Below are 72,089 nucleotides of genomic sequence, written 5' to 3'. Positions count from 1 at the left end.
GATCACCTCCGTTTGCTTCTTCACCACTGAGAACTGCTGGCCGAAAGCGGGCTTTGTCGGCGTCCCTCATCTCGATCAGATTCTGCCAAAGGTGCCGTTCCTAGACCATCAAGGTGGACATAGCCTGCTCGAGTGCTCGCGCTTTGACCTTAATTTTCCCGTAGGGTGAGGTCGGTCGGCGAGTGCAGCTCCTACAGCACATCAGGATCAAGACTACCCATGTGCAGTTCTTTTAGTGCCTTGGCCTGTTGTACCTGCAGGATGGCCATGGCATGCAGGGTGGGTGCGGCCTGTCCAGCGGCACTGTAGGCTTTGGTCATCTACGACGTAGTCCTACAGGCTCTAGAGAGGAGCGCCGGTCGATCCCGCCAGGTTGTGGTGTTTTGCGGGCACAGGTGCACCGCAACTACCTTTTCCACCTCCGTGTACCCGTGGACCACCCCATCGTCAAGGGTAGAGAGAGCGGACAAACCCGGAAGTCTTTATCGGGCAGCGAAAGGTGCCTCAGTTCCAATTTAAATTTGAGGTATGAAAGTATTTCGCAGTAGAATAAAACGTCCATGTATCGTCATGTAATGTGTACCACAGACATTATTTAACTCATAAGTTTAAAAACCCCATAAGAATATCCAGAAGCAACCCATGGCGAATTTGATTTCCGGGTTCGCCTACAAATTGACGTCATGGCTGAACAGCTCTATTGTGAAAAGCTCTCACCTACAGTACAATGCATTTTTTCCCTATGTGGAAGATAAAAGAATAGTATGCCCCAAAATTTATTTCTACCATGGAACACAAATCAAATAATTTCAAAAAGAATTGTAAAGGTTACGGAAGCTTTCAAGTGTCAAAAAGGACGCAATTCACCTCACAACAATTCACCTTACAAAGTAAAAGTTTCTACTCAAAGTTTTCTGAAGCCGAACAATGGCGTTGTGTGAACAATGGCGTTGTGTGAGGAAAAGTCTTACATTTATGTTTCACAGATTATTTAACTTGTCAGAGAGCTGTTGACAACTGCCACTGGATCATTGAGACAGAGAGTTGTACTAGAATTAGATCAACCAGAATTTCTCATTTTGTGAACCAGATCAACCAATTCACTGAACGGACCCAAAAGAACAATTCGATCACGAATCAGTTGAGCGGGAGTGGGGCAATGCTCTCTGTCCTTTTCTGCCTATCGTGGTGCCATTTTGTGGTCTGTTTTGCATAATGCTGCGGCTCATTTTAGCTTATTGCGGCTGATTCAGCCCGTTTTGCGGGCGACCCACCGGCCCGCTCGGTTCTCCCGATGGGCAGTCCGCACCTGACTGGCCCCAAAGTGAGTCGGCCCACTGGGAAAATGCCTGGTATGCCAGATTACCAGTCCAGCCCTGCTTTTATGGTACCTTTCATCCTTTTTTAAACTTGAAAACTCCAGTCAAGTTTTGTAATTGTAAATGCGTGGAAGAATGAACAAACTGTATATTAAATTTTTTTTATGCGTTTTAACGAAAAGTTTGAGTAAAAGATTATCAAATGTCCATTTTCTGTGAACTATCCATTAAATAATTGCAGCAATCGAAATAGTTGAAAGAAAAATTATCAATTGATTTGAAGTTTTTTGTTTTTCATTGAAAACAGTCTTTTTTGTATAACAAGAGTCAGCACAAGTAACAATAGAGACATAAATGTACAGTGGGGTCATCCAGGAACAGGTGTAAGAAACACTGATTTAAATTGTATATGATGTAAACATGTAGAAATGAAGAAGTAGAAAAAACAACATCAATTTGTCATCTTTATTTTGTTTATTCATTTAGAATGATTGTAACCACTAAAAGAGACATGATGTGAAATATAAAAATAATCCAGGGAGAGATGACTTAAATGCCTTCTTGTTCCAATGTGGATATTTGTCCTTCATTGTAACCGATTTCAAATGGTGCTAGAAACATCAGAAGACTCTGAACACTAAAAGAAATCGGTCAACCTTGGGTAGAGGACACAGATCTTGAAGGCTTGAAATTCTAAGATGTGTTTACAGCATACAGCATGAATGTTGTCACAGTTTACTTGTTACTAATGAGAGAGGTGCATTTCCCACCCCAAGAACACTGATTTCAAATGGTGCTAGATTCATTACAATAGTACTCTAAGACACCATCTGAAACCAGCTTCCAAGAGGAGTCATAGTCAGCATTCTTCACAGGTCTTTGATGATCAGGAAGCAAATAAGAGTCACTGCTTAGATGGCTGGCCTTCAAACAAAAAGAGAGAAAACACAATAGTAAGTCACATGATTTTTTTTCAACCTGCTGCTGCAAAACAAATAGGAAGTGCATAAATGAATGTTTAAAGAAGAATGGTCGTGTGACAATAAAGTGATTTGAACTCATTTATCAGAGCTGTCAGCTGTCAAAATGCAGAATATTTAAATTCATGAAGCCAACACACTGGCTGGTTCATAACTCATTACCAAGGAGGTCTGTAATACCTGGAGAAAGCCATTTGCCATTAGCATTCCTGATCTGAATGACTAACTGTCCATGCCAACCAGCCAAACCTTGACTCCTTGCCAATTACATTCTCATCATCTAATCTATTTTGAACTTTTCTTAAAGAACAGTTACTAAAAACAAAACAAAACAAAAAATCAGTAACCCTTCCTTGCAGGATACCCAACAATGCTAGACTCCTCTTACCAATGTTAATCAAGATTATTAGTCTGCAAACAAGAATCTTCTAGAGACAAAGTGGAAGAGTACAGGCAGGCTACTTAAATCTCCTTGTTTAACATTTTCCATATGGCCTCTCTCTTAAACATAAAGTGGGTAAGATGAAATGTTACGTAATATCTTTTGAAGAAATATCGATCTGAGAATAATAGATAATGTGGTTTCATAAGCGCATACAGCAACAGGCAAATACAGTGGCAAAATGCCAGTGAATAATTATGCTTCAGACAATGCTGATTTTCTATCTAAGCAAGCATGGATGAAAAGCAGTGAGCAGTCTGTGTGTGGGGGGATTTAGTGGAAAATTGTAAGCATTAAGAAAGTATGTATAGTTTTACAAGTAAAACTATACATATCAACAACCCCTGCTTCTACCTACGGTGCATATCAACAATCCTGCCTCCATCTCAATAGCTATGGTCATAGCCCATTATGGTTTACAAACTGAAATGTATTTCTCATGCTAATCTAATGCAAACCCTATGCAAACAAACATATTGCCAACTAACAAATTCCTTTCAATGCTCTGGAGAAGTGGTTATTAACTGGTGGGTCATGATCCACAAATTAGTTTCAGATCTATTCTGAAAGGGTCGTGGACAGCTGGTAAAAAATATTGACAAATGCACAAAAATTATATGCAACTAACCATACAATCATTTATAGTTAAAATAGTCAAATAAATAGGCTTATCAAATTTTAAAAGGGAGAAAAAAATGCATGCCATATCTTATGTAGACAATGTCAAAAGTAGGCCTGTTGATTGAACACGTTAATTCAGTGTTATTAATTATATAAAAAGATAACATGTTAATTTTTTTTTTAAAGCAAGTAATCATTTTACCGGACCGCAATAAGGAATTTTACAATCAGAGCAATTCAAGCTTGAAGTAACACTTTTATGTTTTTATGAGTCTCAGTTGCAGAGGTGGACAGTAACGAAATACATTTACTTGAGTACTGTACTCAAGTACACTTTTAGATTATCTGTACTTTACTTGAGTATAATTTTTTTTTGGAAACTTGTGACTTTAACTTCACAACATTTGAAAGACAAATATTGTACTTTTCACTCCACTGCAGTACATTTCTATCAAGGTCCTTGAGTAGAAAGTCATTACTCTGTAGCAGCTTTGAAAATCAGCGAATGAATTTTTTTTCTTCACTAAAATGTTTTTTTTTTGCAGGTGACAGACTCTCTGTCTAATCACTCTTCTAGGGTCACTTGTCATGAAGTTCAATGATTTCCCACATATTTTTAACACTGATCAGCTGGCAAAATGTAAGATGGTGGTTCATAGGTGCAGTGCGCGCACCCATGGCCATACTTAGAAAGTATGTTCCAGTTTTCTGAAAATGTTAAAGATTCGTTTAGTTTTAAATGTTTGCTTTGTTTGCCTAAAATTAACCATATCACAGCCTTCAAAAACTCGCCATCCAACCTTTGGAAGCATATTGAGGTATGTAAACTGTGCTTTAGAGCTAAAGTTTCAGTATGAAGTATGGTCGGTCAAATCATTTATGGATTTGCCCACCAAGTTGCCATAGCCCTGTAGATACACTGCTAACGCATAGGTAATGTTCGTCCATGATATTAGTTAGCATGCAAAAGTGTGAATTCAATTTAAATGAGCTTAAGAGTTCATTAAAGATTTAAAAATGTTATCATCTTTCAACTTTTAAAGTATTTTTTTGTGTTACATTGCATATTTACTATAGTTATGTGTAGAGGTGCATGACTACATAATAAAAAGATCACGATCTCGGTTCAAACACCCACACGATCTCTTTCCTAAATGAAAACGATTCGCCTGTCTATTTAACCTTTAACAAAAATCCTACCGCAGCCTCATAAACAGTCTTTTCTAGTCCTTTACTTTCAGCCAAAGTGCGTGGTCATGTCTGTATTTACAGCAATTTCACGGTCCACTTGATTCAAATGTGGATGAATGTATACACATAGATGTGTGCACACTGCCATAGCTGTGTGAGACCACCATGCTGCTTTTGTGAGGGTGGGTAGGAGATGATTATGTCTTTTTTGTCAATTCAGTTGTTTTATTTCTATAGGTTTTGTAACATTCTAAAAGATCTTTATTCCACATATAATACAAACTACTCAATGGATACAGTAGGTTGCTTCAGAGGCATAAGGTATTGTAAGTATTACATACAACAATGCAACAATAATAAAACAATGCGTCGACATAAAAAAGGAAATTTACTTTTGAGTTTACTTAAGTACATTTAAAACCAAGTACATCTGTACTTAAGTAAAAATCTGTCTTTACAACTTTCACTTGTAATGGAGTAATATGGAGTTGTGTACTTTGTCCACCTCTGTACAGGCAGCAAACCACATTTACTGACAACAGACAAGGTTTTGGCTTCAACAATGTGTTTTGTGCTGTGAATAAGAGCATGAAACCATTGCAATTGGAAAGACATTTAGAAACCAAACCCACTATATACACAAATTTAAACTAAGCTTAAGGCTGTGCCATTATTTTTGCATATTGGTGAGCCTGGTACCTGGTAGCAGGTACTAATTTTGGTACTGTATTGGGTCGCCAATTGATGTCCAATGTAATACCTGGATCCTGAAACAAAATCAGTTGTGAACCACTGCACAGAACGCCCTGCATACCAAGAGCAGTTTCATTTGCCACTTAATGACTGAGAAATGGCGCTGCGAGGTCTGGAATGTTAGGCAACACCTATGGAGGCAAAGCAAAGATGTTTTAAGAACAAAACCAGGTCAACATATTTTACCAAACTCTATAAATATGGCTCTGCACAACCTCGCTTCTCAAAATGACATTAGTTTGGCTTTTAATATCAACAAAACAACAGGTCGAATTGAGTTAACAAAAAAAGTCCCATTAACAAAAACTATTTAGAAACCTCACCAATGCTTAGCTCTTCACTATATGTGTGACATGAAGAGGCAGATGTTCCTGTAGACGGTTACCTCACTTTGTTTTGCCGCCTCCATCGCTGCAATGTCTCCAAAATGAAGTGAATGCAGGAAATGGAGAAATCTGGCAGGGAGATTCCTGACGCCAGCACTCGGCGAGGGTGTGGCGACAGGTACTGCCCTGTAAGACTGAAGCTTTGCCAAGGCTTTTTGTTCTTTATAAGTCCTAAGAGCCAAACCCATTGCGAGTAAACAACCCCATCACCCCACATTTATAACTCAGCTTTATTACAACTTCCTGCTAAATCGTTTTAAGTGTCCACTCCTATAAAACGATTAAAAAGATTTAGCAAAGCTGTTCACAAATGCCATACTTTTTCTACCTTCTTATGTTTGCTTAAAGACTACACAATGTGTTTGCTTTGAGATGTATGGCAGAGGGAAGAAACATGCCCCAGGAGCTCGGTAACCCTTATCTGACTGATAGGACAGAGCTCGTGGGAGTTTCCCTGCTGAGCGAAGAGGAGCATGGAGACAGTTGCTGTTTAGAGGTATCTGGTTGCCCTTCTCACTTTCTCCCGCCTGCTCATTTGCTGCTTCCCTGCCTTTAACCTGTTGTGTAATATCAAGGACTTAAGGGGCCAGCTTTGTTTTTCTTTCTCATATAACAAAATCACAAAAGAAAGTATTTCTATCTATCTATCTATCTATCTATCTATCTATCTATCTATCTATCTATCTATCTATCTATCTATCTATCTATCTATCTATCTATCTATCTATCTATCTATCTATCTATCTAAATGTAATAATAATTAAAAAAAAAACATTTTTGAAGTTGATGACTTGGACCAAATAATAAAGAAAAGCAGCCAATAAGTGCCCAACATTGATGGGAACTCCTTAAATACAAATTCTAGGAAAAGGGTGACTATTTTGAAGATGCTAAAATATAACACAGTTTTGATTTATTTTGGATTTTGTTTAGTCACAAAATTCCCACAGTTCCTTTTATGTTATTCCATAGTTTTGATGACTTTTCTATTATTCTAAAATCTGAAACTTTAAAACATACTATTCTTTTTACTCTGTTTCTCTGCATCTGGATTACCATATCTTCAACAAATAACAGTAATAAATGTCAAAGATGAGATCTCTTAGCCTACAGGAACCCTGGTATCACAGGGAGAAACAATACCATGCTGAACATCAGGGAAAAATAGCACAAGTTCCAATCTGCGTCACAGCCCAATCCTTGGCTCAGACGCCTATGGGTTAAGAGCCTCATCTATAAAAAATGCCCCTCCCCATGCGATAAGGAGCAGTGAGGTGGACTAAGGATGCTATCCTCTCCAACCTTATGGTGCCACAGAATCACCAACGTCTGCCAGAGCTCTGGTCTGTGGCGTCTAATGCAGCATTAACAACTGCAGTGCAGGCCTGTTCCTCACAAAAGCACACACACACACACACACACACACACACACACACACACACACACACACACACACACACACACACACACACACACACACACACACACACACACACACACACACACACACACACACACGTCTGATATAAACTGTGGACTGCACTGCTTGACATGCAACAGGTTTCTGATGGAAAAACACATTTTAGAAACACTTACAGGATTCAAAGTTTACAGGACAGAACTGTATCCTACATAATGGGACGAATGGTAAGCAGGTAGACAAATGTGCAAAAGTTAGATGCTGTTTTGATACTCTCTCTATCTAAACAGGAAACACAGTGGTCAACTAGCAGAGCAAGGAGGCAACTGATAGACAATCAGACACAAACAATGGTGGGATTGGAGAATAAAAAAGCACCACATTAATACGACAGCTCAATTCAAATTATTCAGATACACCCTCAAGAGGATGACCTTTACAAAATCAAAACTGGTAACCAGATACTATTAATCCATATTACGCACATTTTAATGAATTTTGGGAACAATATGAGGGTGATTAAATTATTACATAATTTTAATATTTGTATGAACCACAATTTTACAGCAAAAGCAACACATTTTCTGAAATTACATCAAACAATATGCTTTTGCTAAGTGTGATTCTACGAAGTAAGAGCCCTCTAAAACACAAACAATCTAACATTATAGATTGCTCATAAATGATAACGTTACCTTTCAGCCAATCAGATGAATCCCTCCAACTGTTTGCCAAGGCTAATCCAATAGGATTTTTTTGAACTGCGAGAAAAGTCAGAGGGAGCAACCAGCGCCGGATAGGAGGAGAGCTCTGTCACTCATTTCTCTGATGCAGCTGCTGTAGGAAGTCTAGCGCATGTGAACTGGACGCCTGCCAGTGCACAGTCACCAAGAGAGCAAGGTAAACAATTTCTCTCTCTCTCTCGCTCTCTCTCTCATTCTAGTTCTTTCCCTAATTCCCACCCATGACATGATCACCCTTTTTTTATTAAAAATAACCATCCTCAGGATACAATCTACACTCCTGAATTTAAGGCAAGACAGAGAGAGACACAGAGAGGTGAAAACAATCATGCATTAGTGAGAAAGTGCAGCAAATATGACTGCGTCACTAATTGTGTTTCCTGAAACTCTGCAGAAACAAATTTTGTTGATTGAACAGCGATGTCAAAATAACACAACTGATATAAGACCTCCGTTTACCACTTTGATATGCCCTCCTCGCTGCCAAGAGATCATCAATTTAGCTGCACCATCCCTTGTTCTGGTAGTACCCCTTCGAAAAACAACATCTCTTGAGTAATACCTCCTCCACCTGCTCTTCTCGTGTTTCTAAACAAGCTTTCATAAAATATGGGACATAAAATTATTGACTATAGAATAAATTCTAAAGAAGTAATGATGTCTTAAAAATGTCAGACTGTCTGACGTTGAACAGCCTGTTATATATCACTTACCTGTTACCAGAAGCCAGCTTAGATATGATGTTTTGCATATAGATATACAATATAAACTGTAAACATACATATAGTGATATACGTATAGTGTATAGACACTTTCGATGTCCGACATGTTGGTTCGAATAATGGGTGCCGATCCAATAAAAATAATTGTATTTATCTTGGACGCTAATTTTAAACGGTCACAAACTCCTCTTGTATGTCACAGGAACCTTTGAGGACGGCATTTATATAGTTAACGCTTTAATAATGTTAAGGTTTTATGCCCATACACAGCTTGCGATGCCATCACGCCCAGCATTACACTCAACACACACGTCGACATACAGAGAAAGCCCTGGACTCCGAGAAACTGTATCACATCCTCAACATCCATGTTGGAGCTGCGATTCTGCCAAACAGACTAAAGCACCAGATTAGAGCGATTGGAAGTGCGAGAGAAGAGAGATGAAGAAGAAAAAGAGGAGCATGAAAGGTGGACGAGTAAACGAAGGGCTTGGACACACTCACAGGTAGGAGAAAAACACACATGTCCGAATCCTCTCCTAATAGCTGCTGTTTCCTCTCGACGTGAAAAAGTGACGTAGCGACTAATCCAAAATCTCTCTCTCTCTCTTTCACCCTCCCTCCCTTCCTCTCTTAACCAGCCCTCCACCCTCTCCTGATTGCTCTATTTTCATCTTGTTGCAACAGCAGAATAGCTCTTTCAGACTGCTGTTCTTGTACATGGACACATGTCTGCATAAACAGATCTCGAATACACATTGTGATCATCCAAACAGATAGTTCTGAAGCCGCAAATACTCCCACAATCCCCTTCACTCTCTCTCTCTCTATCTCTCTCTCTTGCTCATTGTGACGCAGCACTTAATTCTTGGGTCTTTTTTGCTTTGTTATGGCTACACAAACGCGGCTTCTCGAACATCCAACCTGGCAACATGCTTGCTGCTATATAATGAGTGGCAAAGACAGAGAGCGAGAAAGGATTAGAAATAGAGAGAACTCTTTGATTGCAGTTAAAGGGACCTCTCTCTTTTCCTCTTTCTCGTGTCCTCCTCTCACCCCATCAGCCTCTACTAACCCCCCTCCAATCCCCTCCTTTATGTCTTCAGCATCTCATCTGCTTCCTAGAGATGCTGTGGTGTCTCGGTGAACAGAGATGATGGTGCCTGTTTGATCACCTGACAGCCTGCAGTTTTTTAAAGGCACATCGCAGTGCTGTTCCGTGCTTCGGTTATGTAACAACTGGGCTGCTTTGTTTTTGGTGTTTTCAAACTTTGCCTATATGCTTGACCTGTTCAAAATATCTAGGCTGTCAGGTGAGAGCTATATGTGATAATATGGGTAGGAATGGAAGGAATCTTTCATTTATAAACATCAGAACTGACATTTCTAATTTGGTAACATCACTTCATCAGTTGGACAGATAAGATGAATGGAAATTAAAACTAGTGACTAACATATTTAGGAAAAGATATGATATGATAAGATTAAAAAGCCCCAAAACATTACAGAATCTTGGAAAAACTCACAGACTTCCTCTTCCTGTTTTGAGACTACAGAACGGTAACCATGGAGACAGACAGCAGAACCACATGTATTATGTCATCAAATTCAAAACTGAAGTGATGTATGAGTGGAAAACGAGGGTAAACCTTTTGTAATCACATTTTAAAATAAACACAATACTACTACTAATAATAACTTATTATTATTATACAATTGATACAATACTTATAAATAATAGTCTAATAATAGCATTTATAATTAAATAAATGCGCTCCATCAAGCAGTGTTTGCATGCAAGCACGTGTTCTCATCTTGTGTTTTTTGCCCCCAGTAAGTGAGTAAGTGTGGTTTGTTCTCTGTTTGAGCTGTGCATTGCCTATACAGCGAGTTTCACTTACTGCCCCCTGGAGACAGATGGCACTCCAAGCTTGAGTTACACATTTATAAGGAATATTTCTTATTATGGTTCAGGGACATGATTAATTGTGTAGATTTTTTAATGTGTTTAAAAAAATTATTAATCTCACTGAATAAACGCATTATATCGTCAGCCCTAATTATTATTAATATCATAAGAATAATTATCATAATCATTTTAATGTATCTTCTTATGAATAAAAAATGGAAAAACATTTCTGCTCAGTTTTTTTGTAACCAAAAACATTGTTTAACTTTGATTAAAGGGACGTGATGGGACTTCAAAGAAATTAATGAATTACTAAAGCAAACATACAAAGACAGCACCGCCTTTCTGGGCTAATAATATCTGATCGAAGTGCAAATATCTTTCATAATGATAACAGATCACATGCCTGCAGGCATGGCTAAAATCTCTCCATGCTCCGAGTAGCCTGACATACTTTCATATAGACCACAATTCCCAACATGCTCCTCCCTCTGGCATCTCAATATAACTGTGGAAGTGAGGCGGGTCGGCTGGCAGGGTGCACGGCAACCCGCAGACTGATGACACACCACTAGCCGATAATAGTCCTCCTCTCTGCTCCAGTTTATATGAAAAACTCTAAGAGGTCTAACAGTATGAGATAGAGCACTGTGCAGTTTATGATGCTATTCTTATATATCTTTAATTAACATTTGTCTTATATGCAGTAATCAAATGTCTGCCTCACGCCTAAGGAGCAACTTCTAAGTCTTCTTAATGGCCTTTTGAATAACCTCTCATTGCATTACAACTTGGCAGAGAAACAATATCAACTGTGTATTGATTAAGGCCTAAGTATGCAGGAAGATACACTCGAAACAGAATCTACAATTGACTAGAACCAACTAGAGTTTTGAGAACAAATACTCTTCCATCCATCTCCATATACAATCTCTGTCTTGGCTGCTTTTCTGAACACAGATTCAACTTAGTCATGGTCTAAAATACATTTCTAACAAGACTGATAGTTCACAGTGCATTTATGCCAACACTACAGTAATTTTATTTGTGTCTAGGACTAGGTATATCAGGACCAGGCTTGCGGAGAAACTGAATACTTTTAACGGCGTTACATAAACAAGGATACAAAAAATGTGTAACGGCAATCTGTTAGAGTTACATAAAAAAACAATGTAATCAGATTACAGTTACATTTTGTAAAAATTGGGATTACTTGCAGGATTTTTTTTTCTATAACAAAAGAAACAAAAAAGCCTATTCCCATTCGCCGATAGCCTCCAGTTTAGTTCTGGTGGATTGTGAGGACCACTTTAATGATGATCTGTGGGTGAAGCACTTTCAACTAACCAAAACCATGCCAAATCTTCACTGTCACTTCTCATTTCCATCATAACTTCAGTTGAAACCCTAAAGTAGTTATCTGAAATGCTTTCGTAATGTAATGACAACAGCAATAGGAAAGGGACAGAATGTCTTTTTCTCATTAATAAAATAAACTCCAAAATTGTTTGCATAAAAGCCAAATAAGTTCTTAGGAAAAAATGTACAATGGATAATTTGGGCCTGAATTTTATACTTATTAGCTATACATTTATTGTTGAGGAGTTCAAAAGTCTGAGTGAGGGAGACATTTCTGGCAAATGTAATATTTCGGAACTCATAGAAAGTAGGAATAAGTCATTAAAGACGCACTAAAAAGGCTTAAATCTGATTTAAAACATATAATGTTAATGTTCTCGAAAACTGTAAACACTGTTTCTCTGTGGCACTATAAAACTCCTGTGTTTGTTTTAAGCGATCCACTAAGACCCGTTTAGACAACATAACTCAACTAATGGTGTGAGTTGGGGGCGGGACTATCTCAACTGTTTTGAAAACATTGTTTATTTTTGCAGTTATGTTCGGTGGCACTAGTGTCACAGATATGACATACTTCAGCTTTAAACATAATTATAGAATCAACATTAAACATTAGCTTTTGAGTTTGGACTGTGGATTATGAGCAAGCAGAGGAAAGACACTGGAGAATTGCTTTAATAATAATGATGATGATGACGAAGATTGTCTGTGATCTACCTTTTGCAGTCGGATGTTAATGAAAAGTGCCAATAAGTCTACACACTAACTGCAATACATGGGAGAATTAAACTTTGCAGTGTTTTTGAATCTGAGGTATATCCCGTCAGATTTTGTTTAATGAAAACCAAGACATTGCTCATACTAGTTCACTTCTGTGACTTGAAAATGAACCAATCCACCTCGAAGACCCGATGAAATCGCTTGCGAAAGCATTTAATTGGACAGAACTTTGGATATGCCCTTTAGTGCAAAATGAGTGAGCAGTATATCTGTTTTCCCAGAAAATAAATTGTAATTGTAAGTGTAAATTGTAAACGTGTTTATCTGCTAAAAGTTCATTTTGTCCACTTTTAGAAGTACACCAGCATATAGATAATCTCAAAGCTAACAGACATGGACTGAAATCCACAAAGCTCATATTTTATGCTTTTTATCAGTTAACTTATACATTTGACCTCTATTTGTATGCTTAGTGAAGGATTATTTTTACAATTTCAGACAGTATTCATGTTTCCATCCAAGTAACGAATTTCATTTATGTGACAAAATCAGAATATTGCAAAAACAATTTGAGAATAAAGCATACTAGCCCACGTGTTACTTCTGGGGAAATTAGTGCAAAATTGAAGCCAAGCCACTGTGGCGCTTTTAATAAATGTAATAAATTCCTACTTGGGGTTTAGAGCATGCAGTCAAAACGCTCAGATGAACTTCATGTTTTCTAGCCTTCAGTGGCAGATGCCTGATGTCTGGTAGCGAAAGCGTGTCTGATAGTTTTGGGAGGTAATAGTAGCCAATCATTTTGATGACAGCCTTTGGCATTTCAGAATAACCACTGCAATATTTGAGATGCTATGTGATAATATTGTGTGAATTAAGTATTCACACGGCTTGTTGAGGCAAAGTCAGACAACTTTTTGATTCACATCTATATTCATTATAATTCTATTGGAATAAGTTCCATAAATGTGTTTCTATCGCAGTTTATGCAAAACATTTATCCAACGAGGGTATATTTTTATTCGCATTTTGGCGATCTTACTCGCATCTTGGGGTTTCCATCCAGCATTTATGCAATATCCCAAAATTTGCATAAAATATGTGGATGGAAACCCAGTTTGTGTTGCACACAACCTTATAAAAAAGAAGCTTCATATTTTTGGTACTATACAAAACAAGACAATGAAACAATAAGAAGCATTCTAGTTCTATCAAGAAACAAGATATTTCCCCAAAGTTTACTGTCTGCTATAACAACCAATTTCATCTCCTTGCTATTTAAACACAGGATATACAGTAGAGCAGCAAGCAGCAGATGAGTTAATTTTAGCAGCGGCATCTTTATATAGTATTCCACTTCCTCTCTGCTTAATCTCAGTATAACAGTAGGGGAGCCAGGCTGACTGACTGTAGATGGACCGACAGGCCTCAAATACTTCTCAAAGTCCAGGCCCTAAATTACGCATTTTCGAGATAGCTGCCACAGTGTCCGTTCATAAAGAAACGTTGGCAAAACAGGGGCAACAAGAGGAGGATCTTGGCTGACAATTTGTCATGAAAAATAGCTGTTTCATGTTATCAATATCATCTTAATTAAAGCAAGACTTGGAATGCTGCAAATCCAATCAGAATATAGTCAGAATGATCCATCTTATAACAGCGATATCAAATTATGTAATATCAAATGATGAGCGTGAGGTGGAAAGAATGTTAAAAGACAAAGTTCCAATCCGCTATCTAAACTGGGTGGAGGGGAATAGTGATATGACTAGCTGTGTTTCCACATATTTGGCTTGGATGCTTGTAAAAGGATTAAAGATTCCCACTGTAAATTCCACAAAGATGCAACACCGAAGTAAGGGATACATCTAATGTACCATTAGGAAATGGATACTACAGTGATTGACCCATTATTTGTCGCAAACCTTTGCGAAAATTGATTTTTGGCAATTATGTTTACTAATTTGTGAACACATACCTTTACACAGTTACAACCTCTCCCCTGGTTCCACTGAAAAACAAAAGAATGCATAACTTTGTTTACAAGTAAATACAAGAAAAATGCTTTGTAGCACAAATACTTTAATATATGTATGGACAATTTTTTATAGCACATTATTATTCAGATTCAGAACCACTTGGATATCAAAAGGTACTTAATTTAGTAAAAACTGCATAATATGTCACAATGTATTGGAAAGCTATTGCACTTTTCTAATCTCCTTCTCTCTTTTTATCTTACAGAAATGCTGTATTTCTTAAAGAGACAGAACCTGTCAAGTCATTTTTATTTGTATAGTGCTTTTCTCAACACATATCATTTCAAAGCAGCTTTACAGAAGTAAAGTAATGTCTTGAGTATTTTTATTCAAAATTATTGTAAATTGCGCCTTTAGAATAGAAAATAATGATATTTATATTTAGACCCCCAGTTAGCAATCTTAACAAGTTGCAACACATGTTAAACAAATCAGTGTAAATACCTGTAAATAGTGCAAATTAAGTAAATAATTAAACAATTAAATTAAGTAATTAAAGTAACAATAAATATGTAACCATACAATTATATATGCAATATAGTATCATATTTATTGGTTAAATACATGGATTTGTTCATTTTTAAAAAGAGTAATGAAACCAAAATTATAAAAACTAATAAAATATAATTAGTAAAAATAATATTTTTGTAATGTTCCTAGTTAGAAGATAACATGTATAATTAACAGCATTAGCTGTTAGCATAAGCAAAATGGACATTATATATATATATATACCCATATGAATCTATATCAAAATCGAATCTAAATCGGAATCCAGTTAAGTGCTCCAATCGTGATTTGGGATTGAATCGGGAAATCTGTATCAATACCCATCCCTAATAGATAGATCCACCAATCAGAGAATCGTGGCTAACCAAGCCTGCAAAACTTGTCTCGGAGCCACCACCCACTCCCATGACGCACTGTGAAAGATGTAGTCAAGTCTCTTCACCCTTAAACTACATATCTATTTGTAAATATCTTATTATTTTGCAATAAATTTAAAATATATTGTTTCTATGTTTATAATCAACCACCTAATATCAAAAGTTTTTTATTCAATTGAGTCATTAGCAATACTTCATGGGATTGCAGTCCGTGCCCTCATGAAAGACGGTAAGTACACAGTATTGTACCTTTGTCTTATTTTCAATTTTTTTTAACCTCAAAACAAAGTTTGTGAGGTTGTGATTTACCATGGAGCTGGTCTGTTTGGTTCATGGCTTACAATTCATTTATAAAGGATTTTATTCAAAGTCTATGGACAAAACTAATGGGAAAAATACTTCCGGAATCCATAAGGCTGAATAGGTGGGTTACACTCTAATGTTACACTCTATTGTGAGATTAAACATTCCTGAGACATGTTCGAGTTTGTCTGAGGAACCAACATTAAATATTAATCCAACCTCTAACATCATGTAACATTCTGGGATGGAAATGTTTACCAAGATCACTGTTGTAGCGCTAGGTGCATCCACTAGCTTTCAATGTCGTCAACAGCGTTCCATATGAGCACTTTCCTAAACCTAATGTATGATACAGTATTTTGATGCCTTAGTACAAACAAGACCTGTCCTGATGGTGTGCTTTTTACAACACTAATTTGCCATACTATCTTGAATGATACAATGAATGAATGTACTTGTCATTTTAGCTGATGCTTGATGTACAGGGGCAGTCACCCTGGAGCAGAGCTCATGGATTATCCCTTATGGTTTTTGAACCTACAAACCTTTCACTTACCAGACCAGATTTTTAACAGCAACACCAATTCTTCTAAACAGTAAACATATGAACTATAAAGTACATTCTGCATTTTCTCTGAAGGTTATATATATATATAAACAAATAAAAACAAACATTTTCTAAAACAAAACAGAATTGGTTGAGAGGTAATCTGTGCAGCGCAAAACAGCGCCACCTAGCGTTAGAGACGTAGAATAAACGCCTGCTTTGTTTACATCAGAAATAAAAGGTGCGCACTTTATTAAAAACACAGTTAGGTGTGAAATTTGAGGCTGTCAGTGGTGGAAAACGTCTTATGTTTACCACATAGAGCAACAAAACATCCATAAATGAAAATAAGGGCAATAGAATCAAGGTTACATAAAGCCTGTCATTTACAGTAATAATTAATAGGCATTATCAGCTAAGATTGAGAAAACTGTCATGCAAATCTTAGACAATTTGTGTGCTCAGGATTTGGTTTATTGACTAATACCTGTCGAAAAACTTTATGTGGTTTAAATAATGGAAAAAGAATCGAGCTAACCTGTTGTTAGGTGTTTTTCTGACTGGAAAAATCTAATGGTCATATCAACCCAGTCTAGGTGAAAACATGTTACATATGGGCCAGGGCAAATCACACAGGGTAATAAATAAGACATCCTATCTTTCTCACGCCAAGTAGGCTAGGTCATCCACACACATACACGCGCGCACCTATGTCGCAGCAAAAAAATCCCTCCTCCCTGCAAACCCCACCTTTGATTTGTTTTCCTCGCATACCAAGACCGCGGGTTTACTTTTACATTTATAATATATTTATATTTATACTTCTAATTAATTTCCATATTACAAGAAAATCAAGCCACCAATGTATTAACACATCTTATACATACATTATATAATATATTAGACAACGCCTAATAATACAGCTAATGCAGTTTAGGATAAATTCAGAATAATTGTAGGCTACTTGTAATGCGTCCTTGTAATAATAAAATTATTATTATTATAATAAAATTAATTATCTTGTTTTATAGCGTAAACACAGTGTGACAAAAGTTCATCATTCTGTCACATAACAATTATTATTATTATTATTTATTATTATTATTATTATTCCTGTTGGTGGATTATAACGCAATGCCCAATGTGAAGGACATCTCGACTTTACCAGGCAGGAAAATCTCCCACTAACCTTTAGAAGCGTGCAGTTAAGTTATTTCATCCGAAACGATGCCATGCGGTGAATAAGGTGCAAGATCGAGCTCCATTTTTCAATTGTAAATCGTTTCACACCCTTTTGTTGCCGAACGCATAGAATTTTCTGCAGCGCCACAGCGCGGCCACGCCCACATCACACACCTCCGTTTTCTGATTGGCTTTCCCTCTAGCACGCAGTGTGTCGTCAGCAGGATCACATGCTTTTGACGCATGTTTACAAACACTCGAGCGAATCACATGTTGCAGAACCTTTGTGGCATGTTTGAGCGAGCGTGCGGCTGCTTGTTTGTAACACGCACGGTTAACTTTACTGAGCATTTCACTTTGCTCTGTATTTTGGTGCGAGACTTGCAGTTATAATTGTTTAGCGATAAATTTGACCTGTCGTCGAATGCGACCACACAGAATGCCTCATCAAAGAAAAAGGCGTTTCCTCTTTAGTTCACAAAAGGGTTATTAGTGACTGCGGCGGTAAACTGAAGGTTATGTTGAGGATGATTATCATTATAAACATGAAAACAAATGCCAAAACAAAATATATAGATATTTTTACAGAACACGAGGCATACATTATAGAATATCACCATAAAATATGATCTAGACAGACCAACGGATAGATAGATAGATAGATAGATAGATAGATAGATAGATAGATAGATTGATTGATTACAGAATGTCAGAAATACATGAGAATATCAAAATGAAAAAAAAAAAAAAGAAATCTAAATTAGGCTTTATTTTCATAATATAATAACATTTTCTTAGAATTTTGGGTTGAAATGTGATAGATAGATAGATAGGTGATAGATAATATTTCATATATTATATTGGTTTCATTACTTTATTTCTAAATTATATACAATAGGTCTACTTTAATACAAAATGAATGATAGAAAGTAAATGAGAACTCCTTATACATGCCTGAACTTACGAAAACTCTTTCTAGCAGCAGGGGGCGACAATTATCCAAGAAAAACAGACATCATGAATCAGATATTAATTGTACACTGCCTGTCCAAAATAAAGTCACTGTTTGGGTTTAAATAAACAGATACTTATGAGCCTATGATTGGATCAGTATTGCAGTGAGTAATATGTTTCAGCTGGCAACAATTCTTTTAACCCTAACTGATGCAGTGTGTAGCTTCTCATTTCTTAAAAACCATGTCAGAAGACATATCCTGTGGTCGTGGAAAAGATGTTACTGTGTTTCAGAAGGGGCCGATTATTGGCCTGCATCAAGCAAAGAAAACAACAAAGGAGATGTTGAAATCACTGCAATTAGTTTAAGGACAGTGGTGAACCTTGAATGAACGTGATCGGAGATCACTAAAACGCTTGGTGAATTCACACCATAAAAAAACTGCAGTAGAACTCACGGCTATGTTTAATAGTGAAAGTAAGAGCATTTCCACATGCACAATGTGACGAGAACTTACAGGATTGGGACTAAACTTCTGTGTGGCCACAAGAAGCCACTTGTTAGTGAAGCTAATTGGAAAAAACTACTTCAATTTGCTTGCATAAAGATTGGATTGTGGAGCAATGGAAAACGGTCATGTGGTCTGATGAGTCCACATTTTCCCTATTCCAAAGCAATGGGTGGGTCAGGCTAAGAAGGGAGGTGCATGAAGTGATGCACCTGTCATGCATAGTGCCCACTGGACAAGCCTCTGGAGGCAGTGTTATGATCTGGGGTTGCTTCAGTTGGTCAGGTCTAGGCTCAGCAACATAATGCAGCAATAAAATCAAGTCAGCTGACTACCTGAATGCACTAAATGACCAGGTTACCCCATCAATGGATTTTGTATTCTGTATTGTATTCTGGATTTTACTATCAGCGAGCTGAATACTACTGCTGTTCCATTCACCTCTTAAGAATCGTATGCTGTTGGATATACGGTGCATTTCCAGTGGCTTTCTCTCCTTCAGCAATCTGCAAATTTAAAAAAAGCGCTGAGCGCTTCGACAGCACTAAAAGAGTGTATATTCCTGCTAAAGAGTATAGTTTCTCTATTAGAGCACTCACATTGACGTTGAACCTTTTTTTAAAGATGCGTCTTTATAAAGATGCTTTTTTGTCTTTGTGTGATTCCTGAATGCGGTCGTTATGTCTCTCCTTCCGACAGTCACTGGCGCTGCCTCACGTGTCTGGGCAGCAATCAATTTGCAGAGCAGCGGGCTGGACAACACCCAATACCTTTGCCAGATTTTACAATCTCAGGGTTGAGTCAGTCTCGTCCCGTGTTTTGTCAGGTAGAACTCGGTAATGCGGCACAACCGACCGTGTGTTCCACTTGCACACAGCGCCCTTCACCAAGTTGATCCAGTGCGCCTTTAATCCCAGGTAAGCCACTAGGCGTCGCTCCCTGGATGTTCTCCTCCCTAGCCTTCTGGCCGGCGAATTCAGCGGAGCAATTCGCGGCCAGACCCACTATGAGTCACAGGTGCTCTGTATGGGCTTAGTTCCCTTTTCAGGCAAACTCCCCTGTCGGTGGACCTGCGATTCCCTTGGGCAGCCCAGCTGCCCCGGTCGCCGTGCTTGTAGAGTCCCCCCTCATTAGGCTGGACCTACCACTGCGCCATTTCCCATGTACATCTTCACAACCCTCTTGGTGTATTTGCCACATGTTACCTCCCCCTAGACTGGGCAGGATGAGGCCTCCGCAGGGTCTTTTCCCCCTGAAAGAATAGGACCGGGAAAGACCGCCTTCCCCGACGCGTTTCATAGCGTTAAGATAGCCCCAGTCGCTTCACGTCCTATGTGAGAGACATAGTGAGAGAAAAGGCGCGGCTGCTGGGCTTGCTCCCATGCTAGTCATTTAGCGCCTGTTCTCCCCCTCAGGGGAAGGGGAACCTAAGGTCTGTATGCAATATCTCTTTGGGCGCGTTGGGGAGGGCTACGTGCAGTCGACACAGTTGCCTCTTGCACCGGTCTCGACAGTTCACTTAACACGGTCAGTGCGTGGCGTTTTTAGATGGGATCCCTTCTGTCACTTCATTCGACACAACATCGAGTGAGTGACAGAAGGGGAACGTCATGGTTACTGTTGTAACCTCCATTCCCCGAGGGAAGGATGGAGACATTGTGTCCCTCCTGCCACAGCACTAGACCTACCACTGTAAACGGCCGTACCTAATTTTCGGCTCCTCAGTGCAAAATCCTGACTGGCACTCGCTGCCCCGCTTCCCTTTATACCCGTATGTCCGGGGCGGGGCATGCAAATTCTGTCTGCCAACTTGACATTGGCCTTTTCTCAGGTTCAGAGGTACGTTTGGCATCCCAGGAAGACCCCTTGTGTCACTTCATTCGATACAACATCTCGTTCCTTCCCTCGGGGAAAGGAGGTTACAATAGTAACTATGACGTTCTCTGCTACATGTCCTATAACTATTTTACATGATGTGTGGCTTTTTATTGTGACACTTTAATTTAAATGTCTGCAGTATGAATGTGTCTGTTGTGTAAATGTAACTAGATTTGATGTTTTCTGTAGAAATTGTTGGAGTGGTGGTTGGATGTGCAAAACTGCCTCCACAGTACTACGGTGATTCTATGTGGCTGCTATGGCTTTGCTAGGTGTCGCATCCCCAATACTCTATGATATTCTGGTCCTTAAATATGGCTCTGGTACCTCCTTCAATTTAAATCTAAGGGATTATTTCACCCATTTTATCATCTAATAGATAAAAAAAGGTCTGATCTTCCTGGTCCATAGAACAGATAGTGTGGGACATGTTACACACCTATGTTTAATATCAAGGGTTAGGTTTTTCTTCTAATCCATAACACTTAAAATGAAAAAGAATAATGATATAATATTATTATATTATAGGGAGTAAGTGATGACAGAATTTTTATTTTTGGTTTAACTATCCCTTTAAATCTCATGATTGTAGACTTAGAAATCAATAATGGCTTATGAAATTGTGGCTTCCAGTGATGGCAACTTGACACTATGGTGGTCTGTAATGTGAGAGCATGTGTGTGTTTTTGTATGTGTGTGCAATTGGATGTGTTAGTGTCCCTAATAAACTTGGAGGTATCATATTATACACATGGTGAAATTAAAAGCCCCAGGTACAACAACCAGGTGTCAGAGATTAGATGTTTGTTGAGAGATCATTTTGGCCTGGAAGTCTTGGTGTGTGTGTAGTTAAACTGGTTATGGACACACCCTTAGGTCAGACTTAGGAGCAGCACATGGCTATGCCAAACTCTCATGCAAGCATGGATGGAAATTTGCGCATGCCTTGTATGGAGTGGTGGTGGCATAGTGGCTAAAGCACAGGGCTGTTAATCAGAAGGTTGCAGGTTCTAACCCCACGGCCACCACCATTGTGTCCTTGAGCAAGGCACTTAACTCCAGGTTGCTCCAGGGGGATTGTGCCTGTAATAATTGCACTGTAAGTTGCTTTGGATAAAAGCGTCTGCCAAATGCATAAATGTAAATGTGCAAGCAAGGAAATCTTTGAGACAACTTGACTTTGTTTATGTGTGTTGTGTGTACAAATGACTGAAAATATTTAGGTCATGTATATGCTCACCTAGAAGAAATAAATATTGCTCATTTAATTCCATCTAATCTTATTGCAGTCTATGAGAAACAACTGAGATATTGAAGAAATCTCATTCATGATGTTTCTTTCCTATGAGCAGATTTGATCACTACTTCACTGTTGTAATGTTTCACCCAATGTCCCCTCCTACAACCATATATTTTTTACAGCGAAATTTGGAACTTGGCCCACCATTCTTCTGGGACTCTCTCTCTGTAAGGACACTCATTGACTGATGTCAGTCACGTATAGCCGTGGATTATGTGTCTTTTATAGTATTTGCATATACCCTCTTGCGTTTGATTACTCCATCAGCACCATTACTGTGTTTGCAGTGTGACAAATATAGGGCTCTATTTTCGTGAGTGTGCAAAACACAATGCTATGCTCTACGACCGTGCGCATCATCTTTACTAATTTTCATGAGAGTACTAATTTTAAGCGCAATTTCGTGCCAGTGCAAAGTGCAAGTGGGTGGGAGTGTTTCATCTATCTGTGGGTGTATGCTTGCAAACTGTGTGTGTATTGTATGTAAAATGAAGTGGCACAAAGCGCAATTTGCTATTTTCCTGATAAATAGGTAATTGCACTAAGACGTTTAATAAGCCCGTCTGTTTTAAGCAAGTCCCTGTCCAAACTTTGAAAATACAGTGGAACATCAAATTATGTCCATGATCACAGTTGTAGCCATTTTATGAAAAACATATTTATGAGATTTGTGTTTAACTATCTTTAGGTCATCTATTTTTAGGTTTATTTTTCAATTATTATTATTATTTGTATATTTACAGCTGTATTTATGACCTAATTCATATTGGTATTTTTCCACCTGTTGTCGAGTGATTTTTAAGTTTCTGCAAAAGGGGCTGGTGGCAGAAGTTGGAGTGAGTAAAATGTTTGTATTTTGTATGAATTTTTATTCTTCATTATTTTCATTTCATTGAGTTGTAATTTGAAGTTACATTGTAAATTGAATTTAATTTAAAAAAATAATAATTTGAATAAATTCATTAAATTTTTCAAAATAAGCTGGTTGAAGTGGAGTATGTTGCTATAGAATCACTATTAATACTTGATGTGATTTAATACTTGCAATGATTTGTGTGTCTTGCACTTGACCCAGACCATAAGCTCTTTGCACATGCAATTTAGCTAAACCCACTTGCGCCTAGACTTAGAGCTTGCACGAAAATATAAAAACGTAATGGCGAGTTACGGGCTGTTCGCACGTACGTTGAGGCCATGTAAACACGCACTGGATGGACATCTTTGATCGTTGTGCCACAACCAGGGTTGGGGAGTAACAAAATACATGTAACGGGATTACGTATTTAAAATACAAAATATAAGTAACTGTATTCCACTACAGTTACAATTTAAATCATTGATATTTAGAATACAGTTACATTCAAAAGTATTTTGATTATGAAGAGATTATTTTGCATTTTATTGTCATTTGTTTCATTAAATATTTAGTCCTTTCAGATGGAAAAATGTATACATTATGTGATCCAAAGTGCATTTGAACAGCAGTGAAACACTTTCTTGTGATGTTACATTCATACGAGCAGACAGAGAAGAAAGTTTGAAGTATGTTTGGATCAAAAGAAATAGAAATAAACCTTGTATAAATTGTCAGCTTTATGTTGCATTTATTTAGACACTGTTTTAAATGTAAAAGAACTTTAATATTTATAAACACATCTCGAGACACCTGTGTTCTGTTTCACCATTCGTTTCACTGCATCAAGCTTTTTCAGCGCTAATCGACATTCTGATGAAGTTCAGGTTGAAAAGAGTACTTAATGTGACTTTTACACATGATTCCAGATAATTTTTCACCTGGCAAAGTTTGAGCGCTTCATATATGGTGAGCCAATGTATTTTTCCCCCTTTTGCTCTGGTGTGCAGACAATAATTACACAGGTTAAATGCTGAATCATTTAAAAATCAAAGCATCCTGAAGAAGTCCTATAATCCGTGGCATTCGCTGCCTTATGGAATGTAAACCTGCCCATGCAGAATTATGCATTTTCCATTAATTAATAATAGGCTACTACAGTATGTGGCAGGCAGTGACTGAGAATATTTTTGTTTGACTTTAATGTGATTTTATCATTTGAAGATCTATGTATTGTGCAATTTAGGCTCATAGCTCACTGTGCACTTTATTCCCTGCTTTCTGAGATTGTGTTTGATGCATCCATGGCAGTAAATGTTCTATATTCCCGAGTCTCGACAAATAACACAATAATCAATCGTGAACTCTCGCGGTTAATCAAATATTACAAAAGGTTACCGTGCACATTTTTAGGGTATTAAGGCATCTTTCTCTTTTAAACTCTAATTAAACATTAACTGCATGCAGGACTTAAACTTTTTAAAGTCCTCTATACTGTTTCATGAATTCCATCGCTTATATGAATTTAAACCATCAGCTTTGTACACAGCCATTATAAACTGCACCTTATCTTTGTGTTTGGAAGCGTTTTGTAAATCAGACGCTGATCTCTGTAGTCTTTCAAATAAACACGCTACACCTGTGAGATACAGATTCCCAGAGCGCACACTAAAGTGCCTGTATTCGCACTGCTGTCGTCCAGCGTGCATTTGGCCGAATAAATAGCATTTCACATAAGGCTGATATTTACGTGGATTTATAATAGGTATCTCAAAATGAATAAATAATTGATTTCGAGCTCAGGGCCCTTTGGGTTTAGAGGCCCCAGGGCAACGGCCCAATCGGTCCAGTGGTTCATTCGTCCCTGACTATAGTGCACAAGTCGTATGAAAAATTATGTTGCTTCACTGTATTGCATAGTTGTAGAACATGCAGGGACGTGTCCCTATATCTTTCAATAAAAGTTCGTCCCCCACACTTTTTCACTGGGTACATGTGTTTAGCTGTGTATTTATACAGCAAATGTGCATATGTGTAAATGCAGACATTAAAGATCACTGGTCTGTCTCTTAAGAGATAGCTGCTCAACCATGTAGGCCTACATTATGTTAACAAATGGAACCTTATTGTAAACTGTTACCAAAAAAAGTTACCATGCTAAAAATTGTAGCATGTTTAAATTAAAATAATTAAAATAAACGAAGACTAACCAATTTCTTGCAAGTTCTTTAAGACAAAGTATTAAGTAAATATATGTACAGTATGGTTATAATTTAATGTTTGTTTAAATGTATCATGATTAATCATGATTAATCACAGAAAACTGCCTCATAGCCCTAAAAATATATATCTATATAACAAATTCTGCCTCATCCAGTCTGGCCATCAAACTAACATGAGTGCATACAAGTACAGTATGCCATAAATACGATTACATAAAAGACAAGCCAAAACAGAAAACCTGGTTACTTTTTTCTGGTTTTACATTGAGCATTCTGTCCCCCTCACTTCTGAAATGATTGCTATGCCCCTACTGTATTGACATCACTGAACGCTTTTGTAAAATGGAAAAGGGCAGTGTGAACATTCTTTAAAATACCTGCTTTTGCGTTCCTCTGAAAGAAAGTCAAATGGGTTTGGAATGACATGGGGTGAATAAATATGGACAAATGAAGACTGTTTTAATTTCTTATAACCTCTGCTTGTTATGAGGAATTTAATTCCAATGTAATTGAAATCCAATGTAGAAACCTAGTATTTTATGCAAAATGGGTGTTGATGTGATTGACCTTGTAGATCAGTGGTCCTTAACCTTTTTGACCCCAAGACTCCCCATTTTTCAAGACAATATTCTGCTGTAATGATGACAAACATCTTGTTTTCAAATTTTATTAACAGAAACGTCTTGGTTACTGTCGTAACCTCCATTCCCTGATGGAGGGAATGAGATGTTGTGTTGATGTAGTGACACTAGGGGTTGCTCTTGGGAGCCCCAAACACCTCTGATCTTTGAGAAAATGCCAATGGGAATTGGCAAGTGGAATTTGCATGCCACTCCTCCAGACATACGGGTATAAAAGGAGCTGGCTCGCAAACACTCATTCAGGTTTTGTGCTGAGGAGCCGAGACAGGGTCCCGGACATTTCAGCGGGTAGTACAGCATTGTGGCAAGAGAAACACAACGTCTCATTCTCTCCATCAGGGAACAGAGTTTACGACAGTAACCAAGGCGATCCCTATCTGTCACTCACTCGGCGTTGTGTCGATGTAGTGACACTAGCGGTCCCTATACAAAATGTCACAACTAGCTGAACAGTGTTACGTGAACTGCCGAGCAGTGATGCAGTCAAGTAAGGCTCTTTATTTCTCTGCCTTCAACATTCTGCGTGCACTCTTCTCAGTGCTTTTCTCAATTCAATTAAACTTCTCTGAGCCTTCAGCTTCACAATAAAATAAAACACTCAATAAGACATGGCAGTCACTGGTCACTTGTGTCTTTCTCTCTCTCCCGTCTGGCGGTGACGTGGTCGTTTATATGCCGCTCTCCACATGCTCTCTGGAATTAGAGACAGGTGTTAGACATAATTTAGCCCAGGTGCAAGTGCCTTTACCACTTTCTCTCACTCCGGATGGGCACTTGACCACGCCACCGCTGCCACACAGACAAAAATATCTCATTCTGCGTTTCGGTGATAGTTAAGACTTGGTGTGCTTCTGTGATAAATAAAAATTGCCTTGCATAGGCTGAAAAATACTTGATTTCTATCAGAAGTCCCATCTGGGCTTGTTTTGTACATCAAATATTGCTAAGTGCTCCTTTCTCCATCATTGTATCACAGACAGGGAAGTGCTGTCAGAGATTCTGTTATTTACTGAGATAAAAACCTCTGCAGCTCTATCATAGGAGAGAGCGTAACAGTCAGCAAGCGTGTGCCGACCGTACCGCCCATAGAATATCAATGGACCACCGCGTTATGCTGTTTTATGCTAAGCTTATAGGCACTGTTGTGTGTCTGTTTGTCTCATGTTCATCAGTGTAATGTCTCCCTTCACACCAGAGTTTATGCTGCATTAACGGTAAATGTTTGTGGCATGGGGGGCGTGGTCATGTGTCGGTCTGCGGGAGAGCGAGAGCGGTAAGGGTTGTCACCTGGTTTGTCGTGCTTGACGGACACACTCTCTCTCTCGCTCTCGACATTTGGCGTCCCTTAAATGTCTCTCTCCGTATCACTATAACAGGACACAGGTGTTAGAGGTAATTACAAACCAGGTGACAAGCCTTACCGCTCTCTCTCTCCCGCAGACCGACACATGACCACGCCCCCATGCCACAATGTTTTATCGCAATTAAGAAAAATCAATGCTTTTTAAAGTAATCGCATGCGTTAACATGTTCATTTTGACAACCCAAATATAGACATTAACCCTATAGACATTGACATTTTTTAGTGCATTGCAAACACTGTAAATATCAGGCTTACAATGAAACACATTTCGTTTCTCATTTCTCATAAAGCACAAGTCACTGGATTGTCATCACCAGGCAATACGGTGAAAGAAAAACGAAGCCATTGGGACTTATGCAAAGACGTTTAGTTAATTATGAATTATTACAATTATTATATTCTAAGACCCAATCCAAAACTGAGAGTTGAAATGAGAGGTGGTCTCAATCAGTACAGGAAGCCATAAGTTATCAGAGTAATGTGAACCATAGACTCCCGGTGCAATATTTATGTTCATTTCAAGTGTTCTAGCCTAAACATATGACGTAGAGCTGATCTTTACTCCCTCACTCTGACAAGCCATTAGAGTTCTCTATCTTTCGCTCCATCAGTACTGACAAAACACTCTCGTGGGATTCTCCTAGCTCCCCTCCTTTGGCTAGTGTGGCCTGAACCCTGACACTTAACATTCTTTTTCTTCTCTCACTTTGTTCCTCGTGAGAGTATCTAACAATTTGGAGTGTGGCGAGGGAAAAGTCGACAAACCTCGCAGCTGCGACAACACTCAGAGACCTGCCCACAGATGGCTGACAAGGCGAGAAAACACCCTACTACCTTGGGTGTGAGTTTGGATGTGTTTGTGTTTAATCTCTGACTATCTTACACACTTACATGCATATAATAAACCAGAATTATAGATAAGCCCAAGATTTCTCTTTTGACTCTCTTTGACTTGGGTTTGGTCACACTAATAAAAATGTACCATGATATTACCATGTCTTTTTTTACATGTGCTATGGTAATACCATGTTTTTTGTACAATAGTTCTAGCATATTTTTGGACATATTCCATAGTAATGCTATTGTTTATGGTATGTATTGTTTATGCACAATAGTAATACCCTGTTTTTAAACTAGTACCATAGTAAGACCTTTTTGAACATACTATGGTAAAACTATTTTTTTTAACATGTACCATGGTAACTCCCGGCTGGAGCAGCTGCCCCCGTGACCCGACTTTTACTGCAACCATGACAGTAACCATGTTGATTTTGTGGTTATTGTGATTAGTATGGCTAATAAGTATTATTATTATGGTTACGGTTGTAAAATAATGATAGCTATTTAAGGACAAACCTGTTGAAGTGTTTACCAAATAGATTGTTCTTTTGATTTGTCAGTAATATTTGTTTTCTGAACAAAGCAAATACCGAACCATACCGAAACCGTGACCCTAAAACCTTACCACAAACCAAACCGTGAGAAATTTGAACCATTACACAGCTACATTGGATCTGGTCTTAACTCCAACTCTAGCTTTAAGTGTGCCCATTTCGATAAGATTAATGTTGGTTTAATTTAAAGCTTTAGTTCCTGTACATTATATTTTGTAATATGATATGTAATTCATCCCATAGATAATTATTTTATCTCAGGTTCAATAGAAAGAGCAATCTGTAATACCATATAAATGCTGACATGCTTTCTCTTAAAATGATTAGAGTACAACACAATTCCACTTTGTATTGTTTTATTTCAGGTACAGTCATTCTAGCACCAAATTTTGACCCACAAATTTTAAGTTAAACTTTTTCATTTTCTGGAGTTGAAGTCAATATAAAATAATTGGGGTGAAAAACTGAAACACGATAATACATGTTTAAAAGTAAAATGTTTCTGTTGTCTCAGTGGTTCCTCAATGTATTGAGCAAATCTACTAAGATATTACATTAATCAACAGAACGGAGAGTAAAAACTAAAGGTAAACCTAACTGGTCCAGTGTCCCATGGCTGAATCCAGTCACAATTTCTATTACGAGTAATGTTTTTCTTTGTCTTATTACTACAGTGTAGTAGCAAATGTAGATACAAAAACTCTCATCCACCCCAAAAAAACAAAAACAAAAAAACTTTAATAATCATTGCAGGTCATTCAAACGATTAAGTCAGTCACTCAATCAATCAATCCATAAACACTATATCTAAATATCCATAACAAAAATATTACAAAAGAGCATAATACTGGTTTACAAAAATGGCGAAGCTATAACTCGATCCAGAAATGTCTCCGATTCCAAATATCATTCAAATAACTTTTAGCTCTCACCCTGAGCGCAAATGGGCTTTGCTGTATATTTAAAGAGATAGTCCACTCAAAAATGAAAAGTTTAGACGTTAGAGGAGATGTTCGGCAAAATGTTGGCCACAGGCACCATGCACTTTCAATGCATCTTTTTTTCCATACAATGACAGCATTGATGAGTTATGCTAACATTTTGCCTTACATCTCCCTTCCTGTTCCATGTAAGAAAGAAAGTCTGGAGGTTTTGGAAGTAAAATTTCATTTTTGGGTGAAATATCCCTTTAACAATCTGTTGGATTTTACTTTGTGGGTTGTTTGCAGCAATGAAATGGAGTTAATGTCATTCATTACTTTGTCACACAATAGTATTAACAAAATTTTACAAGACTATTAACTAGTCATATCATATTGTACACAAAGTCAAACATATAGAACATAGTCATTTCAGTACACATGATTCGTTAGACATACAGCCTAGAAACTCAAACAACCCAACACAAACAAGAACACAATTCCCATCCATTGCGATTCTTTATGGTGTGGTTTGATTTCATCTCAGCTGAAAGCTGTGGACCATTGGCAGCAATAACTCATCATGACTAAAATGGTTCTTTTGCATAATTACATGATGTTCATATTATAAATGTCATTGCTATCATAATCGTAATAATTACTGTCATAACTGGCATCATTACCAATCATCGATCCCATTTAAACATTCTGCTTTTACAGTATAACATACAATGATCTTTCATATATGTAGAAACTAAGCGTGTTCATTTATTGGACATTTGCTGGAAAGGTAGGATGATTACTTGACCAATTATGTTAACTCCATTAATTATCCTGAATCAAGTGTTTGCTTGTTCTGTATGAACATTTTTGATTGTATTTACATGAAAATTAGGGATTTTGAGTCTTCACTTGGTCTCCATTTGTGCCTGCTGATGGCCATGGGCTATACAGTATGCAGTATATTGAGGGTTTAAGTAACAGGGACTGAGTGTGTCACTCAGACCTCTCCATGGTAGAAATGGTTGTTCAAAGCTCAGTGTCTGCCGTCTTGGTAGTAGAGTGACCATTGGTGGCAGCTGGAGGAGTTTGGGTCTTCACTGTCTCTTGGGACTCTCCATTAAGACTAGGCTTCTCCTGGAGCTCAGGTTGGTTCAGAGGTGCCACGGACACAAGAGTGTTTCCCTGGTTCTCCTCATCAGCTATGAATGACTCAGCCTGTGGGAACATATGAAACACACACATGTGTAAATGACGGGTGTTGTGTGGCAGTTCAATTTCTTAATTGGAAACTAATAGGATGTAGGTTCAAATCCCACATGTGGTAAACAATGTACTATCTCCATTGTGCTTTTGAGTAAGGCACTTAATCCCAGGACTATTTCCAAAGCAAAGTTGTATTGCTCAAAGGTGGTTCTTTCATAACTCAGTGAGGTAAAAGCAACTTTGTCTTGGACATTTCTCCTAAAATGAAAATAAAAGCATTAATCATCATTATCATTAGCTTTTCATTTTTCAAATTGGAGAGAAAAAATTTGAAATAGGACAGGGGGAATCAATCGAATATTCACAATATAATTGGGTTGATTTAGCTGACGATATAAATATTGCGATAATGTGCTTTTTATTTGGCCATTAAGTTTCATAATGAGCAATTAGTAGACTAATTTCATGATACTTCAGTGCTGCACAATTAATCAAAATAACATAAAACTGGCAATATGGTCTTATGTGATTATAAAACTGCAAAAGGCTGCGATTAAAGACATAAACATGTGCTGTAACCTAATATCCATACTTCCATCCATACAAATTTTTCTGATGCATCTTCAAAGCTCAAACATCAAATATATTTTGTTGATCCACTTTGTGCTTTTGACATCATATGGCTTATGAAATCCTGCCCTATGAATGTATGGATCAATGTAACACTTTCTATTTTTATATGGTATACCTCAATCTGAAGTGTGCACTAATTTTTTCAATTTTATTTTTGAAGTTTCATCGTTTGACATTACGAGAGAGAAAAACAGCATAAAGGTTTTGGCAGGGAGATTAAACAGTGAGTGTTTCACAAGCATATGTTGTATTTCTAAACATTAGATGGGGCGTGTGCGAGAGGAACTACACTGTACTGATATGCTGCCAATTGTTTCCCTCTTAATTACGAACTTGGCAACACTTCTCTACCAAATATTCTGTACTTTATAATTAAAATGAGCACACACTAACACATTCAAAATAGGAATTTGAATGGGAACACTGGGGAAGTTGTCATTTTGGGGTTTTAGACAGCAGGAAAAGCTTTGGAGGATTTTTAAACCCTAACCTAACCCTAAATGTTGAAATTTGCACCCAAGACTAACAAATGTTGATCACAGTTCAAGAGTAGTGCATTAATTTCTTTAATAAATAAATACTTGCTCAATAAATTGCTTAAAGCTGAAGTGTGTCATTTATTACTACATAGTGTCATTAAATGAAAAAATTGTTTTCAAGCAGGTTTCCTGAACACTTCCCTGTCTACCATTGGTGGACAAAAAGATTGTCCCGCCTCAAAATGCTCAAACAAACAAATAAATAAAAATCACTTAAGCTTTAAGAGGAGGTTAAACAATTTCATATTGAACATGTTTACCATAATATGGGTGCTTTCTTTTCAAAAGTTGGGCATATTTTATGGTAAACGGTCTGCACTTATATAGCACCTTTTCAAACGTATTGGTATTCAAAGCGCTTTACACTGTGTCTCATTCACCCATTCACACACCAATGACAGCAGAGCTGCCATGCAAGGTGCTAGCCTGCCATTGGGAGCAACTTGGGGTTCAGTGTCTTGCCCAAGGACACTTCGGCATGTGGAGTCATGTGGGCTGGGAATCGAACCACCAACCCTGTGATTAGTGGCCAACCCGCTCTACCAACTGAGCCACAGCCGCCACAATTTTAGATGCTACACTAATGATCAGGTCTCTGTAGGTTTTTTTTTACGGCATCTGGAGTTCAATAAATGTGTCTTTTTGGGCTGGTACTCACCAATTTTATGCCATTGGGACTGGTTCTGCGATGGCACTTAAAATAGTATGTGGCAACTACAATGGCAGCAATAAGTAAGCCAGTGACCAGAACAGACACAAAAACAGCAGGCGAAGACTTTGCTTTCTCTTCATCTTGCTATAGAGAAACACATAAACACAAAGATATTAGCACAGATATCAAAAACAAACAAGAATACACAGCATTTTGTTTCAATTTTCGCATATATCTAATCATGCAATGTCAATTTAGTTTGGGTGTCCCCTAACAAGCAGGCAAAAACTAAATGAACCCACCTTCTCCCCAATTGTCATTCTCATTACTGTAATGTGAAAAAACAATGATAAATTACTACATATTAAGTATTTCTCCATCATGGTCGTAAAATAAATGTCACAATGCAAAACAAATACAGTAGACTTCATTTTCTTATTGCTAGATGTTGATTTGTAAAATGCGACCTGGACATAAAAGAGGAAGTGAACAGGAAGATATCTTTGTTGTTTAGTACCTTTCATAACCAAACACAAAAGAGTTTAGGTCATCATGTGGACTATATGTGGGCATACAGAACTATGCCAATCATAATAATAATAATAATAATAATAATAATAATACAAATTGTTCCCCATATACTGATCCAATATCAGAATGGCTCTATCAATAAAATAAAAAAATAAATAAAACACATTTTCTAACTAAAAGAATAGAAAATTGACCATGAATTAATTTTAAGTTTTGATACATAGTATATCATAAAATGTCAAAACTTAATTAAATGTGAAAATACTAAGCCACTAAAAATGACCCTAAAGTTTTACATCTTAACTGAAATCAATTTTATTTAAAAACTAAATTAACCATAAAAACCCTGACTGGCTGTAGAAACTTTCAATAGTCTCATATCTGGTCATGCCAGCACTCATCATCTCATAATTTCCCCACACTTCCTGTCTCTAACCTCTGCCCTGGGTTCATAACCGCATGACAACACTCAGAGGAAGCCCACCTTTTCTCCCACGCATTCATATTTTATATTTATAGTGAAAGGCAAAACAGGATCTCGTTAATCTGACTGCACAGACATCAACAACTAAAACTGCCTTGCTAAACTTCATCCTTTCAGACACAAAGCTTCCTTCCTTTTTAATGTGCACAGACAACAGCGACTGAGAATATAACTACTGAAGTCATTCTGTCCATTGGTGTAGGTTGCCAAGTAGCCTTTGACTTATAGTTTTACCTGAAGAGATACAGTAGAGTGTAAATTAAATTGTGTTCACTCCGAAAACATTTTTGCATCTGTCTACGGTTCTTTTCATTTATTAAATCAGAAAAATACAGTTTGAGGCAGAACTCAGCTAAACATTCACTAAGTGTCTTTTTATTTCTCAAATGATCAGATCAACATTCCACATTTTTTGGACCATTCAATTTTTTTTCCACCCAGAATTGTAGTCCAGAGAACCAAAATCACCTCCGATATTGACTCCGGATTTGAGATGGGGCTGTTCTCCATTCTATATTTGTGTTTCATATCAGCGGAGCTCAAGGACTGGTCCACTGTATAGGTTTCTGATTGTTGAGGCATGGACGTAGCAGTGATGACTGAAGAAGGTGCTGCTGATGTCTGGGAGATGATCGTGGCACTAATGGTAGGAGAAGAGGGGACTGTCGTGATTACTGTAAAAGCCAGAAATTAAGGGGAGGTTGTCATTTAAATACAGCAAAGATCTGAGCAATTTTTCTGAAATCATGCAAAAGCCCTCCCAAATACACACATACATTGCACATATTTTTGAGCCAGGAAGATCTTGAATGCAACTTCCAAAAAATTTGTCTTTGACAAATAAGTTATATAAATTTTACAGATCTTTATTATAAAGCATTTAAACAATGTTTTCCATGCTTGTTCAATGAACCATAAATCGTCGTTAAGACACTAACAGCTTGCAGACGGTTGGCATTTAAGGTCACAGTTATAAAAACTTAGGACATTAAAGAGACCTTTCTACTGACTCTGAAAAACACCAAAAGAAAGATGCCCAGGGTCCCTTCTCATCTGCGTGAACGTGCCTTAGACATGCTGCATGGAGGCATGAGAACTGCAGATGTGGCCAGGGCAATAAATTGCAATGTCTGTACTGTGAGACGTCTAAGACAGCACTACAGGAAGACAGGAAGGATAGCTGATCGTCCTCGCAGTAGCAGACCATGTGTAACAACACCTACACAGGAACAGAACATCTGAATATCATACCTGCGGGACAGGTACAGGATGGCAACAACAACTGCCTAAGTTACACCAGGAATGAACAATCCTTCCATCAGTGATCAGACTGTCTGTAATAGGCTGAGAGAGGCTGGACTGAGGGCTTATAGGTCTGTTACCAGACATCACTGGCAACAACGTCGCCTATGGGCACAAACCCACCTTCGCTGGAACAGACAGAACTGGCAAAAAGTGCTCTTCACTAACGAGTCATGGTTTTGTTTCACCAGCGGTGATGGTTGGACTCAAAGGAATGAGCATTACACTGAGGCCTGTACTCTGAAGCAGGATCGATTTGGTGCATCATAGTCTGGGGCAGTGTGTCACAGCCTCATCGGACTGAGCTTGTTGTCATTGCAGGCAATCTCAATGCTGTGCGTTACAGGGCAGATGTCCTCCTCCCTCTTGTGGTACCCTTCCTCCAGGCTCATCCTGACATGACCCTCCAGCATGACAATGCCACCAGCCATACTGCTTGTTCTGTGGGTGATTTCCTGCAAGACAGGAATGTCAGTGTTCTGCCATGGCCAGCGAAGTCTGGGACATCTGGGACCTGTTGGATCGGAGGGTGAGGGCTAGGGCTATCCCCCCCAGAAATGTACGGGAACTTGCAAGTGCCTTGGTGAAAGAGTGGGGTAACATCTTACCATAAGAACTGGCAAATCTGGTGCAGTCCATGAGGAGGAGATGGACTGCAGAACTTAATGCAGCTGGTGGCCACACCAGATACTGACTGTTACTTTTGATTTTGACCCCCCTTTGTTCAGGGACACATTACTCCATTTCTGTTAGTCACATGTCTGTGAAACTTGTTCAGATTATGTCTTAGTTGTTGTATTTTTTATGTCCATACAAATATTTATACATGTTAAGTTTGCTGAAAATAAAAGCAGTTGAAAGTGAGAGGACGTTTCTTTTTTGCTGAGATTATATATATATATATATATATATATATATATATATACTACCAGTCAAAAGTTTTGAAACACTCACTGATTCTTATATATATATATATATATATATATAATTTTTTCACATTTTAGAATAATAGTCATCAAAGTCATCAAAACTATGGAATAACATAAAAGGAACTATGGGAATTATGTTTTGACTAAACAAAATCCTGAATAAATCAAAACAGTTTTATATTTTAGTATCTTCAAAGTAGTCACCCTTTGCCTAGAATTTGCAGAAATTTACTCTTGACATTTTCTCAACCAACTTATAGAGGTATCACCCTGGGATGCTTTTTAAACAATATTTCAGGAGTTCCCATCTATATGCTGTGCACGTATTGGCTGCTTTTCTTTATTATTTGGTCCAAGTCATCAATTCCAAAAACGTTATTTTTAATTTTTTATTAATTTTTAGTTTTATAATGAAATAAATTAATATGGTGGCACAAGGATATTTTTGTCTACAAAACTAATTTCAAACATTTAAGCATATGCCTTCAGATCAAAAGATTTTTAAGATCATGAGAAACATTTCAGTCAAGTGTTTCAAAAGTTTTGCACGGTAGTGTATATATACATACATTTAAACCACCTGCCTAATATTGTGGAGGTCCCACTTGTGCCACCAAATAGTGCCAACCCACATCTCAGAGTAACATTCTGAGATGTTATTCTTCTCACCACAATTTTACAAAGCAGTTATCTGAGTTACCGTAGACTCTGCCAGTTTAAACCTGTCTGGCCATTCTCTGATGACCTCTCTCATCAACAAGGTGTTTCCATCTGCAGAACTGCTGCTCACTAGATGTTTTTTTGTTTTTGGCACCATTCTGTCCGTCCGGCACCAACAATCATCCATGCGATTATCTAATCAGCCATTCTTGTGGCAGCAGTGCAGTGCATAAAATCAAGCTTCACACCAACCATCAGAATGGGGAAAAATGTGATCTCAGTGACTTCCACCGTGGCATGATTGTTGGTGCCGGACTGGCTGGTTTGAATATTTATGTAACTGCTAATCTCCTGGGATTTTCACGCACAAGAGTCTCTAAAGTTTACTCCGAATGGTGTCAAAAACAAAAAACATCCAGTTAACTGCAGTTCTGTGGAAGGAAATGCCTTACATTTACATTTATTAATTTGGCAAATACTTTTATCCAAAGTCTTGTTGATGAGAGAGATCAACAGAGAATGGCCAAAATGGTTTGAACTGACAAAGTTTACAGTAACTCAGACAACTGTTCTGTACAATTGTGGTGAAAAAAATAGCATCTAAGAATGCGATTCTGAGATGCGGGTTGTCTCTGTTTTGGTGGCATGAGGGGGACCTTCATAATATTAGGCAGGTGGTTTTAATATTGTGGCTGATCGGTGTATATATAGATGCCCATATTTTTTATTGAAGGGATGTCATTATTGCAATACTATGAATTCTGATTGAATGAACAACAATAACATCAACAACAAAACTGCATTTTTGTAGGGAGATCTTACCTAGAGTGCTCGTACTCATGACAGGACTTTCGGTAAGGTTATCAGTCCTTTGTTGTGCTGGCTCTGTTTTTCCTAAAACACTGGGTGTGATGCTAGCTAGATCTGATACTGCATGGGTACTAGGCATAGGTGTACCTGTCAATTGGGGATCCTGGGCCTGACAACCTACAAAGAGACATAGATGATCAAGATATCAAATAAGACATGAATTAGCTTTGAACTCCCATCTCACCTTGGGAAATTATATAGCTTCATGTTATACATCAATAATGAATAAGATTGCAGAATTTTTGCAGTTCTCATCAAAGGTTGGCTCAGAGCAGCAACTACATTTTGATCATATTCATTCCACTCTGAAAAGAATTTCAATTGGTGGACCTTATTGTGCACATATATAAGGCCACATGCCCAAACCTTAAGAGGCTCTGTAGACACGTGTTTTTTAATGCTATTGTTTTTTGTCATTTTCTTTAAGAAATCTGTGTGGTTGTGCCAATTAACAGTTTTACTGCAAAAACTTAGCAGCAAACTTCCTTTTTTATGTTAAAAATACATTCTTCTAATCAAGCTTGACATGTAAAAACACTTATAAGTAAGCCATTCATAGGTTGAAAGACAGTGACACTATCAAAACATTGCTCTGTTTGTTTAAGCATCCTGACCAGCCCAACACACACATTAACTCAACCAATAACATGAGTTTGCTTTGGGATTATCCGTTTGCTTGGCCAATGACAAACAAGGGGAGCCTTCAAGAAAGCTTTTTGAAAACAGGGGTTGTCCCAGGGGTTGATTTTTATTCAAACTAACAGATTTCAACAAAAAACATTTTTTTCAAATTAAAACTAATTTGGAAACTTTTACCAGGCTTTTATTATTTGCTTTTGGTACTTTTAAATGCCTTTTATGTACAGATTTTAGCCTTGTCCCAGACTCAGACTTTCAAAATCAAACAATAAAACTAGATTATAAAAATACAAAGAACATGCTTAATATTACGATAATCTAAAGACTGAAAAAAGTTTAATGCTTTTAATGCTTACACTGTTAAAATTACATATTTTGTGACAGTTACTACAGTTGTGGTATAATTTCCTCCACACCAAACAATTTTGATATATATACGTATATATATATATATATATATATATATATATATATATATATATATATATATATATATATATATATATATATATATATTTTTTTTTAAGTTTATCTACTTGTTTACCAAGTCAGGAAAGTGTCATTGGAGTTCATGCTTAAGATGAATTATGAGACAAGTGATGTCTGAAGAAAACAAAGAAAATAAAAAAAATAATTTCCAATCAAAATCTAATTTTAAATTACACTTAAAGTGTGAAAATATTATTTAATTGTGTGTGTTTAGGAATAGGGTGCATAAAATAGTAGCTATGAAATTAGCCTTAGCAAGGCTGCAATTGTATTTAAAAAGTCATTTTCACTACAGAACACGAAACAATGCAGTGTGAATTTTCATAACTTTCAGAAAGAAATAAACATTTCATAAATCTCCTGTGATGCATGTTACTACACTGTTGGACATTGTTAGCAGACAAAATAAAAAAAATAATAATGTTTTAACAAACTTTACTCTCTAGAAATCCACAGTGCTAAAATTTAATTACAGAGGACAGACAGTTAGGCAAAAACCTAGAGCTTGAATTTCATCCAGGGTATTCGTACCAACATTCTCTCTTCTATCATGCAATCACTGAGGGCTTACAGGGTTTGACCTGAGTTTCAGATCCTCCCTATCCAGGGCCTGACACACTCTCCCTGTGTTTGCTAGCATGAGGGTGGTAGGTGCACTGTGAGGTTGTGTGGAGGTTAAAAAAGCCTGACCGTTATTCAAGACCCTTGTGTCTCCACCCTCTCCAAAAATGTGTCCTGTTTGCACAGCCACTCGACTTTATTAATAGCTTTGGCAGGAGGGCAATGCTCACAATGCAGACTAAGCAAATAAACAATCACACCAAACAGGTTACAACCTTTGGCTTTGCAGTACATTATGACACTCCTCAGGAAAGCATTTTTCTTGAGAGGTGGTATGCAGGAAATCTATGAGGAAATGGAAATGATGCTCTAAAGCTCATTTGTATTGGGTGTTGCATCCTCTGGGGCCTGTGTAACAAACCACACATGTATACTATAACATAAGGAGATTACTATTTTCTCTTTGATCTTTAAATTGAATTGGTTAAATAAAGATGAGATATATAATGCAAACTTTATTTGAACTTTGATTTAATTTAATAGATTGCCTGTTTTGTTATACTCTTGACCATGTATGCAGATTGGCTGGACCAGAGTTATGTAAATAAAGAAGCACGATTATGATACCACTGTTGTCATGTTTTATTGCAGATTTGTTTTTCATTATTCAAATTTTTTTTATGTAAACTTCAACAGTTTTGGGGATTTCAGATTTTCCCCATTTAAGTGTCCCACTGCTAAAAAACATGTGTTGACATGGTAGTACAGGAGTTCTTGGCATTAAGAATTTGAGCAGCTGAGCTCTAAATCTAGACCAATTCCAGGTGCCATTAAGGACCATAGCAAGTGTCGACATTAAACTCGTTGTCACTTAGGCTTCAGAATGCCGTCTTTAACTCATGCTGGGTGGTCCATGTTGTCCTAACAAGCAATAGTAAAACAAATCTGCCACACCTAGCTACTAAAAAGATTCCACATTTAGTTTAACAGGTGCGACTGTATCATCAATGTCAATACAATGTAAGGCAGCTATACAGGAACAATAAGGACAATTCTGCTCAATGATTTTTCACATTTATAATTTGCAAAAAGAACCATGGTATTACTGTTTCTTTGGTAACATGCTAAAACCATGGTTTGGGGGCATGGCACCATGGTAGTCACATTTGTTTTTTTGGACATGTATCATGACAACACCATTGTTTTGTGGAAGTGGTACCAAGTACTATGGTAATACCATGATATTGTGGGCAACTACATGATAATACCATGTTTTTTGGAAATCAGTCAGAAGCCTTTTCTGTTGAAAAAACATAAAATCTGTGATCCATTAAGCTAAGTTCTCTTTGTGTTCCACAGATTATGATTCCAGTGACAGCTCACTTTCTCTTTTTGTCCTAAAGTATTGCACTCACTCTTAGCCTTCTGTGATTTTAAAGGTGCATGACCACCATATTGGCTGACTGAGCACTCACAGCATGGTGCACCCCTCTCTCGTTTTAGATACACCCTGTATCTCATAGGGATAGCGAGCTAGATACTGTGCGTGGCTGGCCATATATTTTAATTGGCTGAACTGGGCATGCATCCTACAGCTCTTAAAAATATTAATAAAACTTATGCATACTTCTGCTGGCCAAAAGCTGACATGTTTATTGATACAATAACTGTTAGGAAGAATGTTCCTTCTTCGACTAATTTCACATAAACACAACCTGTTTCTTCCAACTTACTTCTAATCATTTGTATAGTTTGTATTTGTTTGATTTCTACAACTGAGAGGTGTAAATATTTAGCTCTTTGTAAATGGTATGAAGTGTGTGTTATCAAGATGAAATTTAATGATGTGGTAGTTTGTCCCAAAAGTGGCACGCTGCCTTACTAAGTACTTAAAATGATGTTCCTAATCCAGTGAAATAACAGTAATGTCAGAACAGAACCATTGTTATTCTGACTAAAGTGACAAAACTTTGTAAATGAACTCTCCAGATTTGTAAATTACTCTTCAAATTTTTTCCACGGTGTTCTGGCACATCAGCTCTGATGTTATGAGACCATCACAGGCAAAGACTCTCAAAATGCCCCATGTTCTCCTGGATGGACATATGGCAATAAACTAAGCCAGACACGTCTTGAGAGCTTTTATATAAACCTGAGACCCAAAGCATTCTTCTTCTTTCACAATCCCAGGGAACATGTGAAATGCCCGTAAAATACTTAAGGTCATTTCAAAGGAAGTACCTCATTAAGTCTTGCTTGCAGGCTTTAGATTCCAAGCACTGAGCCTAATTTTGTTTCGCTTTTCTTCTACATGAAACTGGCCTGAGCCAGAAAGATACACAAAACTCCAACCTCAAAATGCCATAGAAAATTATTTTCATTAACATTTTCCAGAGGACAACTGTATCTCAGTATCTCAACAATCTCATATGTTGCTCTTTTCTAGTCTTCAGTTGTGTGGATTCAAGTTTTAACTATGTCTAAGAAGTTTCCCCAAAAATGCATTAGGATAAATAAAAATGTATACAAATGGGACAATCATTTACATAAAGTAAGAGTATAAAGCTATAAAAATGGCCTTAGAAATTGTGTGTGATCTTTGCAAATCCGAGCATATTTGAGACACTGTTGAGGTTACTTCTGAGGAACTCAGAACTGGGATCTTTATCTCAGGATAAACATCTGAGAAGCTGGAGATCTATGCAACAGTCTCAATTTTCTTTCCATTTAATCCCAATTTGTCTTTTAGAATCTATTGAGATATTAAAGAGGTCACATTGGTGATTAATCTTCCCTATGGGCATGCATGTCGTCTTGATTAGAAAACTTTAAGCCCTTTGATCAAGCAATCTTTCCAATCTTTGTCTCTTTAAATATCCCATGTCTCATGACTTTAAAAATGATGTCAGTAATCTTATTTCTGGGAATCTAAAATCATGTCTACTTTCATTCTGAGTCTGTTAAAGCTACTGGAAAATTACCGGACTGTATGCTCAGTTAAATCCCAAAGAGGAATGCAAGCAGACGGCTGAACGGCAGCCTGGATCTCACCGCTTCTCCACCCAGGCCATAGAGAGCATCTCTAGGTGTTGATGGCTGACATCCGTTTCTCCTCCCTACAGCAGGCCAGATCTTCATATTTTCTTTTACAACAGTCCTAGATGGGTCAAATGGCTTCAAGGAGGAGATGTGGAATCCGCTTACTATTTAACATGGACTTTATACCAACTATAGACCCTAGAAACTTTGCTGAGGAAAAAAAAAAACCTGGCCTCCCAGCTAAGCACCTGCTTGGCCAGGCTGTAAGACCAGCTGAAACCAACTAACATTATGTTGTTGTTCTTCTTCTTTTTAGCAAGGATTGAGAAATAAGGACAGACATAGTGGACCTTTGTGCTATGAGTATGCAACACTTCTCTGTGTAATTTTTTGGCCCATTTATGCACAAAGTTTTCCATTTTCTCACATACTCAAAAACTTTTCTAGTGGAAGTTCCTGTCATGCCCAACTGGTGCAATCACAATATTATTTCTCAGAAGGCTGAATAACTTTCATCATGGGCACTTCAATCTGAGAAACTACTGTAGAAATCCAGTGGTCACTCTATCCATCCCAACTAATTTCCATTTGTGAGCATGTTGATCCTGCGAGTTTACTTAGCAATGAGCCCATGGCCCAGTTGTTTTCTGACAAAACAAAAACAGGGTGAAGTAATTGATCAAATTAGTGTCAGGTGTGGAATGTTCCTCTTACCAGACAGGATGTAAGTATCCTAGCTAGGAACTGTAGACTGATGCACCAAAGTGTAGACTGATGCACCATAGTGTTAACCATGCACCCAGAAATGATCCCATTCTTGACTCTTTTGGAACTAATGTGGGCCAAATATTTAATATACAGACCACCCACAAATAGATGAAGAATTCTTTCAAAATACAGCCTCATATACTGTACAAAAACCACCCAGAACCACTTGTAAAAGTATATATTAATACAAATCCTGAGTTTGATGAATGGTATGTGTCATAAACCTTACAGACGTTTTGTGTAATGAGGCTAACATTGAGCCTAATATCTTTTGGTCTCAATGGAAGAAAGATACTTATAGGGCTTGGAAATAACATGATGGTGAGTAAATTACAGCAGAATCTTCATTTTTGGGTGAACTTATCTTTTACAGAGCACCCCTGACTATACAAGATTGAAAGGTTTCTTCTTTTTAGCCCTCTCCAATTGCCAGCTGCCTTATTCTTTTGAAGCCCACTGTCAACACCAACTGCATTGCGTGTCTGCAGATGGCCATGGACAATTTCCATGCTCTTGTTCTTTGACATCATTGTGCAGATTGATTCAGACAATGTAATTGGATATTTACTGTAAATGTTTGATCCACTGCCATGCTCAGCTCATACATTGCCTGCAGAAAAGGCTATAACAGAAAGAGGAGGGGATGTGAAGTGACCATTTCTCTCTTTCTGCTTTTCTTACTTCACTTCACACAAAAGAAAAACTGGGGCTGGGGTTTGCCCCCTCTTTCTAACCATAACACATCCTCTGAGCTCTGTTGTGGTTAAAGAGGAAAGACTGCCATGAGAAAGTCCTTGTGCTCTTGATGGCCAGAAAGGGATGCAATCTTATGTTTTCAATTAGGGAACATTAGGGAGAATGTCCCCATGTATTGTGCTGCTTGCTGTACATTAATTGCCCCGGCAATTATCCCACCAGTTATAGGGGCTCAGTCAAGCCACATTGACTGTGCTTATTCCTCAGGCTAAATGGCAAAACCCACCATATAAGTACAAATGTAGCCATAAACTCACATGCTTATAACAAGTATTATGAAAACATGACAATAACTTAACTCTATATTTGTACTTAATACTTTGTACTTGATTCCTTGACAAATATATGTTAATGTGCAAGGAGTTCATCATTACAGTGGACACACATTTCATCCTGAAAGTTAGAGTCAAAGTTTCAGTCAAACTGAAACTTAACCATTACTTGTGAAGTTTTTATTAGACTAATACAATGATGCAAGCGGCAGACCGGTCCAAACTGGTGTCTTGAAGTTTCCGCTCATTACAGATATTGTATAACCACAGGCTAATTACACACTAATGTTTGGACTCAGGTCTTTGGATTCTCATATTACCAGAGCCTGTGTCAAAATCAGCATCAGTGGCTGGAAGCTGTACGCCAGCTATGAGACATGCAATAACAGTAAAATGGCATTAGAATGCTAGGGGAACTACAGAAAAACACACTCAGCAGAAGAACAACAACAATGAATGCTGATATGATCCCAGACTGACATTACTGAAGCAAAAACAACAGCTAAAACCAGCATAAGTGGGTTTACTGGGCTGTTCGTTTGGCTGCACTTTTTAACTTCAACCAGCTAATGCTGGTTTGTTGGGGTCCCTACCAGGCTTCCTTAAGGAATTGCTCACCAAAAATAAAATTCTCTCATCATTTACTCAACCTCATGCCATCCCAGATGTGTATGACTTTCTTTCTTCTGCAGAACACAAATTAAGATTTTTTGAAGAATTTCTCAGCTCTGTAGGTCCACATAATGCAAGTGAATAGAAAAGGAGTTACATACGAGTCTTTTCTTACCCAAAATCGATTAGATCGCTTAAGAAGACATGGAAAAACTACCAGAGTCATATGGATTACTTTTATGCTGCCTTTATGTGTTTTTGGAGCTTAAAAGTTTTGGTCACTATTCTCTTGTTATGGACTTATAGAGCTGAGATATTCTTCCAAATCTTTGTTTTTGTTCTGCAGAAAAAAAGCCATACACATCTGGGATGGCATGAGGGTGAGTAAATGATGAGAGAATTCTCATATTTGGGTTAACAATTAATTTAATCCAGCATGGCTATGCTAGTCCACCAGCTATCACAGCAACAAATTATGATAAACCAGCTTGAACCATCAAGGACCATCATTCCTCCCTTTTAATATCAATTAATATCCTGCTTCAAAAAGTGAAATGAAGCCAAGCACACCCAAATCTGATTGATGTAAGATGTCCTTAAGCAGTTTTGTATAATCTCCCCTCCCTTGGGTACATGACACTAACAGGGCCTCATCACCATGTCCTGGGACTTCAGGAATGCCAGGCAAATGCTGAAGTCCATGAGAAACTGGCAGTTGCAATTTTCAGCCCATGCTTTTATTGGCCACAGACTGCATTGTTGGTGATGTAGAACGCTCCAGAACCAAGATACACAGATATGAGGACCACAACTGTATCACTTCTCTCCTTGCCCTATTGTGACCCCCGCAATTCATCTTGTTCTTATCAAAGACAAACCTTTACTTTAAAATAACTGCATGCACAAGTCTGCAAGATGAACTTCCACTTCCATTGTCCCATAACTGTATGTCTTTGTATGGCTAAAACCATGTAAATGCTTGCATCTCCTGTGCAATATATAGCTTTGCTGTGCTGGCCAATGCTATAAAAATGCCAGTCATGCATTTTATGTGTGATAATAGTGACCAGTGGTCATGTAAGTAAGCTGGTTTTGGAATTCCTATTTGTTGATTCAAATCAGGGTGGATGAATTGGCCTCAGCTGCAACAAATCTCTTAAGTTAATAAAAACCTTTGTACAAATTGTAAGGGTATAATCGTTAATTGAAATGATCTGCTCCACCAGCTAGACCAGCATTGGAATTGCATAGTGGTTAACCTGGTCTTTTCAGCAGGAAACCTAAATACCTAACAATAATATGCAACAGAAGCACTTTTTGGATTGGGAAAAGACCTGCTCCAGGGACACTATAAGTCTGCCAAGGAGTTAACCTCTGATGCATGAAGGTGTTTTTTCACTCGCCACTGAGCTCAAATTCAGTAGCAGCCAGATTCAATAACATTCCATGGTGCCTGGGCGGCACCAACCGTCATCTTGGCAGCTGTCCACCAAAATGCCAAATTGCCACTAGGGGTTATAACAGCTAAACTCACAACATGGGAAAGGGTGGTAACTGAAATTAATCATGCCGTTTGGTTGGCTAACATAACTATGTGGAGAATGTTAGCTCAGCTAAACACATTTGCCAACAGGCTGTGTCATATCGAGCCCTTCCTCCACCCCCTCAATCATCGGAACACTTTCACCTGATAAAGCTTTGAGCCTTTCATTGGAAAACATTTTCAAATACATGCAATTCTACCCTTCTCAGTCACTTAGCTTAATTTAAAGCTGAAGTATGTGACTTTTTCAGTGTTAAAATACTTTCTTCTATCCCATCTTAATATGCAGAGACAACTGTAAGTAAGCCATTCAGAGGTTAATTTTCTCAAAAGCATTAAACACTGCATCTCTTTAAAAATTGCTGTTTGTTTTGAGCGACCCTCTTAGACCCACCCCAACAGTGTTACTCAACCAATGGTGAGACTATATGACTGTTTGTACAACTGCAGGCAAGAGGTGTATTCAGAAGGCTTTTTGAAAACATTGTTAATTTATGAAATTCCGTTCGGTGGCGCTAGTGTCGCAGATATTACACACTTCAACCTATGCAGCATATGGTTTGACTGTCTATACAGCTGACCACCACCAGGAGTTAGGTCATGCATTTTTTTGTATCTCATTAAAATTTTAAAATTGTATTTACCATATCGACATACCAAACTTACATGATCCTGTTTAGCAGACTAAAATGATCATTTTAGACCAGACCTGCTCTTTGATTTCTTCTGCCAACACAAATATGTTTTATAAAACACAGAGAACAATTCTAATAGTACTTGTACAAGGTTCGCTATGCCATTGGTTAAATTTGACAGCATTTGCAGTCAATAAACAACATCCATTGTCTTTGAGGCAGTAGACATTTCAGAGAACCTAAAAGATTGCCTAAACAAAGCAGCTATTTATCTTGTTTTAATAGATCCATGTCTGTGTTTATGCCAACTTGTTTGGTGCAACCAATATCATACTTTCAATGGCTGCACAGATTAATTTCTAATCAAATTAACTTGCAGTGTCTTGGAGACAACTTCCATACCTTGGAAATTAAGCATAGCATATTTCCAAGGTATGCTTAAAAGTGCTTCTTCGTTCATACTGGCCATTGGCGAAGTCTCACAAGGGTGCCAATTGCACTAAAGTATCAACCATTTAACAGACTGGTGGGAATGGTGCTTTGTGGTCTGTAACTAGGGAAGGGCAGAGGGTGCATTTTAACAATGCCTTGCAAACCAAAGCCTGAGATAACAAGGATAGTTCGGCTATTGCAGCATATTGAATTGATTTACAATATTTCATAACTACACATTACAACCTTTGAGTAGGACATTTCAGCAAAACTCAAGGAATTTAGGGCAAAATTAACTATAATTTTCACATTACACACAAGCTTTATCTAACTACGCAGGCTTTCATTCAGTACCAAGGGAGGTGGGCTGCTTAATTTAATTTCTCTTTTAGTTAGAAAACTGGTTGGTTGCTGTGCGAGAGCTTGCTTGGAGTGGATGTGTGTTTCTTAGCTTGAACAAACTTTTCCTTACATAAAACCCCTTAAACTTCAGTCTTTCCTTTGCTTTTTTGTCTGGTGCTCTATTTCCACAAATATAGCAGTGCCAGAATCAACGACCAAGCTACAGAGAATTTGTTCCATCCTAAACTTACAACCCGCAAATGCTATGTTTAAACCAGACTTCACACCATTAGACCTGCTCTACCGCCCTACTCTCATTGCGGGTCTGCCCATCCCACATGGGTATCACTTCCGGTCTTTTGTTTACCCCTTTTTAAAATAACGGACTTGGAGTAACCTCCCTGGATGGAGAGTGCAGTTTACTTACAACTGTCTTCATCCAAGTTGCTGATAATGTAAACATCTGTCTATTTTCAGAAGGATATGAACCAAACACTAAGGTCCACATCTCAGCTTACAATATATTCATGCGTAAGCCTCTCTTTCAAATTACAATTACGCCAAATAAGGTCTTAGAAATCAACTTGAAGTGTAGAGAACAGAAAAAAGTGAACATTAAAGATGCTCAACTGACTACACAGACAGTTTCTAGGCTTTCAAACCCCTTCAAAACCCAAACTCCAATGTTTCAACCCCCTGGCCAGCTCTACCCATACAGAGGGCAGGATACAGCCCATAATTACGATCAATGGCAAGTTTCCACTCTAAGCCAGACCCCTTTGTTTTAGTTTCCCGCTAACTTTTAACCACTTTTCTCTGAGTAAACACAACAAGCTGCTGGTTGTCATGTAATTCAAAGTGAGACTGTTTTAGAGTAAAATTTATGTTACCATTAAAGCCACTAACATAAAAAACTTGCTCCATTTCAATTTATGTTTCATTTATATGACTCAATATATGTTATATTCACTTACTGAATCAGAGGAAAAAACACATCCCTAAAGCTTTACAAGAATGATACATCAAAAGAAAGTGTGTACATTATTAAACAATTAATAAATATGGCATTTAAATAACAAAAATGAACAATATGTGTAACCTGCATTTTATTAAGCAATGTCAAAACTTACCGTAAAGCAAAAGAACGGCAAACACCAAAACCAGAACCATCCTTTTCCAGAGCTCATTCATTCTCAGCGTGGACACAGCCATTCTCCTCTTTGAGTGCGCTGAAGGTGTGTGTGAGTGTGTTTGCAGGCGCTGGGGCTGGGTTGAGAGAGTTTAAGTGTTTCCTGTGCCTGAGACAGAAATGAGCGGGTCACAGGATAAAGCATTGCTTGTGCTCCAGGGGTTTTAAATGATCCCTCTCCACTCCCTCTACCCCCCCCCCACCCTCTATCTTAACGGTCTCTCTTCTCTTCTTGCAGGCTGGGCCACCTCCTTCACTTTATGTGTGTTAACAGTATACGAACAGTTAGAACAGATACATGAATGTGCAGCTGTATATTTGTTTGTTGTATGCGTTTATCTTGTGTGTAAAAAACTAAATAGAAATGTAACCACCAATCTCACTTCCAACTACAAATTCAGAGAGCATAATTAAAGGAATAGTCAACATTGTCTCATGACAACTTCGGACAAGATGGGAAAATGGTATGATACTGTACTTGGCTCGTGTGACTTTAATTCCCATAGAGACTAACCAATCAACAAACAGAATTTCAAATGAATACAATACAGGCATAACATTTTTGCTAGCCTCCTATATAACACTTTATTTATGACAGGAAATGTCTGTGAACAAATTTGGTTACTCATTTCATAACATGCTTCTCCTCATTCCAAACCCCAATGTTTTCTTTCTTATGTGGTACACAAAACTTGTTTTCCTATTAAAAGTACGGTTTAGTTTTAGGGTTTGGCTAAGGGGTTAGACTTAATGGTTAGGTTTGGGTTTTTGTAAGGGGTTAAATGCAGGAAAAGTCACAAGACCACTTATTCTAATCCCCATAGTATCTCTTTCTTTTGTGGTACACAGCAGTGATTGTTCTATTAAAATCATGGTTAGGTTTTAGAGTTAGCCTAGGAGTTAAATTTAAGAAAAAGTCTTTGTAACATTGTTCATGGGCTTGTTTGTTATCTCTAAGGGAATAAAAGTTGTAAGTTTTTGTATGAACCAAATTGATTTCTTGTAATTTTGCCATCTTTTACTGTTATTACGAATTAGCAAAAAAAACTGTCATGTTTCTGTATTTCTGTATGACTTCTTCAGTGGCACACGAAATTAGATTTCTTGACAGTGTGGTCAGGAAGGGGCTACAGTGAAGGGTTCACACACCGCACCTCCAAAAGTGAGGGAAACTTAATTCAGGCTTGTGGGACGGGAACACATGTTCTCTGCTCTCCCCCATCTGGATGAAATGTTTGACAAGTAATTTTGCGAGTAGTCCCCAAGAACACACAAAGCCTCTCACACTGCACTGTTTCCAGATGTTCATCTGCACAGGGCCAAGACACAGATACATGCGAACGATTCCTGCCCAGTCGCACCGAGGAGAAATTGTCAAGAGCAACTGGGATTATATGAGTGTGTGTGTGTGTATGTAAGGGTGTGCATGTGATTACTGTATGATGCATCTGCGTGTCGGCTTGTCCATGTCCTACCATCCTTCCATTGTTTTGGTATTTTTGGGGTGATGAAAGGGATAGTGGAAAATTCTATGATAATTTACTCACCCTCACATTGTTGCAAACCTATAACTTGGAAAACTAAAGAAAACCATTCACTTTCATTGTAAGAAAGAAAGATATTAACATTCTGCATAACATTTCCTTTTGTGTTCCACAGAATAATAATAGTCAGATAGGTTTGGAAAAGTTTCTCTTTCAAATTTTTGGGTGAACTACCCCTTTAAGGGTTAAAGATGACACACTGTATTTACTCAATAGTCCAGGGACACACAAATCCAGTGCAGGCGAGTGTGTGACGCTAAGTGCTTTTACAAGGCGATCAGCTATGAAAACAGTCTACAGTACTGAGAAGTTTTGCTGTTTAGCAGATGCATATGTGGAGAAAGGACAGTTATGTGTGGCACAATTAAAAGATAAAAAGGGAAGTGTTGATTGGTGAATTCTAATCAGACATGCATGACTCATTTAAAGGGATAGTTCACCCAAAAGTTTTAATTCTGTCATCATGTAATGTTATTGTTTCTGTGGAACACAAAAGGATTTCTTTTAAAGAATGTGCATGCTGGTCCTTTCCATAGAAACATTTAAATCTGTCAGAAATTATGTAAAATGAAGGTATTTCTGCTGAACACAAAATTAAAAAAATTTCTCAGCTCTGTATACCCACACAATTGAAGTGAATGGGTATCAAAATGTATAAGCTCCAGAAGGACATAAATGCAGCATAAAAGCAATCCAGACTCCAGAGGTAAAATCCATATCTTCAGAATCAAAATGATAGGTGTGGGTGATAAACAGATACAAATTTACAGTAAGTCCTATTTTACTATCAATCTCCACTTTCACCTTCATTCTTCGTCTTTTGCTTTTGGAGATTTGCATTTTTCATGCATATCACCACCTAATGGTAGGGAGGAGAATATATAATAAAAAAGGACTTAAATATTGATTTGTTTCTCACCCACATCTGCTTTTAACACATCTATGCTGCTCTTACACTTTAGTTTAGAACGGTATGAACACAAGCAATGTGATTCAAACAATAAAGCATCTCTGAGACATCAGCACACTTGGAACGTATCTCGTCATATCAGATTCGAGGACTGGAACTTTCCTATATATATATACTGTATATAATAAAACTAAATAAACTAGTGTGTTTTAAAAGTGTTTAGGGAGTTTAATGTCTAAAAGTCTACCAAGACAAAAGTGCACATGAAACACCTGTACATTCACACAGAGTGAAACATATACAATCTCTCTCAGAGCACATGTCTCTCTCCCATTCTCTCTCTTTTTGGATTGCACCACATGTCCATTGAGCTATTCTGCAGTATGCAAACAACATAATGTGAATTCCTGTTACAAATGGTCAATTGGTCTCTTGGATGTAGCATCTTTGATCTAAATGAGAGGATCTAAATCTCTAAATTAATTCTTGGGGTTGTGGTTTTGTAATGCAATTGCTTTTCATAGACTTCAACTGTAAGTGTATTACTGTTATGTTATACAGTTTATCCGAACTAGGTTTATGCCTTTTGGTCATGTTGTTTACATAAGTACTTGACAGATAAATCAACCAAATACTATGAAATAGGAGGTTGGGTAGTGGTGTGTTTCTAATTGATGGTCTACTTTTTGATTGACATATTTCTTTGAGTATTCTACAGCATTTCAAAAATAGTTCAACTCTTAAAAAAAAATATGTCTCGATACATTGAGACCCCTGCATTCTTTTCCATTCAGATGCACTTTGTCTAGCTGTATTTAAAAGGACAAACATGTCCTGTGTGAACGCTGCTTCCCTTACAAAAAAATCTAAACTAGCTGCAATGCCAAAAGTTTGTAAACCTCTGGCAAACCTTTGGCAACAATGGACATTTGCCGCAAGTTTGCTGCAAAGCACATTTGAGAAACTTATTGTAGAGATTAAAATGGCAAGTGTACCTAGTTCATGTTTCCAGCTTCCTGTCATTTCCTGTTTGTGGAATGTGCTGTAAGTTTATTATTCTGCCATTTTGGTTTACATAACATAGATCTCAAAGTCTATGAAACGCTAAATATACATTAGCATTGAGGCACATTCTTAAACACAATCCCAACAAAAACATTCTGACTCAAATGAACATACAAGCACATCCAAACGTTTGGTTACGTATGTAACCTCCGTTCCCCGAGGGAGGGAACGACACGTTGTGTCGGAGAAGCGACACTAGGGGTCTCTCTTGAGCGCCGATATCCACCTCTGATCTATGAAAAAAGGCCAATGAGAGTTGGCAGCCAGTATTTGCATGTCCCGCCCCCGGACATACAGGTATTTAAGCGGCGCAAATACGGGAGTTCATTCAGGATTTTTCTGAGGAGCCGGAATCGGTCCGGCCACAACAGTGGCTCTGTTCAGCGACATGGCGGAGGAAAGACACAACGTGTCGTTCCCTCCCTCGGGGAACGGAGGTTACATACGTAACCAAACGTTCCCCTTCTGTCGCTCTCTCCACGTTGTGTCGGAGAAGCGACACTGGGGGACCCATTCCAATCTTGCCATGCACTGAACCGTGTACGTGAACCGCCGATACAGAGGCGGGCAGGGATTTCATCCAGTGCCGCGCATCGTCTGTACCTGGCTGCACGTACCCTTCCCCAATGCCCCATAAGAACATCGGAATCCTTCTAGTTACCCTGGGAGGGGAACAAGGCGATGTTTGCCAACATGGGAATGGGCCAGCCTGGCTGGGCCTCTTTTCTCTCTATGTTTCTCGCATAGAGCAATCACGGCCGGGGCCCTTACATGCATATAGGTAAGGGGGTCTTACCCAGACCCTGCGGAGACCACACCTGCCCTTTTTCTTGGGGAGGAAAAGTGGTAGACACGTCACACGGCCGTCTTAGGGCTCGTGTGGAAAGTATGGTGCGGTGGCAGATCCTGCCTCGAAAGGGGGGAGTTGCTACAGCACGGCGACCGGGGCAGCTGTAACTGCCTAAGGGAGACACGGGGGTCCACTCGTAAGGGGACAGAACCATGGAATTACACACAGGGGGAGTCCGCGCAGGAGGCCTTACCTGTGGAGCACCTATACCAGTACAGGGTAGCCATCAGGGTACCCACAGTGGCTTGGGTCGGCGAGTTCCTCCGCTGAACCGCGGACCCGGAGGGCTGGGGAGGAATCAACCAGGGGCCCGACTCGGAGTGGGGCGCCCTGGGAAGAAGGCGCACTACTTTACCTTGACGTCAGGAAAAGGGCGCTGAGCATAGCGATCCACCCGGCCGGTCGGTCTGCGTGTTACCGAGTTCTACGGGCTCAGACCTGAGAAAACACGAGACGCAACCGACTCAACGCGGAGGTTGTAAAACCTCGCGAAGGTGTTGGGTGTTGCCCAACCCGCGGCTCTACAGATGTCTGCTAGGGAGGTGCCCTTGGCCAGTGCCCACGATGATGCAATACCCCTTGTTGAGTGAGCTCGGACCCGCAAGGGTAGGGGCACGGCCTGGGTGTGATAAGCCAGTGTGATGGCGTCGACAACCCAGTGGGCGAGCCTCTGTTTGGAGATGGCATTCCCTTTCTGCCATCCCCCAAAGCAGACAAAGAGCTGCTCAGAGCGTTTAGTGCTCTGTGTGCGGTCCAGGTAAATGCGCAGGGCGCGCACTGGACATAGCAATGAAAGGGCTGGGTCTGCCTCCTCCCGGGGCAGCGCTTGCAGGTTCACTACCTGATCTCGGAAGGGTGTTGTAGGAACCTTGGGCACATAGCCCTGTCGCGGTCTTAGGATCACAGACGTATCTGCCGGACCGAACTCCAGGTAAGTGTCGCTGACACAGTACGCTTGCAGGTCCCCGACCCTCTTGATAGAGGCGAGCGCGATCAGCAGGGCCGTCTTAAGAGAGAGGGCCCTGAGTCCAATTGATTCAAGCGGCTCGAAGGGGGGTCTCTGGAGTCCTGCCAAGACTACCGAGAGATCCCAGGAGGGAACTAGGCCTGGCCGGGAGGGATTCGACCTCCGGGCGCCTCTCAGGAACCTGAGGATCAGGTCGTGCTTACCCAACGACTTGCCGTCTACAGGATCATGGTGGGCGGCAATGGCGGCAACATACACCTTGAGGGTGGATGGGGACAGCCTCCTGTCCAGCCTTTCCTGTAGGAACAGAAGCACTGACCTAATCGCGCATCTCTGCGGGTCTTCAGTTTGGGAAGAACACCAATCTGCGAACAAGCGCCACTTTAGGGCATAAAGGTGCCTGGTAGAGGGGGCTCTGGCTTGATTAATTGTATTCACAACGGTCGCCGGTAAGCCGGCTAGCTCTTCCGCATCCCGTCCAGGGACCAGACGTGGAGGTTCCAGAGGTCTGGGTGCGGGTGCCAGAGCGTGCCCCGTCCCTGAGAGAGGAGGTCCTTTCTCAGGGGAATTCTCCAGGGAGGAGCTGTCCGAGAACCAAGTCCGAGTGGGCCAGTAGGGGGCCACTAATGTGACTCGCTCCTCGTCCTCCCTGACCTTGCACAGCACCGGTGCAAGAAGGCTCACTGGGGGAAATGTGTATTTGCGCAGCCCCGAGGGCCAGCTGTGTGCCAGCGCGTCTGTCCCAAGGGGAGCCTCTGTTAGGGCGTACCAGAGCGGGCAGTGGGAGGTTTCCTGGGAGGCAAACAGGTCTACCAGGGCCTTGCCAAACCGTTCCCAAATCAGCTGGACCGACTGGGGGTGAAGCCTCCCCGCCGGGCAGGCGTTGTCGTGATAGCGAGTCCGCTATGACGTTGAGCTTGCCGGGGATGTGAGTGGCAAAGACCTGAGTCGCTGCTGGCTCCATAGGAGGAGACAGCGGGCGAGTTGTGACATGTGGCGGGAGCGTACACCGCCTTGGCGATTTATGTACGCCACCACCGTGGTGCTGTCCGATCTCACGAGGACATGCTTGTCCCGAACTAATGGGAGGAACTTCCTGAGGGCGAGAAGGACGGTCAGCAACTCCAGGCAATTGATGTGCCAATGCAGCGGGGCCCCTTTCCAACGGCCCGCTGCTGCATGCCTGCTGCACACGGCACCCCACCCGGACCGGGAGGCGTCGGTTGTGAACACCAGCCAGAATAGTTCTCTGTGTGAGCATTTTGAACGGGAGTTCGTGACTGAGGAGGAGGTCTGATGTTGGCGTCCTCTGGACTCCTCTGAACCGGCCGGCCGGGGGACAGTCGTGGGCAGGCGGAAGGCGGGATCACCGCGTCCGGTGTACCGGGACTGTCGTAATCTGAAAGCAGATTGCCGTGAGAAAGGCATTTGCGGGCCAGGTGACCCAGAGGCAAAGGAAATAGCTCTTTTATTGAGCTTATTTATAGCTCTTCACCCGTCAGGGGGTGTGGCAAATGAAAAAACAAAGGATTCTCCTCCCGGCCCTCCACCGGGGGACGGAGCGGTCTTACCACCTCCGGAGCTAACGTCTTCGGCTCTGGGTCGACTGTCTCAGGAACGCTTGGGAGCCTTCCGGGTCCTAGAGGGGGTTCGTGAGACAGGGGGCGTGCGTCGCCTGCGGGGTGCTCGACGCTGGGGCTGAGAGCTGGGCCCGGGTTGAGGCGGAGCAGGAGCTGGTTTCTTCGCTGCAAGGGGACGCCCTCGGCGAGCAGACGGGGCAGGGCCCGTAGCGGCAGGTGTGCGGCGGGGCATGATGTGAGATATGGCCTCTGTCTGCTTCTTCACCGCGGAGAACTGTTGGGCGAAGTCCTCGACAGTGTCGCCGAAAAGGCCAATCTGGGAGACAGGTGCGTCCAGGAAGTGGTTCTTGTCGGCCTCACGCATCTCGACCAGGTTGAGCCAGAGATGGCATTCCTGGACCACTAGGGTGGCCATCGCCTGTCCTAGTGCCTGCCCTGTGGCCTTCATCGCTCTCAGGGCGAGGTCGGTCGCTGAGCGCAGTTCCTGCAGCACATCAGGATCAGGTCCACCCCCGTGCATGTTTCTGAGTGCTTTGGCCTGGTGGACTTGCAGGAGGGCCATCGCATGCAGGGCGGAGGCAGCACGTCCAGCCGCACTGTAGGCCTTCGCGTTGAGCGAGGATGTTGTCCTACAGGGCTTGGATGGGAGTACGGGGCGGCCACGCCAGGAGGTAGGGCTACCGGGGCATAGATGGTACGCAACTGCCCTATCGACCTGGGGAATTGCCCCGTATCCGTGGCGCTCTCTGCCGTCGAGGGTGGTGAGAGTGGAGTGGGTGGCACCTAGACGAGCGGAGAGCGGGGCTCTCCACGTAGACATCAGGTCGTCATGCACCTCCGGGAAAAACGGGACTGGGGGGATGCGTGGCGCAAACGGCGCGCTGCCCCCAGGAACCAGTCATCCAACCGTGAAGGCTGTGGGGAGGATGGAGGGTTCCAATCCAACCCCACGCTCATGGCGGCCCGGGAAAGCATGTCAGACATCTGAGCATCGGCCTCAGCCTGGGCCTGCTGGCCCGAAGGCGGCAGTCCAGGTGAGTCCTCAGCATCAGACATCACACTCTCCGATGCAGCGGCGAGCTCATCTGCTTCGGGCTCGAAAGGATAGACAGCCAGGCCGTGAGGCGAGCCGCTATCGCCGCAAGCGTGGACGGGGACCAGCGAGCGTGTCGGGGAACGGGAGGTTCGCGGGGAGCTACCCGGCGAAACTGCACCCGCTGCCGCCCCCAAATCGCCCCCAGCACCAACCGCATCGTCCTCAATCCCGTGGGAAGAAGGAGCTATGCGGGGTGCAGCTGGGGTGGCTTGCTCTCTGTTGAAAGCATGCTGCGACCGCAACGTGGTCACGGTCATGTTCTCGCAGTGAGAACATGAGCCATCCACAAACGCCGCCTCGGTGTGATCGCGGCCCAAACACACGAGACAGCGCCTGTGGCCGTCTGAAGCGGAGAGCACTCTACCGCATCCAGGAACAACACAGGGGCGGAAGGGCATCTTGAAAAAGACGCGTCCTGATAAGGACGTTCAACGCCGCTGTGTTTTGCTCTTTTAGAGAAATTCACTTTTTAAGGGAAATAACTCTTTTAATACACAGTATGTGTGTGTGTCTGCGCTGTCGAAGCGCTCAGGGGCAACAATGCACGCCGTGCAAAGTAGGAGAAAGCCGCTGTTGTGCGCTGTCAAATCCAACAGCATGCAGATTGTCAGAGGAACAGGAACGTAATAGTGGTGTGTAAACTTGCAGCAAACTGCAGACAGACCATCGGCTCCGAAGAAATTTTCTGAATGAACTCCCGTATTTGCCCCGCTTAAATATCCGTATGTCCGGGGGCGGGACATGCAAATACTGGCTGCCAACTCTCATTGGCCTTTTTTCATAGATCAGAGGTGGATATCGGCGCTCAAGAGAGACCTCTAGTGTCGCTTCTCCGACACAACGTGGAGAGAGCGACAGAAGGGGAATCCCTGTTTTAGATTACTATTGAGTAGGCTAATCATCTTTTTCTTTCTCCGTCTCTGTTTCCTTCTGAGTCTCGGGGGGTTTTCAATAGTGATTGCCTCATAGGAAGTATGTTCTGCCTTCTCCTTTCCAGAGCCATGCCTGGAAAAATACTTTAGAAAATGTCTGAGAATGTTCCTTCACCCAAAACCACCACAAGAGCCCAAACAAACCATTTCTGTGCCTGTAGGTGATGGGTTGGGCACCATCCAGGCATTATGATGAACTGGGGGTGATGGGGGATGGTCAGGGCCATTGACCAATGGTGACCTTGTTTATTTTTCAGTGAACTGTCACAATGTAACAAGCATTACACTGGGAAGGCAAATGACTTCCACATGGACTGCTGAAGAGTCACACACACACACACACACACACACACACACACACACACACACACACACACACACACACACACACACACACACATGTTGTGTTTCCATGTTTTATGGGGACTTTCCATAGACATAATGGTTTTTATACTGTACAAACTTTATATTCTATCCCCTAAACCTAACCCTCACAGAAAACTTTCTGCATTTTTACATTTTCAAAAAACATAATTTAGTATGATTTATAAGCTGTTTTCCTCATGGGGACCGACAAAATGTCCCCACAAGGTCAAAAATTTCGGGTTTTACTATCCTTATGGGGACATTTGGTCCCCACAAAGTGATAAATACACGCTCACACACACACACACACACACACACACACACACACACACACACACACACACACACACACACACTGTATCCAGGCAAGACAAAGCAAGTTTATTATTACTGAACATTTCATACACAGTGGTAATTCACAGTGCTTTACATGGAAATAATAAGAAAATAAAACAAGACCAATATACAACTTAGTTTTTGTGTATTTTCTCTGAAATGGCTAAATAGGATGATTTTTATTTCAATGAGAGGAACCAACTTTTTGACCAATCATATATTTTAGCAAAGTAGAATAAACATTTTATTTAATAAATAAATAAATAATAATACAAATTATAATTATATATATATATATTAATATATATATACAAATTCAGGAATATACATATAACATTTGAAATTGAAAATTCTCCTGAACTCTCAGTTCTAAATCCAAAATACTGATCTTAATTCATGTAGCATTCTAACACTCAAAACACTCTGGATTTCCATTTCTAGGGTTGTGTGTATATGTTTTTCAACACTTGTTGAAGAGCATCAAGCTTCCCTTGACTACAGTAAGGAAGTGGGGAAGGGCAGAGAAAACAGCGGCTGATGTTCTGCGGTTTTTATGTGGTGACGCTTCTGTTAATCAGTTTTGCATCTGTCTGGTGTTTATAATTCACAATGGCATTATCCTAACAGGCTAAAGGGAGACCCTGTGCTCCTGTTACACGGGAATTAACTGTTTGGTACAATGGATGGAACTGTGGAAAAAAGCATGAACGCATGAAAGTCCGTGAAAATGTCAAGGGTTTCTGATGATCAAAAAATGTATGTGGAATCCACATACCAGACAATTTAAGATAAAAAAAAAAAAATATGCTTGAAGTCCAAAATCCAATGAGCAGAAATTTTACTGAAGACATTTAATTTATAGTGGTAAAACAAAAAAAGTGTACAATCTGAATGGGTCTGGTGGTCTTGCACATGTTTGCCAGGGGTGTTGTGGGTGATTGCTAAGTTATTGCTATGGTATTGCTAGGGTGTTCAGTGTGGTTGATGGTGGTTGATTTCTGGCCCAAGACTAAAGAGCCCACCCAAGTCTTTATGATATTCTGTTCTCTTGATATGGCTCCTTCAATGTACGGCTATGGGATTTTTTTGCCAGTTTTATCATCTGCCAGGCAAAAAACGAAAATCTGATTGCTTAGAAAAGTAATAGCACACCTCTCCCCAACAAGCCACAAAATTTCAGGTATCAATCATGTCTGTAGCATATATGGTGTAGGGCATGAGATGAGTAACACCCATAACATTTAATTCTTAGTGTGGCTTATTATGCCACAATCTACCCCACCGTTTTGCATCGTCGCCCCGACTATAGACTCAACTCCAGGGTCTAAAAAAGACAGAAACCGAACTAGAAACGGCCGCTGATGGAAAAGCAGACCCAGAACCTCCTAATGCCCTAGGAAGATGATGAGGATTAGAGTGTTGTCCTGCAGTAGTTCGCCTTGGCCTCACCTGACCATTCTCTGGCTCAGGAGGGGGTACGACCCCTGGCCCAATGGAAAGCAAACTGCCACCCCCCACTTCAACAGGATCAGGCTCACTTGGGGCCACTAATGGCATCGCATCAGTATTGGATGACTCCACCAAAACATGACCGTCCAAGGCTGGCAGACCTGCTTCTTGCTGCTCCCCTGGAACCACATGCTAGCAATCCACCTCGTCTACCCCCTCTTCATATACTGTTCCTAACAGAGTTACAGACCCAACACTAGGACATAACTCCAACGTTACCTCCTGACTTCGTCCCTTCAAAAGGGAACGATGAACATGTTTAACCTGATCGGGTTCTCCCCGTGGTGCAATGGAGTACACAGCACCGTTATCCTCTGGTGCTTTCACTACATAATAGACTACAGGACTCCACAAATCTTGGATTTTATGGCGTCCTCGTCTACCACACTCCTTTAAATACACCAGCTGGCCAACAGCCAATGGGACATCACGAACATGCTGGTCATGGTTCGCCTTTCGATGATCTGCCGCGAGCTTCAACCGTGCACTGGCCCCCTCAAAAGCAGCCTGTAACCTTGCTTGATGTTCTACAACTCATTCATGCACGTCACCAGGAGCGATGTCCTGAACCCCTCCAAGCAGGAAATCCACCGGAAGCTGCGGCTCCTGCCCAAACATAAGAAAATATGGGGACTCACCGGTGGCCTGGTGAGGAGTGGTGTTGTAGTAATATACCACTTGCAGGAGACAAGACGCCCAATCCCTCTTCCTAGAAGGGGGAAGGGTGCGCAACAGATTATGCAAAGTGCGATTAAATCTCTCGCACTGGCCATTACCCGCAGGATGGTAAGGTGTCGTGCGAGACTTCTTGATGTTGTACAAGCTACATAACTGCTGCACCAGAATGGACTCAAAGTTACGCCCCTGGTCGGAATGAATTCGACCAGGGACTCCCAACTTATAAAACCATTCCCCCACTAACACCCTAGCAACAGTTTCAGCACGCTGGTCTCGAGTTGGGACCGCTAATGTATATTTAGTAAACACATCAGTCATTACCAAAACGTTCTCTATCCCTGTCTGAGATGCCTCCAAAACAGTGAAATCAATTGCTAGAATCTCATTAGGCCGAGATGCCAACAGATGGCCCATATGACTACGAGCAGCTGGTTGTGTATCTTTAGCAACCTGACACCGCTCGCAATCTCAACACCACTGGGCTACTTCTGCTGCCATACCTGGACAATAGCAACGCTGCCTCACCAGTTCGAGAGTGCGTTCTATCCCCTGATGTCCATGTTCCTGATGCAACAGGGTCAACACTTCACTCCGCAGAGAACAAGGGAGAAGGATTTGAAGAATCTCTTCTCCATCAGAACGAAAAACACGGCAGTACACTACACCTTCCCGATCTACCAATCTATTCCACTGGCGGAGTAAAACTAGTGTTGACTTGGGGAGCCCTCGGCGCTCATCCCCATTGGGAAAGGTCTTACGATCCCAAAACTCCAATACCTCACCAAGGACTCTGTCCGTACGCTGCAGGGCTCTAATATCTTCGTTAGAGTAACTCGGTAGAGCGGACATAGCTGCCTGAAGAACATGGGGGCCTACTTCTCCCTGCCTTACAGAACACAGTATCTCCTCTGGTACACTAGTCCCAGGAAGTGGATGATCTAGCCCATGACAACCAGATGGACCCTGTCTTGAAAGAGCATCAGCATTACGACACATTTCTGTCCCAACAAATATTCCCTGAATGTTACGCTCAGTGGGCCGTAGACTACGACTCGCATAAGCGATGGGTCGCACCTTCCCCCCTTGCTCTTGGGAGAGCACTGCTCCCAGTCCTTTATGGCTGGCATCTACCTCTAGAACAAAAGGTCGGGAGAAATCAGCATAGGCCAGGACTGGAGATGACGTAAGCCTACCTCTTAAACCATCAAAACTTTGTTGGCACTGCTCGGTCCATGCCATCCCAAAGCGTTCAACTGTATGCTTCCTGGATTTAGACCCCTCAAATTCTGCCACTAACCGATGTAGGGGAGCGGCCAATTGGGCAAAGCCCTCCACAAAACGACGATAATAACTTGCAAAACCCAAGAATGAACGCAAGTCCTTGACCGTCTCTGGGCGGCACCACTGGGCCACTGCATCAACTTTACTGGGGTCGGTGGACACTCCCTCAGCCGAAATTACGTGTCCCAGATATTTCACTTCCTTCTGGAAAAAGGAACACTTCCCTAGCCTAGCCTTAACCCCTCAGTCTCCAAACGATGCAAAACCACCTCCAGACGCATCAAGTGTTGTGCCACTGATGACGAGAACACTACAATGTCATCAAGATATAATAATAACGACTGGCACTGCTTGTCTCCGAACAAGCGTTGCATTAATCGCTGAAAGGTGCTGGGGGCATTGCAGAGCCCAAATGGCATACGATTGTACTCAAATAGGCCAAATGGGGTGCAAAAGGCGGTCTTCGGCCGATCCCCTTCAGCTACCGGGACTTGGTTATATCCATTAGCCAAGTCCATAGTTGAGAACCAGCAGGCCCCTGAAAGGGCATCTAAAGATTCCTCTATGCGAGGCAAAGGAAATGCATCTTTTCGGGTTTTGGCATTTAGTTGACGATAATCTACGCACTAGGACTATCGGTGAAGCATAGGGGCTACAGCTCTCTCTAATCACCTGTGCCTCAAGCAACTGATTAATATGTGCCTTGACCACCTCATACTCAGAGGGCGGTATCTGGCGATAACGCTGCTGAACTGGAACATCGTCTATGAGGGGGATATCGTGAGCCAACAGACTAGTGCATCCCAAATCCCCCTCATGGGCCGAAAATACTGACTGGTATCTATGAAGCAACGCCCTCACTTGACTTACCTCCTTCCCCGATAATCCTGGCAATTCTAGAACATTAATCTGTTCCTCCATAGTAAGATCTACCTGGGGAACTGGAGTCTGGACAGTGGCGATAGCAGATCGGACCTCCGCCACATCTGGGGGCAAGCTGACTACAAGCACCTGATCCAAAGTACCTAAAGGGCTACGGGGATAAAGCATGACATCGGAAGTCCCGACGTTCACAATGGGCACATATGCAGTACCCCGAATAACCTGAATTAATGCAGGCGACGCCAATAACCCCGCAGGTAACCCTTGAGTGGCTCAAAAAGCACCGGAAAATTAGTATAGTGTTCAGAGCATGTGGCAGCGACAAATTTCACTGTGCCACCGGGTATACAACAAGCCCGGTGGCCACGAACTCTAACCTTACCAGCACGACCCTCTACAGGTTCAGTATTAACGCGACAGCAATACTGAAGTGCCTGAACCATAACGCTCAGAGCCTGGGTAACAAAAGGCACACTAAACAATGCGGGGCCATGTTGACCAAAGAGCTCCTGGTAACAGCGCCGCAATACCTTCATCCCCAGCACACCGGGAACTTTGTCCCCCATGCCACCAGGAGGATCTCTGACCACCAGGACCCCACACTTAGGCACCAAGCTCCCACAAAGCTCAATGTCTAACTCTACATAGCCAATATATGGAATCTCAAGCCCATTTGCTGCACGCAGCTGCAACCAATGACACATTTTAAGCTCTTCCTGCCCTCCTGGTGCAATATTTCTATGGAAACAGCTCTCTGTAATAGTGGACACCATTGAACCAGTGTCCACCAAACAGGGAACTGAAACCCCACCAAAGATGGCAACAAGATGTGGACAGGACGAAATCAATCGAGGCACGTTTTCGACGTGATTCAAAACAGAGCCCATTAACACCCCAACCGGACTGTGACTCCGCAGCCCGGTGGGAACTAGTTTTCCGACTGTTGTGCTGGGCGGGGCTGTCCCCCACCAGATACGGGTACTACCGCGGAAGGAGGCCAAGGACGAGAAGGAACTCGATCACCATCACATTCTCTAGTGAAGTGACCAGCGCGTTGACATCGTCTACATATTACAGGACCCCTGCGAGGGGATGGCTTTTGCAAGGACGAACCCTGCAACTGGACAAGCCCTTGAGTAAGCTGGCCCAACTGTTCCTGTTGGTGTTTTAACATCTCTTTTAACTCATCAAATTCCGATCTGGCCACCAAGCCACTGCCCTCTACCCCAGAACGCCCTTGCATTTCATATTGGACACCATACGCTAACGGAAGGGACTGACTTCGAGCTCTCGCACCCCCCGACATCCCTTCCCTTTCCCACCTTATCGCTTCACTACGCACATTCAAAAAGTTACAGGACGGCTCACGGCGAACCAATTGTTTAAGCTCACGGCGCAATGCTGGATCTAAAACAAATTCAACAAACTGGTCACGTAGCAAAACCCCTGCATTTGGCATCGCGGCTGGCGACTGTTGCTTCACCTTCTCCTGGAGGCCCATTAAGGCGAGGGAGAACTCCAATAAGGTCTCCCCCTCCTGTTGCCTACGGGAGAAGAAAGTTTCTTGTAGTGCTACATACGACAAGGAACAACCATACAGGTCACGAAGTGCTGCAATAATTTTATCAGGGTCTCCCCTATCTGCATCAGAACGATGCCTAATTTCTTACCGAGCTTCCCCCTCTAAATGATCGAAGAGGAAAAAAGCTTTATCGGCCGTGGACAGACAACGGACCCGCATACAGGCCTGTGCCTCCTCAACCCACTCATTAATACCTACTCCCGATTTACCGCTAAACTTTGGGCACTTCCGGTCCCTGGGGACAAAAACAAACCTATCAGTTGTTTCAGTGCCAGCACTACCCCCTGAAGGCCTAGTCGTCGCTGCGTTACTACCCTGCGCATTGCTTATGGCACTTACTGAAGGTTGTCCCTGCTGTAACCTTTCGTTCTCAGTCCTCAATTGGGCCACCAGATCCCGCAGCTCCTGCAACTCAACATCCATATCTAACAATTTTAATAGAAAAAAAAAGAGAAAATAAATATATACACCTAAAAAGAAAAAAAAAGGAAGGGAAGTTAGAGAGAAACAGTATGTGACACCGCTGTTTTGTCAAAAAAATACATACAAATAACAATTACACACAAAACTAACACCCATGTCTCCAAAACCCAGTCAAAATGAAGTCAGTCCTGCCGACTATACGCCAAAATGTGGCAACCACAAGGACAAAGAACACTATATTTTAATCTAGACTACGCCACCCTGGGAATTTCACCCAGAGAATATTACCCACGCACAGGTTCCCCACTAAAGACAGGAAGACATGGAGACACGGGTATTTATGCAAAGTACAAAAAAGTTTATTGTAATTTATAATAAAAACCCAGACACAGAAAGGCGACAAGCCTCAAACAATCAAATACGAAGTTCACAGAGAGACAGCTGCGGCCTCTATTTAGGAGGTGCCCTCGCAAAGGATATATTTTGTTCTCCTCAAACACACTACACACTCACGCTCACAGCACAAGAGCCCCAGTGAAATGATCAGTCACGGCACATGGTGTAAACACCACCACCAAAACAGGGAGAGGAACGGTCAATTGCCCAAGCAAAAAGGGCCGCAGCTCCTGAAAAAACACACACGCACACGCACACACACACACACACACACACACACACACACACAGACACACACACAGTCACTCTCCACACATACAACAAAAAGAAGAAAAGAAACAGGTTTATACAAGCTAGCAGGTGGATGGACAAAAACAAGTTCATCCACCAATAGGCCCAATCCAATAAAGAAAAACAATTAATAATGCAAATAATGAAATTCAGTAATCTTTAACCAAAGAAACAAAACAAGAGAAATTAATAAAATACACAAATCAAGACGCTTCAAATGAATAAAACAATCAATGTACAAATATAATAGTTACCAAAAAGACAATTATACAAAGAAAGCAAAAGAAAACAACCTATAACAAAACCTTAAATAAGCAAAGCGTCCAATGAGTGCGTGTATGCACTGCAGAGAATATGAAGGTTAATTTGAGCACAGCATAAGCAAAGCGTCCAATGAGGAAGTGCGTGTATGCACTGCAGAGAATATGAAGTTGTAATTTGAGCACAGCAGTATCAAAACAACCTATAACAAAACAGCGGTGACACTGCACGGACTGTAGTTCTCCGTAGCTGCGGGTTCTTTTAATGGTTCACCACAGTCATCATTCACACCTCAAATCTCAAACTGAAGGGCACAGACACCTGCACAACAGCCATCCGGAGGAAACCAATACCACGTTAGTTGTGGGACACAATGGGTCGCAGCACCAAACAGTCGTCCGCTCGAAACAGTCACAGTAGCGTGCGGCACGAAATAAAGCAGGCGAGAGTTCACAGGAGACGCGCTCGGAGCGGTCACAGCAGCGTGCAGCACCAAATAAAGCAGGCGAGAACTCACCGAAGACGCGCTCTAGCCTAAATACAAGCGCAGATTAATGACGTTACAGAACCTACTTAAATGCGGACAGGTGGGCTTCTAGCTCATTATGCCACATTAGGGTAAAAGGTTTCTTGAAAACTCTAACTTTTAAGTATCAGTGAAAATAATATTGATGTATGTTTTAGCAAGCACCACTAACAAGAGTCAGAAACGCAGAGGTAATATTATGTGGAAATGTCAATCTCTAATGAGTAATTAAATTGAATTGCAAATAAATAATGCTCACATGAGTACAGCTGAGACAAAAATTCCCAAACTGTTTTTAAATAGCAACATTTCTTACATTAGTTCATCCTCTAAGCAACTGCCTTGACAAAAGCTCCTGAAATCTATAAATAATCTAAAACGACACATGCATTATGGCCACTAAATTCTTTCCTTGTCTGTCCAAACAACAACTTAGGGCCTGTTTAAACAAGCAGCGATCAGACTGACCAAGACCAGGCCTTTGCGCTCGTCTGTTGCCAAAAGTGACATTGATATCTTCAGAATCAGAATCAGAATCAGAATCAGCTTTATTTCCAAGTATGCTTACACATACAAGGAATTTGTCTTGGTGACAGGAGCTTCCAGTCTACAACAATACAAACAATACCAAAAACAGCAGCAAGACATAGGTAATTAAAAACAAAAAAGAACACAAAATAAATAATTATACATATACGTACATACACTCACCTTCATACATACCCACATACACACACGTAGTGCAAATCTAATACACTCTGTATATAAAGAACAAAACAACTGTATATTATGTACAGAGCAATGTAAGTAATGGCAGAAGTGGATATGTTGGATAATATAAATTAAAATTAAACTGTGTATTGCACATCATTATTGCTCAATGGGGCAATTTAATTGTTCATTAGATGGATGGCTTGAGGGAAAAAACTGTTCCTGTGTCTGACGGTTCTAGTGTTCAGAGCTCTGAATCGCCGGAATCGGCCAGAAGGCAACAGTTCAAAAAGGTAGTGGGCAGGGTGAGTGGTGTCCAGAGTGATTTTACCAGCCTTTTTCCTCAGTCTGGAAGTGTATAGTTCTTGAAGGGGGGGCAGGGGGCAACCAATAATCCTCTCAGCAGACCGAACTGTCCTTTGTAGTCTTCTGATGTCTGATTTCGTAGCTGCACCAAACCAGACAGTTATTGAAGTGCAGAGGACAGACTCAATGACTGCTGAGTAGAACTGTTTCAGCAGCACTGGTGGCAGGTTGAACTTCCTCAGCTGGCGAAAGAGACTTTAAAAAAAGCACTTGAACAGAACAGACAAACTAACGTCAAGGTGACTAAACAGAAAGACAGTGGAAGGTGGCTGTCGAGTATTTAGTGGAGCCAACGAGCATTGTGTTAAAGAGATATTTCTCCCAAAAATGAAAATATAGTCATATAAATATTTGAAGTATATCCTGACCACTCTATGTCCTGTGAATGAGGACTTGGGCTGTTAAGCTTCAAAATCACAAAAAAGCACCATAAAAGTATCATAAAAGTAGTCCACACAACTCATGAGCCATATTCCATGTCTTTTGATGCCATACAATAGCCTCTGTGTGGTAAAAGATCACGATTTAATTCTTGATTCACAGAAAACGTCTCTTGTTCCCTGATAAAAGCGGAACGAGACTTTGGGAACAACTTTAGGTGTGACCAGCTGTGAATATGTGTGACATCATTGGATGCCCCTGTAGCAGGGCTATAAATAGATGCATCCCAGGTGCATCGTCAGGTATTTTGTCTGAAGAGCAGTTCTGGGGCATCCCAGTGTGGCAATGAAGCACAGCATCTCGTTCCGCTTTTATCAGGGAACAAGGGTTACAGTCAAGTAACCCGAGACATTCCCTTTCAAAAAGCTACACTTATGATGCTGCGCTGAATTAGTGCTTTGGGAACGAGAATACCCACGCCATCGCACTGTGGATGGCCGGACCACTTACGGTTGTGTAGTGTGCTCACAAGAGCGCGAGAGGTCTCAGACATGAGCTTGTGATGTCGACTCAAGGACATAAGAGCCCAGAGTGGCATGAACATCCAAACTATAAAATCTAATGAATGTGTGTAGAGAGGACCAGCCTGCCGCATCACAAACATGCTGCAGAGAGACACCTCTAGCCAAGGCTTTAGAGGAGACGACCCCTCTGGTAGAGTGAGCCCTGATACCTACTGGCGAAGCTTGACCACGTGCCTCGTAGGCCAGGGCAATAGCATCCCTCACCCAATGTGACAGTCTGCTTGGTGCGGCCGCCCCCTGTTGCGGCCCCCATGGAAAACGGATATTTGCCCTGACTTACACCACTGGCTAGTGCGGTGGACATAAGTCTGAAGGGCACGGACTGGACAAAGTCTGTGAAGTCTTCCCTGCTCTGGCATTGTCAATGCCAGGGAGCAGAAGGCTTCGAGGGTGAGGATGAGGGTGCAAAACTGCTTTAGCCATTCCTGGGGCAAAATATAAGCAGGCTGGCAAGACAGACAGAGCCTGTAGATCCCCAATTCTCTTTAGAGAGGTAATCGTCATAAGAAAAACCATCTTGAGAGTCAGAAGTTTATCAGACACTGACTCTAGAGATTCGAAGGGGGTCTCAACCAGACCCTCAAGGACTATTGCTAAGTCACATGAAGGGGTCCTGGTCCTAGCAGGAGGCCTCAGTCGCATAGCTCCATAAATGAAGCGAGCGAGTAGAGGATGTCTCCCCAACGGCACCCCGTCCATCAAGGCATGGCAAGCCGAAATGGTGGCCACATAGACACTGAGAGTGGTGGGGCATATGCCTGCTGACAATTTTTCCCTGCAGAAAGTCCAGAACTGAAGCAATCTGGCAGTTAACTGGATCTGAATTATGTGCACTGCACCATCTTTCAAAGACACCCCATTTATTGGCGTAGATTCTTCTGGTAAAGGGAGCCCTAGCACTTAAAATGGTCTCGATAACCTCAGGTGAAAACCCAGTGTCCCTCAGTTGGTACCCTTCAGGGGCCAAACATGGAGGTTCCACAGCTCAGGCCGGGGATGAAGTATTGTCCCCTGAGCCTGAGACAGAAGGTCCCTCCTGTCCGGAATCGCCCAAGGCGAGCCGTCGAGGAGAGACATTATCTCCGACAACCATACCCTGTTCGGCCAGCATGGCGCTATTAGTAATAGGCAGGACCCTTGCTGGCAAACTTTGGCCAAGAAACCAGGGGAAACGCATACAGACGCATTCTGGGCCATGTATGCGCCATCACGTCCAGACCCAGGGGGGCTGGGTGACTCAGAGAGAAGTAGAGTGGACATTGCGCTGTCTGTTGAGAGGCGAAGAGGTCCACTTCTGCCCTGTAAAATCTCACCCAGATTTGTTCCACTCCCCCTTTGGTATTTTCTGTCTGGACAGTTGCTCTGATTAACAGGAGCTTGCCCTGGGTCCAAAGGAGAATCTGTCATGCCAGTCTGTTCAGTTGGCATGAACGTAGACCTCCTTGATGGTTTATGTAAGAGACTACCGCTGTGTTGTCCACCCGCACCAAGACATGGCAGCCTCTGGAGGAAGTATTTCAGGGCCAGAAATACAACAATCAACTCGAGACAGTTAATGTGACAATCAAGCTGACGACCCTCCCATTCCCCTTGAGCTGGATGACCAGTTAAGACAGCTACCCAGCCCGTCAGGGAGGCGTCTGTCCTTAGCAACCTGCGATGGCAAGACACACCTAGAGTTGGACCCAAAGTGAGGAACCGGGGTCTGAACCACATAGAAAGGGTACGTAGCATGCAGCGCATAACCCTTATCAGCATAGGGGATTGGCCCTTGGATGAAATCCCCTGGCTTTGAGCCACAACTGAAATGGTCTTATGTGCAAAAAGGCCCAAAGGGATCACCGAGGAAGCAGTTGCCATGAGACCTAGTAGTCATTGATACTGACAAACAGTGCAACCTTGGCCTAGCCTGACTTTGCTCAGGGTGTTCTGAATGGACTCGATTAGAGCGGGAGACAATTGTGCCCGCATTGTGATCGAATTCCATACGATCCCCAGCTAGTTTTCTGAGTGGGAGATAGGATGCTTTTCTTGGCGTTGAGCCTCAACCCCAGAGAAACCAGATGAGCTAAGACGATATCCCTGTGCTGTAATGCCAGTTCTTGTGACTGTGCTAGTATCAGCCAGTCATCTATGTAATTCAGAATGCGGATGCCCCGGAGTCGCAAAGGAACCAGTGCTGCATCCATGCATTCCGTGAATGTGCGGGGTGATAAGGCTAGACCGAATGGAAGAACCCGATATTGGAAAGCTTCACCCCCGAAAACAAACCTCAGGAACTGCCTGTGTTGTGGCAGACGTTCTATATGAAAGTACGCATCCATGAGATTGATCTTGACAAACCAATCTCGATGTTGGATTTGAGACACGGAGATCTTGATGGTTAGCATCTTGAACTTGAACGTCCTCGGAGCGATTCAAGCCTCGAAGGTCAAAGATCGGAAGCAACCTCCCCATTCTTCTTGGGAACCAGGAAGTATCTGCTATAGTAACCTGACTCTCTCTCTGGAAGGGGAACATGTTCTATGGCTCCTTTAACCAAGAGATTTTGCAGTTCTTTCCACAGTAAACATGCTTGCTCCGGTTTCACGGTAGTGGGAACCACGTCGTTGAAACGTGGAGGATGGCAAACAAATTCAATTCTGTAGCCTTTTTCTACTGTTCTTAGGACCCACATAGAACCACCTGTAGTTTCCATGCTGCCAGGTTCTCTGAGATGGGTATCGATTCTGACACTTCCCGTTGAGGGGAAATCCGCTAACTCCCGAAACACCAGAGGCGGCAGGAATGGAGCGGTTTCGTGGGGGTATCGGGAGGGTACAGATGGATGTTTCACATGACCCGTCCCAAGGGGGGGCTACCCCCACAAAGCTGGGTGCTTTGTCGACGGCCCCTCCCCCTGAGTGTGGCAAGGAAGGAATTGCCTGAAGGCTTCCTCGTGACTTTTTGCCTCCTGGAACCTGGTGATAGCTATATTCATAAATAAGCCACCAAATAAGCCAGAAGGCGAAACCAGGGCATCGAAAGGAACATTTTGTCCTTGTCTCTGATGCCCGATAGGTTAAGCCATAAGTGTCTCTCCATGTAGACTAAAGCAGACATAGACCGGCCAATGGGGTGGCCATCTGCTTGGTCGTGCAAGGAGACAGATCCGTGGCTCAACGAAGCTCAGAGAAAGACACTTCGTGGACCGTGGTGCCCGCACTCAGGTACGCCTGTAACACTGCCATAGTGTGCAGGGCAGCACCAACCTGACCTGCTGCCTGATAAGCCTTCCCCACAAGCGTGGAGTTGGTCCTGCACAGCTTTGTGGGAAGAGTGGGTCTCTTTAGCCATGATGCCGACCCAGGCGAGAGATAACCCGCAAGTGCCTCCTCTACTGGTGGCATCACAGAATACTTCAACAGATTAGCCTAGTACGCCTGTAACACTGCCATAGTGTGCAGGGCAGCACCAGCCTGACCTGATGCCTGATAAGCTTTCCCACAAGCGTGGGGAACGCTCATTGTGGAGGTCATAGAAGAAAGGAAGGGACTGATATAGCGTTCCCCTTTTCTTTTTTTTTGGCCACCAAGCAGAAATCTGTCTTTTAGTTTGGAGCGTTTGGGGGGGGTCTCTTGTTCGCGTGGCCAGTCTAACTATAGTCTGGCCACAGCCCGAGTAACCACCTCGAGTAATTCCTCAGCCGCTTTATTATTGTGCGTGGAATGTACAATAATAAAGCGTCCCCCTTGTGAACCGTTTCAGCATCCCCCTCGTGAACCGAAGAGGCGCCGAGGCGCGCTTCAGGCTTACGAGAAGGATCAGCTAGATCTGGGGAGAGAGCGAGCGATAGGGACGGACCCGTCTCTCGCTCCTCAGCCAGATCAATGCGAGAGCCCCACGATGAAAAAGTGGGCACTGGCTCTTGGAAGTAAGCGAGACGAGTGTGA

At 41.2% G+C, this 72,089-nt stretch overlaps 1 protein-coding gene across 1 annotated transcript; it reads right to left on the bottom strand.

Annotated features, from left to right (window-relative positions):
- Positions 1–28,982: 28,982 nt before the first annotated feature.
- On the bottom strand, positions 28,983–48,775 carry LOC127619288 (uncharacterized). Its single transcript, XM_052092149.1, has 5 exons — positions 48,582–48,775; positions 37,316–37,480; positions 34,071–34,276; positions 32,594–32,731; positions 28,983–30,775 (listed from the first exon to the last, which is right to left on the bottom strand). Exons 1-5 carry the CDS (start codon positions 48,661–48,663, stop codon positions 30,587–30,589), a joined length of 780 nt encoding a protein of 259 aa, XP_051948109.1. The 5' UTR covers positions 48,664–48,775; the 3' UTR covers positions 28,983–30,586.
- Positions 48,776–72,089: the final 23,314 nt, after the last annotated feature.

Source organism: Xyrauchen texanus, chromosome 25 (genome assembly GCF_025860055.1).
Source record: "Xyrauchen texanus isolate HMW12.3.18 chromosome 25, RBS_HiC_50CHRs, whole genome shotgun sequence".
NCBI classification, from domain to species: domain Eukaryota; kingdom Metazoa; phylum Chordata; class Actinopteri; order Cypriniformes; family Catostomidae; genus Xyrauchen; species Xyrauchen texanus.
Note: the sequence above shows the minus strand (reverse complement) of the source record. Positions and strands in the feature narration are given on the sequence as shown.

Bases quoted from the DNA above. Each gene is read 5' to 3' on its own strand.
- LOC127619288 (XM_052092149.1), bottom strand. From the start codon at position 48,663: ATGGCTGTGTCCACGCTGAGAATGAATGAGCTCTGGAAAAGGATGGTT. The intron at 34,277-37,315 runs GTAAGATCTCCC...TGGCTTTTACAG, and splicing joins CATGAGTACGAGCACTCTAG to TAATCACGACAGTCCCCTCT. The intron at 30,776-32,593 runs GTGAGTACCAGC...ATGTTCCCACAG, and splicing joins GTCCCAATGGCATAAAATTG to GCTGAGTCATTCATAGCTGA.